Source organism: Ranitomeya imitator, chromosome 1 (genome assembly GCF_032444005.1).
Source record: "Ranitomeya imitator isolate aRanImi1 chromosome 1, aRanImi1.pri, whole genome shotgun sequence".
In the NCBI taxonomy this organism is placed as follows: Eukaryota; Metazoa; Chordata; class Amphibia; order Anura; family Dendrobatidae; genus Ranitomeya; species Ranitomeya imitator.
In genome coordinates this window covers 346,010,600-346,082,688 of record NC_091282.1, presented here as the reverse complement: position 1 = coordinate 346,082,688, position 72,089 = coordinate 346,010,600, and the positions used below count along the sequence as shown (strand labels likewise).

The following is a 72,089-nucleotide window of genomic DNA, read 5'->3' as shown; positions in this document are numbered from 1 at the left end:
TCTCTACTCCGCACTCCTGCGGTTCTGCTCCACTCCCGTTGCTGCAGTAATCTTTTGCTGCAGCTTCTCTCCGCAATCCTTGCGGTTCCACTCTGCATAGCTTCAGCAATATCTATTGCTGCAGCTCCTCTCTGCAATCCTTGCGGTTCCACTCTGCTTAGCTTCTGCAGTATCTCTTGCTGCATCTCCTCTCCACATTCCTTGTGGCTCCGCTCTGCTTAGCTTTTGTTGCTACGCTATCTCTTGCTGCTCTTCCGCTCCTATCTGCAGTCTTGCACTTCTCTTCCTGTGTGAACAGGTCCCAACCTGTTCCTTCATGCTCCTTTCCTTCTGGCTTGCTTCCGTACCTGCATCTCCTGTGTGAACAGGTTCCAACCTGTTTCTTCATACCTCATTCCTTTCTGCTTGTTTCCTTTCCTGCACCTCCTGTGTGAACAGGTCCCTACCTGTTCCTTCATATTTCATATCCGTTCCTGCATCTCCAGTGTGAACAGGTCCCTACCTCTTCCTCCAAACTACATATCTGTACCTGCACCTCCAGTGTGAACAGGCCCCTACCTGTTCCATCATATACCACATCAGCCAGTCCTGTGTTTCCTGCCATCCTAGCCAGTCCTGTTTCCTGCCGTCCTAGCCAGTCCTGTGTTTCCTGCCGTCCTAGCCAGTCCTGTGTTTCCTGCCATCCTAGCCAGTCCTGTTTCCTGCCATCCTTGCCAGCCCTGTGTTCTCTGCCGTGTCTCTGCCAGCCCTGTGTTCTCTGCCGTGCCAGCCTACTCGTCTGAGTTCCAGCCGTGCTCTTCTGCCAGTCCTGCCTGATGCCCGCACCAATCCTGGTGTTCTTGTGTCCCAAGTGGCATCAGCAGCCACAGCCAGACACCACCCTGGAGTAGCACCTGGCAGCTGCCTGCTGCACAAGCCTGACCTTACCATCAGAGGCTCCAGTGAAAACCCAGGCAGCTGTCAAACTCACGCCCCTTCCAGGGTAGTTTGGTTTGTGGCACAGTGGGGCCACAAACCCCCCGAGCTCACGCCCACCAGTCAGGGCGTGAGCGTGTCAGGTATTTCACTCTCGGAGAACAAATAATTGTAGAATAGTTTGAGGACTCCATATACAAAGCCCCAAAGTGCCAGAAAAGCAGAATCCTCCTCAAGGGACCCCTTTTGGAAATTACACCCCTCTGGGAATTTATCTACAGGTGTATTGACGATTTTAACTCCATGGGCGTTTTCCAGGAGCAGTGGATGTCACTGAGTGAAAATTGCAAATCTGCCATTGTTGTGCCCGTACATTGTAGTGCCCACACATTGTAGTGCTCACACACTGTGGCCATCTCATGCTTCTGGAGACATGGATCTCATAAATTAAGCAACCTCTTATCACAGAATTGCCAAACATGTGGACGCTAAATGTGGATTTATTTTTGGGGGGGCAAGAAGACATAGCGCTCTTCCAGAACCTTTGTGCTACCAGTAAAGTGGAAGCCCCCTATATTTCCATTGACAGATGGCAAACCTAAGTGGGGACTTTTTTGTGGATTGAGTTGAACCTTTCACTGGGGGCATATTACTTAACATTTTGGATCACATTTATCCTGTGCTCTATGCTGAGCACTTACATCAGGATTTCCATCCGAGTCTCCGAATGACATAATTCAGATGAAACTCTGAGGTATCCATTCACTATAATGTGGCGGCAGAGTTAGTTTGGACTCTGTATAGCCTCTCTTCAGCAGTGTCCTTCTTTTTAGAGGTGCACGAAAACTGTGGCCAACCGCATGTTTTTGCATGCTTAAAAAAACAGACACCACCAGATCATAGACCAGACGAAGTCCACAGTGCCTCCATATGACGCATTATAGGGAATTTTACATCATGGGTTCCATCTGAATCATGCATTTCAGAGATTTACATGGAAACCTCAGTGTAAGCACTCAGAGGAGAGCACAAGATAAATGTGAGCCGAACCTTACTGCAATCTTTAAGAGACAGAATTAATAAATCGACAGCAGGTGAAGAATTGACTTTATTTTGAATTTATTTATTTTTTACACCGTATGTTCCCACTGTCAGTAAACGCTGCGGGTTGGATGCTGCGTACATCCGCAGCGTCAAACCTGCAGCAGCCAGATGTTACAGCATAGTGGATGGGATATCAAGAAATCCCACGTCCACTATCAGTTCAGAGACATCCGCGGCATCCCTGCGTAAACGGACATGCGGCGCGTCTTTCCATACGGCAGCATGTCTATTTAAGATGAGGAGACGCTCAGTCTTCACAGCGTAAATTATCCATAGACTATCATTACATGCTCAATACTGTATAATGTGTTGTGAATTCTGTGGCAGAGCTCCCTCCTGTGGTCACAAGTGGTACTTCGGCTGATTCTCACTGTGAGCTTCTGTTGGTGGAGGAAAGTGGTATTGCGGCTTCTGAGTTTCCTACCTCAGGTGATGTGGTGAGGTCGTTAGGTACTGCTCTACTTAACTCCACCTAATGCTTTGATCCTGGCTTCCTGTCAATGTTCCAGTGTTGGACTTGTTTTTCCCTGGATCATTCCTGTGGCCTGCTGCTCTGCATAGCTAAGTTTTTCTTTGCTATTTGTTTGCTATTTTTTCTGTCCAGCTTGTCTAATTGTTTTGCTGGAAGCTCTGGGACGCAAAGGGTGTACCTCTGTGCCGTTAGTTCGGTACGGAGGGTCTTTTTGCCCCCTTTGCGTGGTTTTCTTTAGGGTTTTGTGTAGACCGCAAAGTTATCTTTCCTATCCTCGCTCTGTTAGGAAAGTCGGGCCTCACTTTGCGGAATCTATTTCATCCCTACGTTTGTCTTTTCATCTTACTCACAGTCATTATATGTGGGGGGCTGCCTTTTCCTTTGGGGTATTTCTCTGAGGCAAGGTAGGCTTATTTTCTATCTTCAGGCTAGTTAGTTTCTCAGGCTGTGCCGAGTTGCATAGGCAGAGTTAGGCACAATCCACGGCTGCCTCTAGTGTTGTTTGGAGAGGATTAGGGATTGCGGTCTGCAGAGTTCCCACGTCTCAGAGCTCGTTCTATGATTTTGGGTTATTGTCAGATCACTGTATGTGCTCTGACCGCTATGTCCATTGTGGTACTGAATTGCCTATCATAACAGTACAGGAAGCCAAAAGTACTAATGATTCTCAATAGAGGGAAAAAAGAAGTTCTGAGACCATTTTTTTTTCTTTGCACTGTGTTTTGCCTTTTTTTTCCCCTAGACATTTGGGTGGTTCAGGACACAGGTGTGGACATGTACATTCAGGGTCTGTGCTCTTCAATGGATAATCTCGTTATAAATGTACAAAAGATTCAAGATTTGCTGGTTCAGAAGCCTATGTTTGAACCAAGAATTCCTATTCCTGATTTGTTTTATGGTGATAGAGTCAAGTTTGTGAATTTCAAAAATAATTGCAAACTGTTTCTGGCCTTGAAACCTCACTCCTCTGGTGACCCAGCTCAACAAGTGAGAATTATTATTTCTTTTTTGCGTGGCGACTCTCAAGACTGGGCATTTTCCCTTGCGCCGGGAGATCCTGCATTAAGTAATATTGATGCGTTTTTCCTGGCGCTCGGATTGCTGTAAGATGAGCCTAATTCAGTGGATCAGGCAGAGAAAAATTTGCTGGCTTTGTGTCAGGGTCAGGATGAGATAGAGGTATATTGTCTGAAATTTAGAAAGTGGTCTGTACTCACTCAATGGAATGAAGCTGCGCTCGCAGCGATTTTCAGAAAGGGTCTCTCTGAAGCCCTTAAAGATGTCATGGTGGGATTTCCTATGCCTGCTGGTCTGAATGAATCTATGTCTTTGGCCATTCAGATCGGTCGACGCTTGCGTGAGCGTAAATCTGTGCACCATTTGGCGGTATTACCTGAGATTAAACCTAAGCCTATGCAGTGCGATAGGACTTTGACCAGAGTTGAACGGCAAGAACACAGACGTCTGAATGGTCTGTGTTTCTACTGTGGTGATTCCACTCATGCCATCTCTGATTGTCCTAAGCGCTCTAAGCGGTTCGCTAGGTCTGCCACCATTGGTACGGTACAGTCAAAATTTCTTCTGTCCGTTACCTTGATCTGCTCTTTGTCATCGTATTCTGTCATGGCATTTGTGGATTCAGGCGCTGCCCTGAATTTGATGGACTTGGAGTATGCTAAGCGTTGTGGGTTTTTCTTGGAGCCCTTGCAGTGTCCTATTCCATTGAGAGGAATTGATGCTACACCTTTGGCCAAGAATAAGCCTCAGTACTGGACCCAGCTGACCATGTGCATGGCTCCTGCACATCAGAAGGATATTCGTTTTCTGGTGTTGCATAATCTGCATGATGTGGTCGTGTTGGGGTTGCCATGGCTACAAGTCCATAATCCAGTATTAGATTGGAAATCCATGTCGGTGTCCAGCTGGGGTTGTCAGGGGGTACATGGTGATGTTCCATTTCTGTCAATTTCGTCATCCACACCTTCTGAGGTCCCAGAGTTCTTGTCTGATTACCGGGATGTATTTGATGAGCCCAAGTCCGATACCCTACCTCCGCATAGGGATTGTGATTGTGCTATCAATTTGATTCCTGGTAGTAAATTCCCAAAAGGTCGACTGTTTAATTTATCCGTGCCTGAGCACACCACTATGCGCAGTTATGTGAAGGAATCCCTGGAGAAGGGGCATATTCGCCCGTCATCGTAGCCATTAGGAGCAGGGTTCTTTTTTGTAGCCAAGAAGGATGGTTCGCTGAGACCTTGTATAGATTACTGCCTTCTTAATAAGATCACGGTTAAATTTCAGTACCCCTTGCCATTGTTATCTGATCTGTTTGCTCGGATTAAGGGGGCTAGTTGGTTCACCAAGATAGATCTTCGTGGTGCGTATAATCTGGTGCGAATTAAACAAGGCGATGAATGGAAAACTGCATTTAATACGCCCGAGGGTCATTTTGAGTATCTAGTGATGCCGTTCGGACTTGCCAATGCTCCATCAGTGTTTCAGTCCTTTATGCATGACATCTTCCGAGAGTACCTGGATAAATTCCTGATTGTGTACTTGGATGACATTTTGATCTTCTCGGATGATTGGGAGAATCATGTGAAGCAGGTCAGAACGGTTTTTCAGGTCCTGCGTGCTAATTCTTTGTTTGTGAAGGGATCAAAGTGTCTCTTTGGTGTGCAGAAGGTTTCATTTTTGGGGTTCATCTTTTCCCCTTCTACTATCGAGATGGATCCTGTTAAGGTCCAAGCCATCCATGATTGGACTCAGCCGACATCTCTGAAAAGTCTGCAAAAGTTCCTGGGCTTTGCTAATTTTTATCGTCGCTTCATCTGCAATTTACTAGCATTGCTAAACCATTGACCGATTTGACCAAGAAGGGTGCTGATGTGGTCAATTGGTCTTTTGCTGCTGTGGAAGCTTTTCAAGAGTTGAAGCGTCGTTTTTCTTCTGCCCCTGTGTTGTGTCAACCAGATGTTTCTCTTCCGTTCCAGGTCGAGGTTGATGCTTCTGAGATTGGAGCAGGGGCTGTTTTGTCGCAGAGAGGTTTTGATTGCTCAGTGATGAAACCATGCGCTTTTTTTTCCAGGAAGTTTTCGCCTGCTGAGCGAAATTATGATGTGGGCAACCGAGAGTTGCTGGCCATGAAGTGGGCATTCGAGGAGTGGCGTCATTGGCTTGAAGGAGCTAAGCATCGCGTGGTGGTATTGACTGATCATAAGAACTTGACTTATCTCGAGTCTGCCAAGCGGTTGAATCCTAGACAGGCTCGTTGGTCGCTGTTTTTTGCCTGTTTTGACTTTGTGATTTCGTACCTTCCGGGCTCTAAAAATGTGAAGGCGGATGCTCTGTCTAGGAGTTTTGTGCCCGACTCTCCGGGTTTGTCTGAGCCGGCGGGTATCCTCAAAGAGGTAGTAATTGTGTCTGCCATCTCCCCTGATTTGCTGCGGGTGCTGCAAAAATTTCAGGCTAATAAACCTGATCGTTGTCCAGCGGAGAAACTGTTTGTCCCTGATAGGTGGACGAATAAAGTTATCTCTGAGGTTCATTGTTCAGTGTTGGCTGGTCATCCTGGAATCTTTGGTACCAGAGAGTTAGTGGCTAGATCCTTTTGGTGGCCATCTCTGTCGCGGGATGTGCGTACTTTTGTGCAGTCCTGTGGGATTTGTGCTCGGGCTAAGCCCTGCTGTTCTCGTGCCAGTGGGTTGCTTTTGCCCTTGCCGGTCCCGAAGAGACCTTGGACTCATATCTCTATGGATTTTATTTCAGATCTTCCCGTTTCTCAAAAGATGTCAGTCATTTGGGTGGTCTGTGATCGCTTTTCTAAGATGGTCCATCTGGTACCCTTGTCTAAATTGCCTTCCTCCTCTGATTTGGTGCCATTGTTCTTCCAGCATGTGGTTCATTTACATGGTATTTCAGAGAATATCGTTTTTGACAGAGGTTCCCAGTTTGTTTCGAGGTTTTGGCGAGCCTTTTGTGGTAGGATGGGCATTGACTTGTCTTTTTCCTCGGCTTTCCATCCTCAGACTAATGGCCAGACCGAACGAACCAATCAGACCTTGGAAACATATCTGAGATGTTTTGTTTCTGCTGATCAGGATGACTGGGTGTCCTTTTTGCCTTTGGCTGAGTTCGCCCTTAATAACCGGGCCAGCTCGGCTACCTTGGTTTCGCCATTTTTTTGCAACTCTGGGTTCCATCCTCGTTTCTCTTCAGGACAGGTTGAGTCTTCGGACTGTCCTGGTGTGGATACTATGGTGGACAGGTTGCAGCAGATTTGGACTCATGTAGTGGACAATTTGACCTTGTCCCAGGAGAGGGCTCAACGTTTTGCTAATCGCAGACGCTGTGTGGGTCCCCGACTTCGTGTTGGGGATCTGGTTTGGTTATCTTCTCGTCATATTCCTATGAAGGTGTCCTCTCCTAAGTTTAAACCTCGTTTCATTGGTCCGTATAGGATTTCTGAGGTTCTTAATCCTGTGTCTTTTCGTCTGACCCTTCCAGATTCTTTTTCCATACATAACGTATTCCATAGGTCATTGTTGCGGAGATACGTGGCACCTATGGTTCCATCTGTTGACCCTCCTGCCCCGGTTTTGGTGGAGGGGGAGTTGGAGTATATTGTGGAGAAGATTTTGGATTCTCGTGTTTCAAGACGGAAACTCCAGTATCTGGTTAAATGGAAGGGTTATGCTCAGGAAGATAATTCCTGGGTTTTTGCCTCTGATGTCCATGCTCCCGATCTTGCTCGTGCCTTTCATGTGGCTCATCCTGGTCGGCCTGGGGGCTCTGGTGAGGGTTCGGTGACCCCTCCTCAAGGGGGGGGTACTGTTGTGAATTCTGTGGCAGAGCTCCCTCTTGTGGTCACAAGTGGTACTTCGGCTGATTCTGTGAGCTTCTGTTGGTGGAGGAAAGTGGTATTGCGGCTTCTGAGTTTCCTACCTCAGGTGATGTGGTGAGGTCGTTAGGTACTGCTCTACTTAACTCCACCTAATGCTTTGATCCTGGCTTCCTGTCAATGTTCCAGTGTTGGACTTGTTTTTCCCTGGATCATTCCTGTGGCCTGCTGCTCTGCATAGCTAAGTTCTTCTTTGCTATTTGTTTGCTATTTTTTCTGTCCAGCTTGTCTAATTGTTTTGCTGGAAGCTCTGGGACGCAAAGGGTGTACCTCTGTGCCGTTAGTTCGGTACGGAGGGTCTTTTTGCCCCCTTTGCGTGGTTTTCTTTAGGGTTTTGTGTAGACCGCAAAGTTATCTTTCCTATCCTCGCTCTGTTAAGAAAGTCGGGCCTCACTTTGCTGAATCTATTTCATCCCTACGTTTGTCTTTTCATCTTACTCACAGTCATTATATGTGGGGGGCTGCCTTTTCCTTTGGGGTATTTCTCTGAGGCAAGGTAGGCTTATTTTCTATCTTCAGGCTAGTTAGTTTCTCAGGCTGTGCCGAGTTGCATAGGCAGAGATAGGCGCAATCCACGGCTGCCTCTAGTGTTGTTTGGAGAGGATTAGGGATTGCGGTCTGCAGAGTTCCCACGTCTCAGAGCTCGTTCTATGATTTTGGGTTATTGTCAGATCACTGTATGTGCTCTGACCGCTATGTCCATTGTGGTACTGAATTGCCTATCATAACAATAATGGCCACACAGGGCTCCATACTGTATAATGGCCCCACATGATGCTGCATACAGTATAATGGCCCCACATGATGCTCCATACTGTATAATGGCCTCACATGATGCTAAATACTGTATAATGGCCACACATGATGCTTCATACTGTATAATGGCCCCATATGATGCTCCATACTGTATAATGGCCATGCATGATGCTCCATACTGTATAATGGCCACACATGACAATGCCAGTGTACAGTAGGGGCTGTAGATGTGTCCCAGCAGCTCTGCTTACAATGCAGGCAAAGATTTCATCACCTGTCGCTGTCCACACTGCTGTCTCACAGATCCTGCACATTGAAATGTAGTCCAGCTCTGCGAACTCTGCATGCACTCAGACAACACCACTATCTACTGGCTACACTCCGTAACTGCTGTAGTATATAAAGGATATATATATATATATATATATTTATACTGTGCCTATGACTAATAGGCTGCACTGGATTGCTCTAACTGCTGTCACTACTCCGTGTTATAATGCCTTGTACTGTAAGCACAGCAGAACCAGCGGCATGTATCTGTGCAACACACACACACAACACACACATACCTAAGAATGTTCTCTCTCCCTCTCTGAACCACCGGAGAAGATACGGAGAGGCGTAGCGTAATAAAAAGGGGCGTGTCAGCTGATTCTCCTGCTAGCCATCCTGGACTGCGGGGCACAGCCTCAAAACCGGGACAGTCCCACAATATGAGGGATGGTTGGGAGCTATGCCAGAAGATTACAAAAGAGAAAATCTGTGTAGGTATTGAGAGCATAAAATGAAATATGTAAATAATATTCTACTAGCATCCAACGATGGAACAGTGCACATCAATTACTGAGTATGTAGCTCTAAGATTTGAGAACGCAGAGCGGATTATTAATTTTATGGCTTTACATAGACTAAAAGGAGTCCTGTAATGATATCCAATGACATCCATAATTTGACCTCCCATATACTACATGTATGCAATTTATAATACTGATGCTTTCTCATATGTCAGAGGGGACTTTGAGTCTACTTAGCCACCAAAGGTCAGCGTGTGACTTTTACCTCTGATACCTTCTGTTTTTTTCCAAGCACGTTTCATCCATCATAATGATACATATGGTGGTTTGTTACCCGTCATGCTGAATCCCTACTCACAGGCAAGCCGTGAGACAGGGGAGCCAGGAAGTCTGAGGTCAGATATCAGTAGGGCATGAAGTACAGAGGAGTAAGTCAAAGACATGCTCAGGAAATAGACCGGAGTGAAATGCCAGGATGGTACATCAAAACCAGAGATTACAACAAACAGGTAGCCAGAGGCCAATTCCAGGGTCAGATACCTAAAGTCAGGCAGCGACAAAAGCAGATGGGGGAATACACAAGGGAAGTCACGACAAATCCAAGGTCCGGCAACAGGGTCAGAGTAAAGAGGCACAAAGCTAGGCATCCAGCTTAGGCAAAGCTACAACCGACACTGACTAATAACAGCTAGCCAGCTAAATACCTGGCAAATGATTAAAGATGGGAGGTACCTGAGGAAATGCCCGCTGACTAAACCAGACAGAGCAACAGGGCGGTCAATCAAAATGCTGACAGCCCAGCACACACCAGGATCAGACTGGATGACTGGACTGTCACACAACCAACAGTCCAGCACACTTCATATTCTATGAGGTGGCTGAGCTGTCACTCACAGCATTCCTAGGCCACAGTCAGTTATGAAACCGTGACATTACCTTTGCCCTCTATAAGTCGTCTAACACTCTTATGCTGAACTGTTTTTAGAAGGGTATAACCCCTAACCCTCAGTAGTCTTAGGCGATGTTCACACGTTCAGTATTTTACAGTCTGGAGTGGAATAATCAGAGGAAAAGTACAATAGTAACACGTCACCACTTCTGTATTTTTCACTCACTCCAGGTTTTGGCTTACAGATACTGATGTGAAATACTGACCAAATACTGAATGTGTGAACGTAACCTTGCAAAGAGGGATTGATGAAATCTGTGCTGGGACTCTCTCAGGGGTATGTCTTTGACCAGTGCACAAACAAGGTCATATATTTGTAGTTACCTATAAATTCTAGCTCTAGTATTCCATACTGAGATTTGCCTTTGGTCCAGCAATGCAATACTTCTAATTTACCCTGTATTTTGTCATGTGCACACTACAATTAGTAATGCTTTCTCAGTTACTAATTCCCTTGTGACTAAACAAAGTCAGTCAATGATTTCTAAGGCACATGGTTCTGCTTCCAAGTGAATACCAATTCTTGGCATGGTTCTATTTTAAGATTCTTGTATCTACCTTATTCATTCACATCCCCTGACTTCTAAGGTGCTGTGATGCATAATATGCGTCCTCCTCCCCTAATCCTGCAGCTGTCCTGCTCTCTGCATCACCACTGCAGCATTCTCATCACATACACACCCATCCTGCGTCCTGGCTTCTCATCTTCATGGAGCTCCTCTCTTCTTCCAACTCATCAAAAGATGCTTTGCGGCATGTCAGTCTTGTTTCACTAACGTAGATGGCCACCCTGTGATAGGTCTGTCTGTTATGCAATATTCTAATGTCTTCCAATGAAAAGCAGAAGTCATTTCTCAGTGCCGTTATTTTCTCACATTAACCCCTTTATTATCAGATAAAAAAGATACGGATTTGTTTCATACAATTTAGAATGAAGAAAAGTTGGAAGTTGGCTATTCTTCATGTCATTGCCAATGCGGATGACATTGCACCATAAACCTTCCACATCTTGTGGTATACACTAAGGCAATGTGTCACATTTGATTTTCGCTGGCCATTTCATATCAGTGATAAAAACCTCAAATAGAGAATCCAGCTGCACAATAGCACAATGTTATTGGTTAACCCCTTCCCGACCTGTGACACAGCGTATGCGTCATGAAAGTCGGTGCCAATCCGACCTGTGACGCATATGCTGTGTCACAGAAAGATCGCGTCCCTGCAGGCCGGGTGAAAGGGTTAACTCCAATTTCACCCGGCCTGCAGGGACAGGGGGAGTGGTAGTTTAGCCCAGGGGGGGTGGCTTCACCCCCCCCGTGGCTACGATCGCTCTGATTGGCTGTTGAAAGTGAAACTGCCAATCAGAGCGATTTGTAATATTTCACCTAAAAAACTGGTGAAATATTACAATCCAGCCATGGCCGATGCTGCAATATCATCGGCCATGGCTGGAAACACTGATGTGCCCCCACCCCACCGATCGCCCCCCCAGCCCCCCGATCTGTGGTACGCTCCCCTCCGTCCTGTGCTCCGCTCCCCCGTCCTCCTGTCCGCTCCCCCCGTGCTCCAATCACACCACCCGTGCTCCAATCAAACCCCCCGCACTCCGATCACCCCCCCGCACAGCGATCACCCCCCCGTGCTCCGATTCCCCCCCCGTGCTCCGATCCACCCCCCTGCACAGCGATCCCCCACCCCGTGCTCCAATCCACCCCCCCGTATTCCGATCCACCCCCCCATGCTCCGATCCACCCCCCGTGCTCCGACGCTCCCCCCGTGCCCTGATCTCCCCCCCCCCTTATACTTACCTCCCGGGATCCGTCCGTCTTCTTTCCTGGGCGCCGCCATCTTCCAAAATGGCGGGCGCATGTGCAGTGCGCCCGCCGAATCTGCCGGCCGGCAGATTCGTTCCAAAGTGAGTTTTGATCACTGAGATATAACCTATCTCAGTGATCAAAATAAAAAAAAATAGTAAATGACCCCCCTTTGTCACCCCCATAGGTAGGGACAATAAAAAAATAAATAATTTTTTTTTTTTTACACTAAGGTTAGAATAGGGTTAGGGGTAGGGTTAGGGGTAGGGTTAGGGGTAGGGGTAGGGCTAGGGTTAGGGGTAGGGTTTCGGTATGTGCACACGTATTCTGTTCCTCTGCGGATTTTTCCGCTGCGGATTTGATAAATCCGCAGTGCTTAACCGCTGTGGATTTATTGCGGATTTACCGCGGTTTTTCTGCGCATTTCACTGCGGTTTTACAACTGCGATTTTCTATTGGAGCAGTTGTAAAACCGCTGCGGAATCCGCACAAAGAAGTGACATGCTGTGGAATGTAAACCGCTGCGTTTCTGTGCAGTTTTTCCGCAGCATGTGTACAGCGATTTTTGTTTCCCATAGGTTTACATTGAACTGTAAACTCATGGGAAACTGCTGCGGATCCGCAGCGTTTTCCGCAGCGTGTGCACATACCTTTAGAATTAGGCTATGTGCACACGGTGCGGATTTTGCTGCGGATCTGCAGCGGATTGGCCGCTGCGGATTCGCAGCAGTGTTCCATCAGGTTTGCAGTTCCATGTAAACATATGGAAAACCAAATCCGCTGTGCCCATGGTGCGGAAAATACCGTGCGGAAACGCTGCGTTGTATTTTCCGCAGCATGTCAATTCTTTGTGCGGATTCCGCAGCGTTTTACACCTGTTCCTCAATAGGAATCCGCAGGTGAAATCCGCACAAAAAACACTGGAAATCCACGGTAAATCCGCAGGTAAAACGCAGTGCCCTTTACCCGCGGATTTTTCAAAAATGATGCTGAAAAATCTCACACGAATCCGCAACGTGGGCACATAGCCTTAGGGTTAGGGTTGGAATTAGGGTTGTGGTTAGGGGTGTGATTAGGGTTATGGCTACAGTTGGGATTAGGGTTAGGGGTGTGTTGGGGTTAGTGTTGGAGTTAGAATTGAGGGGTTTCCACTGTTTAGGCACATCAGGGGTCTCCAAACGCAACATGGCGCCACCATTGATTCCAGCCAATCTTGTATTCATAAAGTCAAATGGTGCTCCCTCAATTCCGAGCCCCGACGTGTGCCCAAACAGTGGTTTATCCCCACATATGGGGTACCAGCATACTCAGGACAAACTGCGCAACAATTACTGGGGTCCAATTTCTCCTGTTACCCTTGTGAAAATAAAAAAATGCTTGCTAAAACATAATTTTTGAGGAAAGAAAAATTATTTTTTATTTTCACGGCTCTGCGTTGTAAACGTCTGTGAAACACTTGGGAGTTCAAAGTGCTCACCACACATCTAGGTAAGTTCCTTGCGGGGTCTAGTTTCTAAAATGGGGTCACTTGTGGGGGGTTTCTACTGTTTAGGCACACCAAGGGCTCTGCAAACGCAACGTGACGTCCGCAGACCATTCCATCAAAGTCTGCATTTCAAAAGTCACTACTTCCCTTCGGAGCCCCGACGTGTGCCCAAACAGTGGTTTACCCCCACACATGGGGTATCAGCGTACTCAGGACAAACTGGACAACAACTTTTGTGGTCCAATTTCTCCTGTAACCCTTGGGAAAATAAAAAATTCTGGGCTAAAAAATTATTTTTGAGGAAAGAAAACGTATTTATTATTTTCACGGCTCTGTGTTATAAACTTCTGTAAAGCACTTGGGGGTTGAAAGTGCTCACCACATATCTAGATAAGTTCCTTTGGGGGTCTAGTTTCCAAAATGGGGTCATTTGTGGGGGGTTTCTACTGTTTAGGCACACCAGGGGCTCTGCAAACGCAACGTGACGCCCGCAGACCATTCCATCAAAGTCTGCATTTCAAAAGTCACTACTTCCCTTCGGAGCCCCGACGTGTGCCCAAACAGTGGTTTACCCCCACACATGGGGTATCAGCGTACTCAGGACAAACTGGACAACAACTTTTGTGGTCCAATTTCTCCTGTAACCCTTGGGAAAATAAAAAATTCTGGGCTAAATAATTATTTTTGAGGAAAGAAAACGTATTTATTATTTTCACTGCTCTGTGTTATGAACTTCTGTGAAGCACTTGGGGGTTCAAAGTGCTCACCTCACATCTAGATAAGTTCCTTTCGGGGTCTAGTTTCCAAAATGGGGTCACTTGTGGGGGGTTTCTACTGTTTAGCCACATCAGGGGCTCTGCAAACGCAACGTGACGCCCGCAGAGCATTCCATCAAAGTCTGCATTTCAAAACGTCACTACTTCACTTCCGAGCCCCAGCATGTGCCTAAACAGTGGTTTACCCCCACATATGGGGTATCAGCGTACTCAGGAGAAACTGGACAACAACTTTTGGGGTCAAATTTCTCCTGTTACCCTTGGGAAAATAAAAAATTGCAGGCTAAAAAATCATTTTTGAGAAAAGAATTTTTTTTTTTAATTTTCATGGCTCTGCGTTATAAACTTCTGTGAAGCAGTTGAGGGTTCAAAGTGCTCACCACACATCTAGATTAGTTCCTTTGGGGGTCTAGTTTCCAAAATGGGGTCATTTGTGGGGGATCTCCAATGTTTAGGCACACAGGGGCTCTCCAAACGCGACATGGTGTCCGCTAATGATTGGAGCTAATTTTCCATTTAAAAAGCCAAATGGCGTGCCTTCCCTTCTGAGCCCTGCCGTGCGCCTAAACAGTGGTTTACCCCCACATATGGGGTATCTGCGTACTCAGGACAAACTTGGCAACAACATTTGTGGTCCAATTTCTCCTATTACCATTGGCAAAATAGGAAATTCCAGGCTAAAAAATCATTTTTGAGAAAAGAAAAATTATTTTTTATTTTCATGGCTCTGCATTATAAACTTCTGTGAAGCACCTGGGGGTTTAAAGTGCTCAGTATGCATCTAGATTAGTTCCTTGGGGGGTCTAGTTTCCAAAATGGGGTCACTTGTGGGGGAGCTCCAATGCATAGGCACACAGGGGCTCTCCAAACGCGACATGGTGTCCGCTAACAATTGGAGCTAATTTTCCATTCAAAAAGTCAAAAGGCGCGCCTTCCCTTCCGAGCCCTGCCGTGTGCCCAAACAGTGGTTTACCCCCACATATGAGGTATCGGCGTACTTGGGAGAAATTGCTCAACAAATTTTAGGATCCATTTTATCCTATTGCCCATGTGAAAATGAAAAAATTGAGGCGAAAATAAATTTTTTGTGAAAAAAAAGTACTTTTTCATTTTTACGGATCAATTTGTGAAGCACCTGAGGGTTTAAAGTGCTCACTAGGCATCTAGATAAGTTCCTTGGGGGGTCCAGTTTCCAAAATGGGGTCACTTGTGGGGGAGCTCCAATGTTTAGGCACACAGGGTCTCTCCAAATGCGACATGGTGTCCGCTAACGATGGAGATAATTTTTCATTCAAAAAGTCAAATGGCGCTCCTTCCCTTCCGAGCCTTACCATGTGCCCAAACAGTGGTTTACCTCCACATGTGAGGTATCAATGTACTCAGGAGAAATTGCCCAACAAATTTTAGGATCCATTTTATCCTGTTGTCCATGTGAAAATGAAAAAATTGAGGGTAAAAGAATTTTTTTGTGAAAAAAAAGTAATTTTTCATTTTTACGGATCAATTTGTGAAGCACCTGGGGGTTTAAAGGGTTCACTATGCATGTAGATAAGTTCCTTGGGGCGTCTAGTTTCCAAAATGGGGTCACTTGTGGGGGAGCTCCAATTTTTAGGCACACGGGGGCTCTCCAAACGTGACATGGTGTCCGCTAAAGAGTGCAGCCAATTTTTCATTCAAAAAGTCAAATGGCGCTCCTTCCCTTCCAAGCCCTGCCGTGCGCCCAAACAGTGGTTTACCCCCACATATGAGGTATCAGCGTACTCAGGACAAATTGGACAACAACTTTCGTGGTTCAGTTTCTCCTTTTACCATTGGGAAAATAAAAAAATTGTTGCTGAAAAATCATTTTTGTGACTAAAAAGTTAAATGTTCATTTTTTCCTTCCATGTTGCTTCTGCTGCTGTGAAGCACCTGAAGGGTTAATAAACTTCTTGAATGTGGTTTTGTGCACCTTGAGGGGTGCAGTTTTTAGAATGGTGTCACTTTTGGCTATTTTCAGCCATATAGACCCCTCAAACTGACTTCAAATGTGAGGTGGTCCCTAAAAAAAATGGTTTTGTAAATTTCGTTGTAAAAATGAGAAATCGCTGGTCAAATTTTAACCCTTATAACTTCCTAGCAAAAAAAAATTTTGTTTCCAAAATTGTGCTGATGTAAAGTAGACATGTGGGAAATGTTATTTATTAACTATTTTGTGTCACATAACTCTCTGGTTTAACAGAATAAAAATTCAAAATGTGAAAATTGCGAAATTTTCAAAATTTTCGCCAAATTTCCGTTTTTATCACAAATAAACACAGAATTTATTGACCTAAATTTACCACTAACATGAAGCCCAATATGTCACGAAAAAACAATCTCAGAACCGCTAGGATCCATTGAAGCGTTCCTGAGTTATTACCTCATAAAGGGACACTGGTCAGAATTGCAAAAAACGGCAAGGTCTTTAAGGTCAAAATAGGCTGGGTCATGAAGGGGTTAATGACGTTGGATATCAGGAAGAACTTCATGACTGTCATTCCAATGGCTACAGGGACGTGGGGAAACACCGTTATACTGTACAAAATGTGTAATAAATAAAAGCATTCTAATAATGCAAAACATAAAAGATGGCAGACATCACACAGTCTCAGGCCTGACACATACTAGAATGGAAAAGAATGAAGCAGCCCTCCAGCTAATGTCTTTGAACTGTATATGCAGATCCAAGCTGCAATGTTTCAGCTAAACTTTAGTACAGCCTTCATCGAGCAAGTTGGATAAGTGGGACATTCGGGACTGTGGTCTGCCAGGTTGCGTGCACCCAATTTTTTCATAGGAGGACAGTGAGTGCTGTTGAGTACCTGCATGGGAAACTGGTTGGCATTGCCTGGTGACACTTCCATAGGAGACAAGACTTCTTTACTATACAAACTACTAACCCCTTCCTCACATTGGACATATCCATACATCATGGTAGGTTGGTACTTACCAACCTTTGACGTATAGCTATGTCATGGTGATTTTGCATGCACAAAGGCTGTGAGTAAGTGACCGCCGCCGGGTGTTAGCTGATTCTGACACTTTAGCCCTCCAATTACTGTGAACGATAACAATTGCAGTATTTAGCGGGCATGCAGAGGGAGGCAGCCCCCTGTGCTCTCCAATTAGCACCCCCAAAACGTCATTGTGAGGGGCCAATTTTTGACATGGTGACCCGGGTTGCTCAGTGCATGATGTAGCAAGTTTATCTGTCAGTGCAGCGCTGACAGTTTGTAAAGCATAGCAAAGCTCCTGCTTTACACTGGGGTTTCAAAGTAAATTTCTGAAATACATGATTCAGCCGGAAACCTACAAAAGAATATTCCATATAATCAGGCACATGGAGACACTGTGTACACGGCCTGGCCTATGACCCGGTGGTGTGCGTCTTTATAGGCATGCATAGAAGCGCGGTCCACCACAGTTTTGTGCACTTCTGAAAAAAAGGACATCGCTGAACAGACGTAACTCTGCCGCCTCATTATTGTGAATGAATCCTTTTGGGGGTTGCATCAGTCACGTCACTCGGAGATCTAGATGGAAACTCCAAAGTAAGTGCTCTGCATATAGCACCGGATAAATGTGATCCCAAATGTTATGTAAAATTCTCCCAATAAAAGCTTCAACTCAATCCACAAAAAAGCAAGTCCCCACTCAGGTCTGCCATCTGTCAATGGAAATATAGGGAGCTTCCACGTTACTGGTAGCACAAAGGCTCTGGAAAAGCAAAATGGCTCCTCAACCCCCCCCCCCAAAAAAAAAAAAGAAATTCAGCAAATTTTGCGCTCCCAAATCCAAATGCCTCTCTCCCTTTTGAGCCCCAGTGTGCCTAATACACATTTAAAGTCCAAATGTTTGGCATTTCTGTAGCGATGTAAGCTTGCCAAATTCGTGGGTGCATGTCTCCAGAAGCGTGAGTTTGGCACAACGTACTGGTCACTACAACATAGTGGTCACTACAATGGCAGCTTGCAATTTTCATTCAGCAACATCCACTGCTGCTTGTTTCTGGAAGTACCCATGGAGTCAAAATCATTACTAGACCTGTAGATAAATTCCCAAAGGGGTATAATTTCCGAAATGAGGTCACTTGAGGGGGGATTCTGCCCTTCTACTCCTTAGGGGCTCTGTATATGGAGTCCACAAACTATTCTAGAAAAATCTGCCCTCCAGGAGGCAAATAACACTCTGTCTAACCCATGTTTCGCGTACAACTATGCAGTATTGTACAGTCATATAAAGGGTATTTCTACATTCAGTAAAAATTGTGGGACAAATTTTGATGCCATTTTTACCCATTTCCGAGTGTGAAAATGTAAAATCTGGGGCTGAAACAAAATTTTGGTGGTAAAAATGTGATTATTTTTTTCTTCATTACCCATGTCAAGACACAGCTGTCAGGTGACCCGGGGCTCCTTCTCTGTCCCTAAAATTCTCTGGGACAATCCCTGGGATTCTTCTGAAGGTGAAGATGCTGGGGTCTCCGCCCTTGCCTTATCTCCCGAGTTAGCCCTCCTTCTGTTCTCTTTCCCCACCCAGATAAAATGGGTGCACCTTAGTACACCTCCCTGACAAACAAGGCAGAACAAACAAGGGTTAACAGAAAACTCCAGGCATACAAAATATTTACTCACATATAACAGAGGAATGCAACTGGGTGTGAAGGTAGGGGAATAAAACAAAATTTTCATTAAACCCTTTTCATGCTTATCTATTTAGGCCCCAGCACATATGTATATGTTCGCTTTTTGGAAGCTGTTTAGCTCCTTCTATGTAATAATATATTCATTTTACGTATTGGTATCAGGCTTTTTGAATCTATTTTCTAGGGTTTGCTGCTTATATGATACACTATTCGGCTCTATGACCTTTATTGTGTCATCTCTTGCATTTGCTGTCCCTCAATTCTTGCTGTGTTTTTAAAGGAATTTTCTTTTAATTGTACCAATAAAATCATATAATTTTATGGCATACTAGATGGTAGCCCGATTCTAACGCATCGGGTATTCTAGAATATGCATGTCCACGTAGTATATTGCACAGCCCACGTAGTATATTGCCCAGCGACGTAGTATATTGCCCAGTCACGTAGTATATTGCCCAGCCACGTAGTATATTGCCCAGAACCACGTAGTATATTGCCCAGTCACGTATGTAACAGGTTAAAAAATAAAAAAGAAACATACTCACCATCCGAAGAGCCCGTTGTAGTTCTAGCACTTGTGAGCAGTGTCCTTGTCCAGGATTGGTATGAGCGCAGGACCTTCCATGACGTCGCGGTCACATGACCGTGACGTCATGGAAGGTCCTTTTCCCATAGCATCTTTGGAAGCGGAACCTGCCGCTTGCAGTGCCGAGGAGAGGACGCGATGGCGGAAGATGAGAATAAGGGTTTTTTTTTTAAATTATTTTTAACATTAGATCGTTTTACTATTGATGCTGCATACGCAGCATCAATAGTAAAAAGTTGGGGACACACAGGGTTAATAGCGGCGGTAACGGAGTGCGTTATCCGCGGCATAACGCGGTCCATTACCGCCGGCATTAACCCTGTTAGCAGTGACCGTAGGGGAGTATGCGGGCGACAGGCACTGACTGCGGGGAGTAAGGAGCGGCCATTTTTTTCCAGACTGTGCCCGTTGCTGATTGGTCGCAGCAGCCATGACAGGCAGCTGCCGAGACCAATCAGCGAATGAATAACCGTGCCCAGCCACGTACTAAATTGCCCAGCCACGTACTATATTGCCCAGCCACGTAGTATATTGCACAGCGACGGAGTATACAGCACAGAGCCACGTAGTATAGAGACTTAAAATAAAAAATAAACATACACTCACCTTCCAAAGGCCTGTTGAAATCCTGCTATACTCACCATCCACTGCTCCTCGGGACGCTCTGGTGACCGCTCCATTGCAAGCGGCAGCTTCCGGTCCCAGGGCTGGTATGAGCAGGACCTGTGATGACGTCGCGGTCACATGACCGTGACGTCATGACAGGTCCTTGTCGCATACCAGCCCTGGGACCGGAAGCTGCCGCTTGCAATGGAGCGGTCACCGGAGCGTCCCGAGGAGCGGGAAAGGCGGCGGATGGTGAGTATAGCAGGTTTTTTTTGTTTTTTTTAAATTATTTTTAACATGACATATTTTTACTATTGATGCTGCATAGGGGACACACAGGGTTTATAGCAGCGGTAACGGAGTGCGTTACACCACGGCCCGTTACCGCTGCCATTAACCCTGTGAGCGCCGCGGTGACTGGAGGGGATTATGGAGCGGGCGCTGGGCAGTGAGTGCAGGGGAGTAGGGGAGGGACTAATCTGACTGTGCCTGTCGCTGATTGGTCGCGGCAGCCATGACAGGCAGCTGCCGAGACCAATCAGCGAAGCGGGATTTCCGTTACGGAAGTTGAGGACAGACAGACGGAAGTACCCCTTAGACAATTATACAGTATATATAGATAGCTTCCTGCTCTATTTCCCTCTTTTGATTGACATGTTTTTCAGAAGTGCCACAATTCTAGGCAAAATTTAGCTTTTAGCGTACGTGGAAATAAAACGACAAACCTGTAAGCGCTTTTTGCACTACTAAAGCGAAAAGTAGAGCCCTAAAAGGTACTCTTACGTGACCTCCAGACGTGCCGTGTTAGCCTGCAACACTACTGTATCTGACCTGCTCCATCTATTTCAATGGGTACGGAAAGTATTCAGACCCCTTTAAGTTTTTCACTCTTTCTTACATTGCAGCCACTTGGTAAATTCAAAAAAGTTCATTTTTTTCTCATTAATGTACGCTCTGCACCAAAAGTATTCAGACCATTTGATCAGTATTGACTAGAAGCATCCTTTTGGGCTAGTTCAGCCATGAGACTTCTTGGGAATGAAGCAACAAAGTTTTCACACCTGGATTTGGGGATCCTCTGCCATTCTTCCTTGCAGATCCTCACCAGTTCCTTCAGGTTGGATGGTGAACGTTGGAGGACAGCCATTTTCAGGTCTCTCCAGAGATTCTCAATTGGGTTTAGGTCAGGGCTCTGACCAAAAATGGTCAGAGTTGTTCTGAAGCCACGCCTTTGTTATTTTACCTGTGTGCAGGGCCGGACTGGCCATCGGGCACTTCTGGCAAATGCCAGAAGGGCCGATCCCTCTAATGGGCCGCTCAGTCACCTCCCTCTTCAGCGTGCATGTCAGGCAGCATTAGCTTGCCGTGCACACAGAATCACGCTGCACTGATGAAATCAGCAGGACCAGGGAGGGTGTTGTGAATTCTGTGGTCAAGCTCCCTCCTGTGGTCATGAGTGGTACTTCGGCTGGTTCTGTCCATGGGCTTCCTTTGGTGGATGTGAGTGGGGCTGCGGCTTCTGAGTTTCCTTCCTCAGGTGACGAGGTTAAGTCGTTAGGTGCTGCTCTATTTAACTCCACCTAGTTCTTTGCTCCTTGCCTCCAGTCAATGTTCCAATATTGGTCTTGCTCTCTCCTGTATCGTTCTTGTGGCCTGTCTTCCCTGCATAAGCTAAGTTCTGCTTGTGTTTCTTTGTTTGCTATTTTTTGTCCAGCTTGCTATTTTTGGTTTGTCTTGCTGGCTGGAAGCTCTGGGACGCAGAGGAAGCACCTCCGTACCGTTAGTCGGTGCGGAGGGTCTTTTTGCGCCCTCTGCGTGGTTATTTGTAGGTTTTTGTGCTGACCGCAAAGCTATCTTTCCTATCCTTGGTCTATTCAGTAAGTCGGGCCTCACTTTGCTAAAATCTATTTCATCTCTGTGTTTGTATTTTCATCTTTACTCACAGTCATTATATGTGGGGGGCTGCCTTTTCCTTTGGGGAATTTCTCTGAGGCAAGGTAGGCTTATTTTTCTATCTTCAGGGCTAGCTAGTTTCTTAGGCTGTGCCGAGGCGCCTAGGTCTGGTCAGGAGCGCTCCACGGCTACTTCTAGTGTGGTGTGATAGGATTAGGGATTGCGGTCAGCAGAGTTCCCACGTCTCAGAGCTCGTCCTATGTTATTAGTAACTATCAGGTCATTTTCTGTGCTCTTAACCACCAGGTCCATTGTGGTTCTAAATCACCAGTTCATAACAGTACTGGAGGCCCAAAGTACTAATGCTTCTCAATAGAGGGAAAAGAGAAGTTCTGAGACCATTTTTTTTTCTCTGCACTGTGTTTTGTCTTTCTTTTCCCCTAGACATTTGGGTGGTTCAGGACACAGGTGTAGTGATGGACATTAAAGGTCTGTCTTCTTGTGTGGATCATCTCACTGCAAGAGTACAAAATATTCAAGACTTTGTGGTTCAGAATTCTATGTTAGAACCTAGAATTCCTATTCCTGATTTGTTTTCTGGAGATAGAGCTAAGTTTCTGAGTTTCAAAAATAATTGTAAACTGTTTCTGGCTTTGAAACCCCGCTCCTCTGGTAACCCAGTTCAACAAGTGAAGATCATTATTTCTTTATTACGTGGCGACCCTCAAGACTGGGCATTTTCCCTTGCGCCAGCAGATCCTGCATTATGTGATATTGATGCGTTTTTTCTGGCGCTCGGATTGCTCTATGATGAACCTAATTCAGTGGATCATAGTAACATAGTTAGTAAGGCCGAAAAAAGACATTTGTCCATCCAGTTCAGCCTATATTCCATCATAATAAATCCCCAGATCTACGTCCTTCTACAGAACCTAATAATTGTATGATACAATATTGTTCTGCTCCAGGAAGACATCCAGGCCTCTCTTGAACCCCTCGACTGAGTTCGCCATCACCACCTCCTCAGGCAAGCAATTCCAGATTCTCACTGCCCTAACAGTAAAGAATCCTCTTCTATGTTGGTGGAAAAACCTTCTCTCCTCCAGACGCAAAGAATGCCCCCTTGTGCCCGTCACCTTCCTTGGTATAAACAGATCCTCAGCGAGATATTTGTATTGTCCCCTTATATACTTATACATGGTTATTAGATCGCCCCTCAGTCGTCTTTTTTCTAGACTAAATAATCCTAATTTCGCTAATCTATCTGGGTATTGTAGTTCTCCCATCCCCTTTATTAATTTTGTTGCCCTCCTTTGTACTCTCTCTAGTTCCATTATATCCTTCCTGAGGAAATCTTGCTGGCTCTGTGTCAGGGTCAGGATGAGGTAGAGATATATTGTCAGAAGTTTAGGAAGTGGTCTGTGCTCACTCAATGGAATGAATGTGCTCTGGCAGCAATTTTCAGAAAGGGTCTCTCTGAAGCCCTTAAGGATGTCATGGTGGGATTTCCTATGCCTGCTGGTCTGAATGAGTCTATGTCTTTGGCCATTCAGATCGATCGACGCTTACGTGAGCGTAAAACTGTGCACCATTTGGCGGTATTATCTGAGCATAAACCTGAGCCTATGCAATGTGATAGGACTTTGACCAGAGCTGAACGGCAAGAACACAGACGTCGGAATGGGCTATGTTTTTACTGTGGTGATTCCACTCATGCTATCTCCGATTGTCCTAAGCGCACCAGGCGTTTCGCTAGGTCTGCCACCATTGGTACGGTACAGTCGAAATTTCTTTTGTCCGTTACTTTGATCTGCTCTTTGTCATCCTATTCTGTCATGGCATTTGTGGATTCAGGCGCTGCCCTGAATTTGATGGACTTGGAGTTTGCTAGGCGCTGTGGGTTTTTCTTGGAGCCCTTGCAGTATCCTATTCCATTGAGAGGAATTGATGCTACGCCTTTGGCCAAGAATAAGCCTCAGTACTGGACCCAACTGACCATGTGCATGGCTCCTGCGCATCAGGAGGATATTCGCTTTTTGGTGTTGCATAATCTGCACGATGTGGTCGTGTTGGGGTTGCCATGGCTACAGGTCCATAACCCAGTATTGGATTGGAAATCTATGTCTGTGTCCAGCTGGGGTTGTCAGGAGGTACATGGTGATGTTCCATTTCTGTCTATTTCATCATCCACCCCTTCTGAGGTCCCAGAGTTCTTGTCGGATTACCGGGATGTATTTGATGAGCCCAAATCCAGTGCCCTACCTCCGCATAGGGATTGCGATTGTGCTATCAATTTGATTCCTGGTAGTAAATTTCTTAAAGGTCGACTGTTTAATTTGTCTGTGCCTGAGCATGCCGCTATGCGGAGTTATGTAAAGGAATCCTTGGAGAAGGGTCATATTCGCCCGTCGTCGTCACCATTGGGAGCGGGGTTCTTTTTTGTGGCCAAGAAGGATGGTTCGTTGAGACCTTGTATTGATTACCGCCTTCTTAATAAAATCACAGTCAAATTTCAGTACCCCTTGCCGCTGCTGTCTGATTTGTTTGCTCGGATTAAGGGGGCTAGTTGGTTCACCAAGATAGATCTTCATGGTGCGTATAATCTTGTGCGTATAAAACAGGGCGATGAATGGAAAACAGCATTTAATACGCCCGAGGGCCATTTTGAGTACCTGGTTATGCCATTCGGGCTTTCCAATGCTCCATCAGTATTTCAGTCCTTTATGCATGACATCTTCCGAGAGTACCTGGATAAATTCCTGATTGTATACTTGGATGATATTTTGGTCTTCTCGGATGATTGGGAGTCTCACGTGAAGCAGGTTAGAATGGTGTTCCAGGTCCTGCGTGCAAATTCTTTGTTTGTGAAGGGGTCAAAGTGTCTCTTTGGTGTTCAGAAGGTTTCATTTTTGGGTTTCATTTTTTCCCCTTCTACTATCGAGATGGACCCTGTTAAAGTTCAGGCCATTTATGATTGGACTCAGCCGACATCTCTGAAGAGTCTGCAAAAGTTCCTGGGCTTTGCTAATTTTTATCGTCTCTTCATCAATAATTTTTCTAGTATTGCTAAACCGTTGACTGATTTAACCAAGAAGGGTGCTGATGTGGTCAATTGGTCTTCTGCTGCTGTGGGAGCTTTTCAGGAGTTGAAGCGTCGTTTTTCTTCTGCCCCTGTGTTGTGCCAACCAGATGTTTCGCTCCCGTTCCAGGTCGAGGTTGATGCTTCTGAGATTGGAGCAGGGGCTGTTTTGTCGCAAAGAAGTTCTGATGGCTCGGTGATGAAACCATGTGCCTTCTTTTCCAGGAAGTTTTCACCTGCTGAGCGTAATTATGATGTTGGCAATCGAGAGTTGCTGGCCATGAAGTGGGCATTCGAGGAGTGGCGTCATTGGCTTGAAGGAGCTAAGCATCGCGTGGTGGTCTTGACTGATCACAAGAATTTGACCTATCTCGAGTCTGCCAAACGGTTGAACCCTAGGCAGGCTCGTTGGTCGCTGTTTTTCTCCCGTTTTGACTTTGTGGTTTCGTACCTTCCGGGCTCTAAGAATGTGAAGGCGGATGCCCTGTCTAGGAGTTTTGTGCCCGACCCTCCGGGTTTGCCTGAGCCGGCGGGTATTCTCAAAGAGGGGGTAATTTTGTCTGCCATCTCCCCTGATTTGCGGCGGGTGCTGCAAAAATTTCAGGCTAATAGACCTGACCGTTGTCCAGCGGAGAAACTGTTTGTTCCTGATAAATGGACGAGTAGAGTTATCTCTGAGGTTCATTGTTCGGTGTTGGCTGGTCATCCTGGAATCTTTGGTACCAGAGATTTGGTGGCTAGATCCATTTGGTGGCCGTCTCTGTCGCGGGATGTGCGTTCGTTTGTGCAGTCCTGTGGGACTTGAGCTTGGGCTAAGCCCTGCTGTTCTCGTGCCAGTGGGTTGCTTTTGCCCTTGCCGGTCCCGAAGAGGCCCTGGACACATATCTCTATGGATTTTATTTCGGATCTCCCTGTCTCTCAAAAGATGTCGGTCATTTGGGTGGTTTGTGATCGCTTCTCTAAGATGGTCCATTTGGTACCCTTGTCTAAATTGCCTTCCTCCTCTGATTTGGTGCCATTGTTTTTCCAGCATGTGGTTCGTTTACATGGCATTCCGGAGAACATAGTTTCTGACAGGTTCCCAGTTTGTTTCGAGGTTTTGGCGAGCCTTTTGTGCTAGGATGGGCATTGATTTGTCTTTTTCCTCGGCTTTCCATCCTCAGACAAATGGCCAAACTGAACGAACAATCAGACCTTGGAAACATATCTGAGATGCTTTGTTTCTGCTGATCAGGATGATTGGGTGTCCTTTTTGCCTTTGGCTGAGTTCGCCCTTAATAATCGGGCCAGCTCGGCTACTTTGGTTTCGCCGTTTTTCTGCAATTCTGGTTTCCATCCTCGTTTCTCTTCAGGGCAGGTTGAGTCTTCGGACTGTCCTGGTGTGGATACTGTGGTGGATAGGTTGCAGCAGATTTGGACTCATGTAGTGGACAATTTGACATTGTCCCAGGAGAAGGCTCAATGTTTCGCTAACCGCAGGCGCTGTGTGGGTCCCCGACTTCGTGTTGGGGATTTGGTTTGGTTGTCGTCTCGTTATATTCCTATGAAAGTTTCCTCTCCTAAATTTAAGCCTCGTTTCATTGGTCCGTATAGGATTTCTGAGGTTCTTAATCCTGTGTCGTTTCGTTTGACCCTTCCAGCTTCTTTTTACATCCACAATGTATTCCATAGGTCATTGTTGCGGAGATACGTGGCACCTGTGGTTCCATCCGTTGATCCTCCTGCCCCAGTTTTGGTTGAGGGGGAGTTGGAGTATGTGGTAGAGAAGATTTTGGATTCTCGTATTTCGAGACGGAAACTCCAGTACCTGGTTAAGTGGAAGGGTTATGGTCAGGAAGATAATTCCTGGGTCTTGGCCTCTGATGTTCATGCTGCCGATCTGGTTCGTGCCTTTCATTTGGCCCATCCTGGTCGGCCTGGGGGCTCTGGTGATGTTTCGGTGACCCCTCAAGGGGGGGGGGTACTGTTGTGAATTCTGTGGTCAAGCTCCCTCCTGTGGTCATGAGTGGTACTTCGGCTGGTTCTGTCCATGGGCTTCCTTTGGTGGATGTGAGTGGGGCTGTGGCTTCTGAGTTTCCTTCCTCAGGTGACGAGGTTAAGTCGTTAGGTGCTGCTCTATTTAACTCCACCTAGTTCTTTGCTCCTTGCCTCCAGTCAATGTTCCAGTATTGGTCTTGCTCTCTCCTGGATCGTTCTTGTGGCCTGTCTTCCCTGCATAAGCTAAGTTCTGCTTGTGTTTCTTTGTTTGCTATTTTTTGTCCAGCTTGCTATTTTTGGTTTGTCTTGCTGGCTGGAAGCTCTGGGACGCAGAGGAAGCACCTCCGTACCGTTAGTCGGTGCGGAGGGTCTTTTTGCGCCCTCTGCGTGGTTGTTTGTAGGTTTTTGTGCTGACCGCAAAGCTATCTTTCCTATCCTCAGTCTATTCAGTAAGTCGGGCCTCACTTTGCTAAAATCTATTTCATCTCTGTGTTTGTATTTTCATCTTTACTCACAGTCATTATATGTGGAGGGGCTGCCTTTTCCTTTGGGGAATTTCTCTGAGGCAAGGTAGGCTTATTTTTCTATCTTCAGGGCTATCTAGTTTCTTAGGCTGTGCCGAGGCGCCTAGGTCTGGTCAGGAGCGCTCCACGGCTACTTCTAGTGTGGTGTGATAGGATTAGGGATTACGGTCAGCAGAGTTCCCACGTCTCAGAGCTCGTCCTATGTTATTAGTAACTATCAGGTCATTTTCTGTTCTCTTAACCACCAGGTCCATTGTGGTTCTAAATCACCAGTTCATAACAGGAGGGGGCTCTGTGCTGTTCTGTGCCGCCCCCTCCCTTGGCCCTGCTGATTTAAATTCTGCTGCATGATCATGTACACAAGTAGGGGGAGCTGTGCAGTTCCCTGTGCAGAAGTTGTAGGCCTCCCGGCACTGTACTGTACCATAGAGTTGTACAAGTGCCGGCCGGCCATCCCAGGATTGCAGACACACATGATGGGAGGGTGGACGTCACCTGCGAGCCGCTGGGATGAGAGGAGCTTCTGTGATGAGGTCAGCCAGCAGAGCAGGGGGCCGGGGCTACAGGTCGCTGGCAGCAGGGCTGCCACTAGAAATTTCAGGTCCCCATACTGGCAAAATTTCCGGGGCCCCCTTGAGACTCCGCCCAGGCTCCACCCCAGCCCCGCCTCCACGCTCCACCCCTCAAACTGTCCACAGTCCCACCGCTCTTTCTTGGAAAAACTCCACTTCTCACTTATCACACATTAACAGTTCCCATCACCAGATCACACATATAGCCGGCAGCTTTTGTTTTGGCCAAAAGATTTTTTAAGCCACCAAAATGACAAGGTAGACACTTTTGGCCAGGCCCTACTCTACTGTAACCTATTAAATATTTGTTAAAATATGCAATACAATTTAGGTATATTTTTATTTATTTTTCAATTTTTAAAATGACCTATAATACCACATACAAGGAACAAATACCACAGCACCATGACCAGACACCATATCACCACAGTGACCTGTAATACTATCTACAAGGCACAAATACCGCCACACCATGACCAGATGACATATTACCACCACAGTGATCGAATAATATCAAATACAAGCAACAAATACCACAACATCATGACCAGACCACATATTACAACCACATAGTGACTGAATACTACAATACTGATCAATAAAAAAAAAAAAACAATACTATCACCATCAGTGCCATTATACACACGAGATCTGTACTTAGTATGCAGTGTCTGTGTACAGGTAATACAGTGATCACCAGTGACATTATACACAGGAGCTCTGTATATAGTGTATAGGTAATCCAGTGATCACTGGTGACATTATACACAGGACCTCTGTATATAGTATACAGTGTATAGTGTCAGTGTATAGGTAACACACTGACTCACCAGTGACGTCTCTAGGTGAAGTCCTTCATCTTTCATCCAGCACAGACCGCCATCACTTCATCCAGCCAGGACTCGTCTCTGCAGGAAATAACACCGTTATCTCGAGTTCCACTTGCAGAACACATTACTTAATTTTACCAACTTCTACATTACACCACATGAAGAAGGAGACATAGTATCACTCTACACAGTAATAGGACCGCCCCCCCATTTAGAACAGTATACTCAAAAAAATAAATGCATCACTGCAGTAATAATATCCCTTAATTAGCCCCTATGGTAATAATATTCGCCATCCTAGCCCCCGTGTGTCTCATTCCTGGCGTCAGCCATATGTTCTCCCATCCTGCCCTAATGAGTATCCATCCTGCCCCGTCTCCATCGTATCCATCCTGCCCCATGATCCTGTCCCATCTGTCTCCAATCCTGCCCGTATCACCATTCTGCCCCGTCTCCAATCATGCCCCCTGTGTCTCCAATCATGCCCCGTTTCTCCATTCTGCCCCTGTGTCCAGCAATCTGCCCGTGTCCAGCAATCTGCCCCTATGTCCAGCAATCTGCCCCTGTGTCCAGCAATCTGCCCCTGTGTCCAGCTTTCTGCCCGTGTCCAGCTTTCTGCCCCTGTGCCCAGCTTTCTGCCAGTGTCCAGCTTTCTGCCCCCCGTGTCCAGCTTTCTGCCCGTGTCCAGCTTTCTGACCCCCGTGTCCAGCTTTCTGACCCCCGTGTCCAGCTTTCTGCCCCCCCCTGTGTCCAGCTTTCTGCCCCTCCCCTGTGTCCAGCTTTCTGCCCCCCCTGTGTCCAGCTTTCTGCCCGTGTCCAGCTTTCTGCCCGTGTCCTGCTTTCTGCCCCTGTGCCCAGCTTTCTGCCCGTGTCCAGCTTTCTGCCCCCCGTGTCCAGCTTTCTGCCCCCCGTGTCCAGCTTTCTGCCCCCGTGTCCAGCTTTCTGCCCCCCGTGTCCAGCTTTCTGCCCGTGTCCTGCTTTCTGCCCGTGTCCAGCTTTCTGCCCGTGTCCAGCTTTCTGCCCCCCCTGTGTCCAGCTTTCTGCCCCCCCGTGTCCAGCTTTCTGCCCCCCCGTGTCCAGCATTCTGCCCCCCCCCCGTGCCCAGCTTTCTGCCCGTGTCCAGCTTTCTGCCCCCCCCGTGTCCAGCTTTCTGCCCCCCCCCCCGTGTCCAGCTTTCTGCCCCCGTGTCCAGCTTTCTGCCCCCCGTGTCCAGCTTTACTGCCATGGGCCCCCCGGATCGCCGCTGTCAATAAAAAAAAAAAAAAAGTTCTGCTTACCTGCCGCGCTCCTGCTCTCTCCACGCAGCTGCAGCGTGCACTCGCCGGCGACTGACAATGACGTCAGATGCCGGCGACCTGCACGCTGCAGCCGACGTCAGCTGCCAGCCTCAGATTGGCTGGCGGCTGTTAACTATTGACGTGCGGGCGCGGGCCCACACGTCAATAGCATTAAACAGCTGCAGCGCCGGCCGCCGCTAAGGGCCCGATTCAGCCTGCGGCTGCCGGTAGGGGCCCGGTGAGCAGATAAGACGGGGCCCGATGCAGGCCCCTTCTGCTCACCGGGCCCTATACGCCAGTCACGGCTGTAATGCCCTGATGGCGGCCCTGGCTGGCAGGGTCGAATCTTGCCTTTTGGTATCTGCAGTCGAGCTGAGGCAGGGTGAGATTTATTGCGCAGCTTGAAGCTTGACACAGATCTGGTCGCGCTGTCAGTTGGGTCATCAGCTCCAGTGTGGCCTGTATGTAAGAACAAGCTGCAGCAATAACTCACAGCACACAGTATATCCTATGCTGTGTACACAGACATCTGATCTTATATACAGGATAATCTGTGATGATATAAGACCTGATGTCTATATAGTGTAATATATAACACTAGCTGAAGAGTCCGGCGTTGCCCGGGCATAGTAAGTAACTGCCGTCCCGCTCTCTCCCTCTGCAGCCCCGCTCTCCACTCTCTGTCCCGCTTTGTCCCTCCAAAGCCCAGCTCTCCCACCCACCGTCCTGCTTTCTCCCTCCACAGCCCAGTTGTCCATCCACCGTCACGTTCTCTCCTTCTGCAGCTCCACTCTACAATCACCGTCCCGCATTCTCCCTCCACAGCCCCGCTCTCCCCCTCAGCAGTCCCGCTCTCCACTGGCCGTCCCGCCGTCTCCCTCCGCAGCCCCGCTCTCCAGTGGCCGTCCGGCGCTCTCCATCCACAGCCCGCTCCACTCACCATCCCTCTCTGCACTCGCCGTCCCTCTCTGCACTCGCAGTCCCTCTCTGCACCCGCCGTCCCGCTCTCCACCCACCGTCCCGCTCTCCATTCGCCATCCACATGAGGTCTGGCATTGTCCTGCATTAGGAGGAACCCAGGGCCAACCGCACCAGCATATGGTCTCACAAGGGATCTGAGGATCTCATCTCAGTACCTAATGGCAGTCAGGCTACCTCTGCCGAGCACATGCTTTTGGTTGCAACGCTCAGGACTCCTGCCAATAGAAATGTGATAAAGCATGAGGCATTTTATTGACCACACCTGTGTCACTCTTGCAGGTGGTGCACGTGGTTCGTGGGCCTACTGTGCCTAGAAAGGGGCGTAGCTAAGCAGCTACCTGTGTTCGCTGGAGCTCCTGATGGGGGAGAACGACTGGGCTGCAGGTAGCCGCCAGGTACCACTTCTAGGCAGGCCTTGGTACTGCAGCTGCCGATCCCAGGGGTCGGGATCGCTGAAACGGGGAGACGTAATTGTGGTCACTGACAAGCAGAAAACGGAGACTGACAGACTGTATGGACAACTTGGATATTGAAGATAGCTTCTTGTTCACACACAGTTAACAGGAAACAGTTCTGGAGCTGGCCACACAAGGACCAGGGACAACAGCTTCACCACCTAGGATACCAGTAACAGGAACACGGACAAACTATACTACAATCAAAGGAACACAGGATACCTGAATAACTTTAACAGGCTAGGGACAGGGGACCTGGCAACATACAGTTGCACACACTAACACCACTAAGACTAGGTATAGGGGTTGCTCAGGCACCTCCCTACTGGAGAGGGTGTCTATTATACAGAATGCCTCCCCTATTGGCTGGGAGACACCTTGCAGGTGATAACTTTAACTAAATGCCTCCCAGCTCTTAGCTGATGCCATTTTACCATGTGACCGCGCTGCCTCTTTAAGTGCAGGGGAGCGAGCATGTGCGCACTAGGAGCGCCACCTAATCAAAGTGCGGCGTGCACAGAGAAGGAGGAGGAAGTTCACGAGGATGCTGCTGCAGCCGGGGCAGTGAGTGCTGTGTCCCTGCATGGTGGGAGGAGGAGAACCATGTGGAGGCGCCGGTAGATGTTACAACCTGGTCTTGGAACAAATGTTTAGCTCCAATCATCTGAAGAGTAGATATCAAATCAAGGAGAGAATGTGGAGGAGCGAAGAATATCATCTACTAGATGGGTTGAGATTGAGGTAGAGCAATTCAGGAACATGTTGATGGTGCATTAAAGGGAACCTGTCACCTGAATTTGGCGGGACTGGTTTTGGGTCATATGGGCGGAGTTTTCGGGTGTTTGATTCACCCTTTCCTTACCCGCTGGCTGCATGCTGGCTGCAATATTGGATTAAAGTTCATTCTCTGTCCTCCATAGTACATGCCTGCACAAGGCAAGATTGCTTTGCGCAGGCGTGTACTATGGAGGACAGAGAATGAACTTCAATCCAATATTGCAGCCAGCATGCAGCCAGCGGGTAAGGAAAGGGTGAATCAAACACCCGAAAACTCCGCCCATATGACCCAAAACCAGTCCCGCCAAATTCAGGTGACAGAGTCCCTTTAAGTGACTTTGCCTAATTGGAACAGTCATTTTCTACTGAAAGACATCCTATTATGATTTCACCTTATAGCTACCTAGGCCTCCAAACAAATGCACTAACAGGATGCAGTGGACCCATGTGGTAAAATAGAAACACAGGTGCAGCATAACCGATGACGCAGCCACTCACCAGCTACCAAACTAATGGAGGGGGTGGCTGCTTGGCACATAGCTGCACATAAAAACTTGTATGTGGCGCTGTTCACACAATGGAGATGCACAGCATCCAGGCAGGCCTAGTAGTGACACCCTTCTATTAGATCAGGCGGGCCCGCCCAGCGCTATCCAAATGCACCTCATGTGCACAGACACCACAGTTTACAAGCAGAAAATGGGCCCAACTGCACCCCGAAAGAAAGTGCAAAAACACATAAAAAAAAAATATTATGTGAGGTATTGGTTTATATTCTGGCCAAAATACGCAAGCTCATAACCCACGTCAAGGGTCCTCACGCTTATGAGTCCTATCTCTAACCAGCAAAAGCACAAAAAGAGGATTCAGAGATCCCTTGACGTTGGTTATGAGCTTGCGTATTTTGGCCAGAATATAAACCAATACCTCACATAATATTTTTTTTTTATGTGTTTTTGCACTTTCTTTCGGGGAGCAGTTGGGCCCATTTTCTGCTTGTAAACTGTGGTGTCTGTGCACATGAGGTGCATTTGGATAGCACTGGGCGGGCCCGCCTGATCTAATAGAAGGGTGTCACTACTAGGCCTGCCTGGATGCTGTGCATCTCCATTGTGTGAACAGCGCCACATACAAGTTTTTATGTGCAGCTATGTGCCAAGCAGCCACCCCCTCCATTAGTTTGGTAGCTGGTGAGTGGCTGCGTCATCGGTTATGCTGCACCTGTGTTTCTATTTTACCACATGGGTCCACTGCATCCTGTTAGTGCATTTGTTTGGAGGCCTAGGCAGGTAAGAACCTCTGCCGTGTTTTGCTGCTGTTTTTTCTAATTTTTGGAGGATCTCTGAATCCTCTTTTTGTGCTTTTGCTGTTTAGAGACACCTTATAGCTACATAGTACTGACTACCTTGTACCCACAAAAGTGGAACGCACTTTAAAGTGGTTTCCCATTTTAGGAAAGTGGCCTCCAAATACTCTTATAGAGCAGATACTGACCCTCCAGCACCAGCTGGATACTGACCCACCACTGCAGCTCGGCTCTCTGTGTCTTGGCAGCAACGGTCATGTCACATTCACGGTGCACATCACCGCTAAAGTCAAACACTGGTCTTAGTTGCTTCTGCTTTCTACCTCGGATGTGATTATAAGCTCAGTGATTGACTGCAGTGGTGATGTGTACTGTCGACATGACCTCTCTGCTACAGGCAGAACACCAAAATGGAAGCCAGTGCTTGACCTGGGGAGTGTGTGTACCTGATCTATTTTTTTTACTGTAGGTACAGTGGGGCAAAAAAGTATTTAGTCAGTCAGCAATAGTGCAAGTTCCACCACTTAAAAAGATGAGAGGCGTCTGTAATTTACATCATAGGTAGACCTCAACTATGGGAGACAAACTGAGAAAAAAAAATCCAGAAAATCACATTGTCTGTTTTTTTAACAATTTATTTGCATATTATGGTGGAAAATAAGTATTTGGTCAGAAACAAAATTTCATCTCAATACTTTGTAATATATTCTTTGTTGGCAATGACAGAGGTCAAACGTTTTCTGTAAGTCTTCACAAGGTTGCCACACACTGTTGTTGGTATGTTGGCCCATTCCTCCATGCAGATCTCCTCTAGAGCAGTGATGTTTTTGGCTTTTCGCTTGGCAACACGGACTTTCAACTCCCTCCAAAGGTTTTCTATAGGGTTGAGATCTGGAGACTGGCTAGGCCACTCCAGGACCTTGAAATGCTTCTTACAAAGCCACTCCTTCGTTGCCCTGGCGGTGTGCTTTGGATCATTGTCATGTTGAAAGACCCAGCCACGTTTCATCTTCAATGCCCTTGCTGATGGAAGGAGGTTTGCACTCAAAATCTCACGATACACGGCCCCATTCATTCTTTCATGTACCCGGATCAGTCGTCCTGGCCCCTATGCAGAGAAACAGCCCCAAAGCATGATGTTTCCACCACCATGCTTTACAGTAGGTATGGTGTTTGATGGATGCAACTCAGTATTCTTTTTCCTCCAAACACGACAAGTTGTGTTTCTACCAAACAGTTCCAGTTTGGTTTCATCAGACCATAGGACATTCTCCCAAAACCCCTCTGGATCATCCAAATGCTCTCTAGCAAACTTCAGACGGGCCCAGACATGTACTGGCTTAAGCAGTGGGACACGTCTGGCACTGCAGGATCTGAGTCCATGGTGGCGTAGTGTGTTACTTATGGTAGGCCTTGTTACATTGGTCCCAGCTCTCTGCAGTTCATTCACTAGGTCCCCCCGCGTGGTTCTGGGATTTTTGCTCACCGTTCTTGTGATCATTCTGACCCCACGGGGTGGGATTTTGCATGGAGCCCCAGATCGAGGGAGATTATCAGTGGTCTTGTATGTCTTCCATTTTCTAATTATTGCTCCCACTATTGATTTCTTCACTCCAAGCTGGTTGGCTATTGCAGATTCAGTCTTCCCAGCCTGGTGCAGGGCTACAATTTTGTTTCTGGTGTCCTTTGACAGCTCTTTGGTCTTCACCATAGTGGAGTTTGGAGTCAGACTGTTTGAGGGTGTGCACAGGTGTCTTTTTATACTGATAACAAGTTTAAACAGGTGCCATTACTACAGGTAATGAGTGGAGGAAAGAGGAGACTCTTAAAGAAGAAGTTACAGGTCTGTGAGAGCCAGAAATCTTGATTGTTTGTTTCTGACCAAATACTTATTTTCCACCATAATATGCAAATAAATTGTTAAAAAAACAGACAATGTGATTTTCTGGATTTTTCTTTCTCAGTTTGTCTCCCATAGTTGAGGTCTACCTATGATGTAAATTACAGACGCCTCTCATCTTTTTAAGTGGTGGAACTTGCACTATTGCTGACTGACTAAATACTTTTTTGCCCCACTGTATATAAGAGTATTACTGCTCTACTTTCCTTAAAGTGGAAAAAGAATATGTATTCAGACACATTAAAAAAATTGCAAATGTAATGCAAAATACATTGTAGAAAATGGGAGTAGTACTGTCAAACTGTAAATAATAATGGATTCAATTGATACGGAAGTGCAGGACCTGCAGAGTCTGTGGGACTGTGAATTGATATTCTGCTGTAACCTTGGCCAGATCTGCGCCTTGACACAATTCTGTCTCTGAGCTCCTTGGCCAGTTCCTTTGACCTCATAATTCTCATTTGGTCTGACATGCACTGTGAGCTGTGAGGTCTTATATAGACAGGTGTGTGCCTTTCCAAATCAAGCCCTATCAGTTAAAAAGGGAACCTGTCACCTGAATTTGGCGGGACCGGTTTTTGGTCACATGGGCGGAGTTTTCGGGTGTTTGATTCACCCTTTCCTAACCTGCTGGCTGCAATATTGGATTGAAGTTCATTATCTGTCTTGGGTAGTACACGCCTACCCAAGACAATCTTGCCTTGCGCAGGCGTGTACTACGGAGGACAGAGAATGAACTTCAATCCAATATTGCGGCCAGCATGCAGCCAGCGGGTAAGGAAAGAGTGAATCAAACACCTGAAAACTCCGCCCATATGACCGAAAACCGGTCCCGCCAAATTCAGGTGACAGGTTCCCTTTAATTACACACAGCTGGCCTCCAATGAAGGAGTAAAACCATCTCAGGCCGGTTTCACACGTCAGTGGCTCCGGTACGTGAGGTGACAGTTTCCTCACGTACCGGAGACACTGACGCACGTTGACACATTAAAATAAATGTGTCTCTGCAGATGTCAGCGTGTTTTCACAGACCATGTTTCCGTGTGCAAAACACAGAGACATGGCAGTGTTCGTGGGAGCGCACGGATCACACGGACCCATTAAAGTCAATGGGTCTGTGGAAAACACGTACCACACACGGATGCCGTCCGTGTGCTTTTTTTAAAGTCATAGGGTTAAAATTGAAACAAATTGTTTCAATACACAGACACACGGACAGCACACGGACGATAAACACGGACACACCGATAGCACACAGATGGCCTACGTGCACACACGGACAGCTCTGGGACCGTTTCTTCCGGTCCCGGTAATATCTGGACGTGTGAGGCTGGCCTCAAGGAGGATCACAAGGACTTATGACCATGTGATATTTCAGTTTTTCGTTTTTATTAAATTTGCAAAAATTTCTACATTTCTGGGTTTTTCAGTCAAGATGGGGTGCAGAGTGTACATTAACCCCTTTCTGACATCGGACGTACTATCCCGTCGAGGTGGGGTGGGCCCCTATGACCACCGACGGGATATTACGGATCGGCGGCGCTCACGGGGGGAGCGCAGCCGATCGCGGCCGGGTGTCAGCTGCCTATCGCAGCTGACATCCGGCACTATGTGCCAGGAGCGGTCACGGACCGCCCCCGGCACATTAACCCCCGGCACACCGCGATCAAACATGATCGCTTTGTGCCAGCGGTGCAGGGAAGCATCGCGCAGGGAGGGGGCTCCCTGCAGGCTTCCCTGAGCCCCCCGCAGCAACGCGATGTGATCGCGTTGCTGCGAGGGTCTGCATACCTCCCTCCCTGCTCCAGGCCCGGATCCAAGATGGCCGCGGATCCGGGTCCTGCAGGGAGGGAGATGGCTTCACAGCGCCTGCTTAGAGCAGGCGCTGTGAAGCCTGCAGCACTGTAAGTCAGATCGGTGATCTGACAGAGTGCTGTGCAAACTGTCAGATCACCGATCTGTGATGTCCCCCCCTGGGACAAAGTAAAAAAAATTTTTTTCCAAATGTGTAAAAAAAAATAAAAAAAAATATTCCTAAATAATGCAAAAATATATATATATATTATTCCCATAAATACATTTCTTTATCTAAATTAAAAAAAAACAATAAAAGTACACATATTTAACGGCCCGACCTATAAAACTGGCCCACTAGTTAACCCCTTCAGTAAACACCGTAAGGAAAAAAAAAAAACGAGGCAAAAAACAACGCTTTATTATCATACCGCCGAACAAAAAGTGGAATAACACGCGATCAAAAAGACAGATATAAATAACCATGGTACCGCTGAAAACGTCATCTTGTCCTGCAAAAAACGAGCCACCATACAGCATCATCAGCAAAAAAATAAAAAAGTTATAGTCCTGAGAATAAAGCGATGCAAAAATAATTATTTTTTCTATAAAATAGTTTTTATCGTATAAAAGCGGCAAAACATAAAAAAAATATAAATGAGGTGTCACTGTAATCGTACTGACCCGAAGAATAAAACTGTTTTATCAATTTTACCAAACGCGGAACAGTATAAACGCCTCCCCCAAAAGAAATTCATGAATAGCTGGTTTTTGGCCATTCTGCCTCACAAAAATCGGAATAAAAAGCGATAAAAAAAGTCACGTGCCCGAAAATGTTACCAATAAAAACGTCAACTCGTCCCATAAAAAACAAGACCTCACATGACTCTGTGGACCAAAATATGGAAAAATTATAGCTCTCAAAATGTGGTAACGCAAAAAATATTTTTTGCAATAAAAAGCGTCTTTCAAATTGTACAACAATGTTTGGGGTCCATTTTCTCCTGTTACCCTTGGTAAAATAAAACAAATTGGAGCTGAATTAAATTTTTTGTGAAAAAAAGTTAAATGTTCATTTTTATTTAAACATTCAAAAAATTCCTGTGAAGCACCAGAAGGGTTAATAAACTTCTTGAATGTGGTTTTGAGAACCTTGAGGGGTGCAGTTTTTAGAATGGTGTCACACTTGGGTATTTTCTATCATATAGACCCCTCAAAATCACTTCAAATGAGATGTGGTCCCTAAAAAAAAATGGTGTTGTAGAAATGAGAAATTGCTGGTCAACTTTTAACCCTTATAACTCCCTCACAAAAAAAAGTAAAGTAGACATGTGGGAAATGTTACTTATTAAGTATTTTGTGTGACATATCTCTGTGATTTAATTGCATAAAAATTCAAAGTTGGAAAATTGTGAAATTTTCATAATTTTCGCCAAATTTCCGTTTTTTTCACAAATAAACGCAGGTAATATCAAAGAAATTTTGCCACTATCATGAAGTACAATATGTCACGAGAAAACAATGTCAGAATCATCAGGATCCACTGAAACGTTCCAGAGTTATAACCTCATAAAGGGACAGTGGTCAGAATTGTAAAAATTGGCCCGGTCATTGACGTGCAAACCACCCTCGGGGGTAAAGGGGTTAATGAGAAAAAATGAACTTTTTTGAATTTACCAAATGGTTGCAATGAAACCAAGAGGGAAAATGTAAAGGGGTCTGAGTACTTTCCGTACCCACTGTATGTGTTGCATATACACAGCTACACGTTCTTACTTCAGCCCTGCTCCAGAATGCCGGCCTGTGTCCCCCTCAGTATGAGCACGGCCCCTCAGTGAGGTGACCAGGATGGCGGGTCTCTGGGCAGCTCCCGTGGTCTCCTCCATTCTCGTCACCTCACCGCTGAGCAGCCCACATGGGAGTTGCTATAGGGGGCTCTCACAGAAACACGCGACCCTTCATCTGCTCCTCTGTTTCCAGGTTTCCATGGGAACTGCAGCTCTTAGACGTGAATACCGGATGTCCCTCCGTCGTCACTTCCGGGATCAGGTGACGGCCATCTTTACGTTAATCTGCCGGGAGGAGGAGGAAGCTCCGCATACGCCTGACATCTGCAGCCCAGGACCGGTCACCGCGTCCTTCACACAGGTCAGACTCTCCGCCATCCGCGGACGTAGTGCTGGCGGCACCGGTGACTGACGGTGTGAGGTCCGATCTGCCGGGGAGAGGGTAGTGACAGCTCAGTCAGGGGCGGGGAGCGCTCCGCTGCCTCCTGCCGGTCACCATTCATTCCCGGGGATCCGGCCGTGACACTGTGACAGCTGTCAGGGACCGGCCGTGCTGGGAGTTGTAGTGCAGAATGGTCACAGACCACCTGTGTGCTGGGAGACTCTTGGCGACCATGTGTATACCCTCTGTCACGTGTATGTGTTGCCCTTACAGATGGGAATAGATGTTATGCAGCATCTGTCACTGTGCCAACACACCGGCGGACCCCGTCATGTGTCAGTGGGGGGCTGTCACTGTGCCAACACACCGGCGGACCCCGTCATGTGTCAGTGGGGGGCTGTCACAGTGCCAACACACCGGCGGACCCCGTCATGTGTCAGTGGGGGGCTGTCACAGTGCCAACACACCGGCGGACCCTGTCATGTGTCAGTGGGGGGCTGTCACAGTGCCAACACACCGGCGGACCCTGTCATGTGTCAGTGGGGGGCTGTCAGTGCCAACACACCGGCGGACCCCGTCATGTGTCAGTGGGGGGCTGTCACTGTGCCAACACACCGGCGGACCCCGTCATGTGTCAGTGGGGGGCTGTCACTGCCAACACACCGGCGGACCCTGTCATGTGTCAGTGGGGGGCTGTCACTGTGCCAACACACCGGCGGACCCCGTCATGTGTCAGTGGGGGGCTGTCACAGTGCCAACACACCGGCGGACCCTGTCATGTGTCAGTGGGGGGCTGTCACAGTGCCAACACACCGGCGGACCCTGTCATGTGTCAGTGGGGGGCTGTCACAGTGCCAACACACCGGCGGACCCCGTCATGTGTCAGTGGGGGGCTGTCACAGTGCCAACACACCGGCGGACCCCGTCATGTGTCAGTGGGGGGCTGTCACAGTGCCAACACACCGGCGGACCCTGTCATGTGTCAGTGGGGGGCTGTCACAGTGCCAACACACCGGCGGACCCTGTCATGTGTCAGTGGGGGGCTGTCACAGTGCCAACACACCGGCGGACCCCGTCATGTGTCAGTGGGGGGATGTCACTGTGCCAACACACCGGCGGACCCCGTCATGTGTCAGTGGGGGGCTGTCACAGTGCCAACACACCGGCGGACCCTGTCATGTGTCAGTGGGGGGCTGTCACAGTGCCAACACACCGGCGGACCCTGTCATGTGTCAGTGGGGGGCTGTCACAGTGCCAACACACCGGCGGACCCTGTCATGTGTCAGTGGGGGGCTGTCACAGTGCCAACACACCGGCGGACCCTGTCATGTGTCAGTGGGGGGCTGTCACAGTGCCAACACACCGGCGGACCCTGTCATGTGTCAGTGGGGGGCTGTCACAGTGCCAACACACCGGCGGACCCTGTCATGTGTCAGTGGGGGGCTGTCACAGTGCCAACACACCGGCGGACCCCGTCATGTGTCAGTGGGGGGCTGTCACAGTGCCAACACACCGGCGGACCCCGTCATGTGTCAGTGGGGGGCTGTCACAGTGCCAACACACCGGCGGACCCTGTCATGTGTCAGTGGGGGGCTGTCACAGTGCCAACACACCGGCGGACCCTGTCATGTGTCAGTGGGGGGCTGTCACAGTGCCAACACACCGGCGGACCCCGTCATGTGTCAGTGGGGGGATGTCACTGTGCCAACACACCGGCGGACCCCGTCATGTGTCAGTGGGGGGCTGTCACAGTGCCAACACACCGGCGGACCCTGTCATGTGTCAGTGGGGGGCTGTCACAGTGCCAACACACCGGCGGACCCTGTCATGTGTCAGTGGGGGGCTGTCACAGTGCCAACACACCGGCGGACCCTGTCATGTGTCAGTGGGGGGCTGTCACAGTGCCAACACACCGGCGGACCCTGTCATGTGTCAGTGGGGGGCTGTCACAGTGCCAACACACCGGCGGACCCTGTCATGTGTCAGTGGGGGGCTGTCACTGTGCCAACACACCGGCGGACCCTGTCATGTGTCAGTGGGGGGCTGTCACAGTGCCAACACACCGGCGGACCCTGTCATGTGTCAGTGGGGGGCTGTCACTGTGCCAACACACCGGCGGACCCTGTCATGTGTCAGTGGGGGGCTGTCACAGTGCCAACACACCGGCGGACCCTGTCATGTGTCAGTGGGGGGCTGTCACAGTGCCAACACACCGGCGGACCCTGTCATGTGTCGTGGGGGGCTGTCACAGTGCCAACACACCGGCGGACCCTGTCATGTGTCAGTGGGGGGCTGTCAGTGCCAACACACCGGCGGACCCTGTCATGTGTCAGTGGGGGGCTGTCAGTGCCAACACACCGGCGGACCCTGTCATGTGTCAGTGGGGGGCTGTCACATCGGCGGACCCTGTCATGTGTCAGTGGGGGGCTGTCACTGTGCCAACACATTGGCGGACCCTGTCATGTGTCAGTGGGGGGCTGTCACTGTGCCAACACACCGGCGGACCCTGTCATGTGTCAGTGGGGGGCTGTCACTGTGCCAACACATTGGCGGACCCTGTCATGTGTCAGTGGGGGGCTGTCACAGTACCAACACACCGGCGGACCCTGTCATGTGTCAGTGGGGGGCTGTCACAGTGCCAAAACATCGGCGGACCCTGTCATGTCAGTGGGGGGCTGTCACACTGCCAAAACATCGGCGGACCCTGTCATGTCAGTGGGGGGCTGTCACAGTGGCAACACATCGGCGGACCCTGTCATGTGTCAGTGGGGGGCTGTCAGTGCCAACACACCGGCGGACCCTGTCATGTGTCAGTGGGGGGCTGTCACATCGGCGGACCCTGTCATGTGTCAGTGGGGGGCTGTCACTGTGCCAACACATTGGCGGACCCTGTCATGTGTCAGTGGGGGGCTGTCACTGTGCCAACACATTGGCGGACTCTGTCATGTGTCAGTGGGGGGCTGTCACTGTGCCAACACACCGGCGGACCCTGTCATGTGTCAGTGGGGGGCTGTCACTGTGCCAACACACCGGCGGACCCTGTCATGTCAGTGGGGGGCTGTCACTGTGCCAACACATTGGCGGACCCTGTCATGTGTCAGTGGGGGGCTGTCACTGTGCCAACACACCGGCGGACCCTGTCATGTGTCAGTGGGGGGCTGTCACTGTGCCAACACACCGGCGGACCCTGTCATGTCAGTGGGGGGCTGTCACTGTGCCAACACATTGGCGGACCCTGTCATGTGTCAGTGGGGGGCTGTCACATCGGCGGACCCTGTCATGTGTCAGTGGGGGGCTGTCACTGTGCCAACACATCGGCGGACCCTGTCATGTGTCAGTGGGGGGCTGTCACTGTGCCAACACATTGGCGGACCCTGTCATGTGTCAGTGGGGGGCTGTCACTGTGCCAACACACCGGCGGACCCTGTCATGTGTCAGTGGGGGGCTGTCACTGTGCCAACACACCGGCGGACCCTGTCATGTGTCAGTGGGGGGCTGTCACTGTGCCAACACATTGGCGGACCCTGTCATGTGTCAGTGGGGGGATGTCACAGTGCCAACACACCGGCGGACCCTGTCATGTGTCAGTGGGGGGCTGTCACAGTGGCAACACATCGGCGGACCCTGTCATATGTCAGTGGGGGGCTGTCACTGTGCCAACACATCGACACTAGTGATTGTAGTAGCATATTGGACACCCCGCTGCTGCTCTATTCATTCTCTATGGAGCAGTCAGAAAAGTCCAGCAGCCCCATAGGGAGTGGATGGTACACACTTGTGCCCCGCTCTGCCAGTGGTCGGACTAGGAGCAGTTCTTCCCGTCTCCGCTGTGAAATATGCTGATGAGAGTACCCCTTTAAGAGGCCGGCACCTGATGCATGCTGCCCGAGCAGCGAGTGTCAGGCCGTGGCTGTACGATCCAGCCATATATGTTTAACTCTGGGCAGTTTAATATTTGTCAGGGACCGAGCCGCACGGGAGATGAGTCGGACCGGCCCCTGTCACTGCAGCAGGGGGGAAGGATGAAGTCACCGGGGACCCCCTGTCCCACTAGTTTTCCTTGTAGTTGGGTCCCGGCAGCTCTTAAACCCAAGTGTTTCTCTTTTCCGCTTCAGACATAGCTGGCGGTGATTGTACAGCCAGTGACTGACACGTGCGGCTGGTGGATCAGGCAACACATATCAGCTGCCAGGTTCCCTTTAAAATCTCATCGTTGCCTTTGCGCCTGTTTTTTGTCTAGTTTTGTGCCTTTTTTGTTTGCCCCAATTCCTTATTGTATTTGCACCTTTTTTTAAGTCTATTTTTATATGTTCTCACCTGTTTCTTTTTTTTTTCTGCATTGTGAGCAGAATCTAGCAATTCCAGATGTTTATACCTAATTCAACAATTGCGGCTTTTTTAAAAGTCACAAAATGTGGCACAATTTCACTCCCGTCCCCCAGCTTTTTTTCCAGTATGTCAGCATTTTGACTCAATATTTACCACTTCTGGTGCCAGCATTCGAGTTTTGCCACCAACACTTGCAAAAACAACTGAAGACATGAAAAAAAGTCAATTTCTGACTTTGCACCAACTTCATGAATCTCGGGCACGGTGGCTGATTTCTATGGCCGCTACGATAAGAATGTTTTACGCTTGAAATCCTCTCTTATGGTTACATGACCTGGTGGTTTATATATTGATGGCTATCAAGTATTAATAAATGCACCAAGTTTCCATTTAATGTGCCGGTGCCACCGAGAATGGTGTCCTGTGTGACGAGACTCCAAAATGCTGCAACTGGGAGGAAAACCTGTAGGACAGGTCTGGCCACTCGTCAACATCTTGGTGTAATGGCCTCCTAAGCTTATACCAGGGTGAGTTATCTGCTCAATCCCTACAGCACTGGATATCTGGGATCTCATCGTCTGTGTGCCCCAGAGTATGGCAGCAGGTAGGGCACGTACTGCGCCCCCTGATGGCCATCATCCAGTGCAGCAGGCAAGGAAGATGCACGTCCCTATTGCCTGTGCTACATGGAGGCTATGCATTGTTACAGGTGGTATCGCTGTTCGGGGGGCACATGACTGGCACTACTGTGGTTTTCATTGCTTTAGCCACCTTACCTATATATAATGGGGATTGTTTGCCATCTGTATAGTGTTATCACTACGCGGTATTCCGCCATATAGCATGCCCCTGTTAGTAGTGGGGCACAAGTCTAATCTATGCCAGGTTACACAGTAGAACGAGACATGACGTAGCGGTGTCACATGTGCGGGGTGTATATAGGACCAGCTCTACCCCCTCACTCCGCTGTGTAGGGAGCTGAGAAGTCCTTACTTTATTACTGCTACCTGTTACTTGGAATTTCATTATGGTTCCAGAAGGATAAAGATTAGTGTAATCACATCGTCCGTGTCCCCAGTGGGCTCACAATCTACTTTCCGTCAGTCGGACATACATGTAATTAGACTGCTATCATAGGAAGTCAGTTATCCCATGTTACTGTCCTGCCGGGATTTCCAGTCCCAGATTTGGTGTTGCCTCCGTCCTCCCCTCTGACCTGCTCCTTGTTTCCTTTCCTGTCAGAGGGGGCGGCTCGTTCCTTCCTGCTGATAACTCTGTGGAAATAGTCCTTCCTCACTCTCCGACCTGCTGTGTCTTTTCCTTACAGCTAAGAGCAAAATCAAATATGACGGACTCCAAGTATTTCACCACCACCAAGAAAGGTAAGCCGTGGAGATGTGGGGGGCTCTCGCTACCCACAGCCTTGTAATACACCGGTGCTAGAGCTATTCTTACATCTCGCACCTACAGGTGAGATCTTTGAGCTAAAAGCAGAGCTGAACAGCGACAAGAAGGAGAAGAAGAAGGAAGCTGTGAAGAAAGTCATAGCCTCCATGACCGTGGGGAAGGATGTTAGGTGAGCGGCGGGCAGGTTGTCACATTGCGCTGTTACTGGCGATGGTTGGGGAGCAGGTTGTCATATTGCGCTGGTCCTAGCGATGGTTGGGGAGCAGGTTGTCATATTGCGCTGTTACTGGCGATGGTTGGGGGGCAGGTTGTCACATTGCGCTGCTCCTGGCGATGGTTGGGGGGCAGGTTGTCACCTTGCGCTGTTACTGGCGATGGTTGAGGAGCAGGTTGTCATATTGCGCTGGTCCTGGCGATGGTTGGGGGCAGGTTGTCACCTTGCGCTGTTACTGGTGATGGTTGGGGGGCAGGTTGTCATATTGCGCTGGTCCTGTCGATGGTTGGGGAGCAGGTTGTCATATTGCGCTGTTACTGGCGATTGTTGGGGGGCAGGTTGTCACATTGCGCTGTTACTGACGATGGTTGAGGAGCAGGTTGTCATATTGCGCTGGTCCTGGCGATGGTTGGGGGCAGGTTGTCACATTGCGCTGTTACTGGCGATGGTTGGCGGTGTTAGTGATTCTGGGGAAGTTGGCCGGCTGTCACTTACTGACTAGCTGACTTGGCTTTTATTAACGCCGGGAAGTTATCAGTCATCATATTGTGCCAGTTCAGCTCTTTTGGAAAATCCTTGTGATCTGCAAACCTCATATTTTGCTCCTTCAGTTGTTTTTCTTTCTTTTTGTTTCTTCTTTTCTTTTTGTAGCTTTTGTAGGGTTATTAACCCCTTCCCACAGTACAACGTAAAATAATATCCTGGGAGGTTATCCGCTTGTGAGGAGGGGGCTCAAGAGCTTAGCTCCCTCTAAACACGGCTTATGCCGGTAATAATACCTATCCAGCACTTGTCTCTAACATTTGTTAACCGTTTAGATGGCACTGTCAGTCACTGACACCAGCATTTAAATGGAACGCACGTATCAAATCCCATCACCCCCCTCTGCAACACGATCGGTCACTAAAGAGTTACCATGGTCAGCCAGGGACCTGCTGTGTAGGCCCTCGTCGCTGCCATCTTGGTGCTCCTAGGAAGCTAATCCACAGGCTGAGATCCAGAGGAGACCCGAGATTTTCGCTATATACTGTTGTATTGCACTATGTAATATCGCTTGTTTAAGTCTCTTAAGAAAAAGCTTTTAAAAAAATCTCTTCTCTTTTCTACCCCTGTTAAAAATAAAGCATATTTACTATCAACAAGGCTATCAAAATATGGAATTAATCAACCCTTTTTGTTTAGCACCCTAAAGAGGAAAAAAAACAAAATGCTAAAAATTGTCATTTTGATCACCATGTCACTAACGCTCTCCGTTTTGTGACAGTGCCCTGTTTCCGGATGTGGTGAACTGCATGCAGACTGATAACCTGGAGCTGAAGAAGCTGGTGTACTTATACCTGATGAACTATGCCAAGAGCCAGCCAGACATGGCCATCATGGCTGTAAACACCTTTGTTAAGGTGGGTGATGAAATGAAGATGCATCTCCAGTCATAATTCACATTACCGCCATTCATCGCTTTGTTTGATGGGACGGATACATTATGATTGATACAATATGATAAGTAATATAAAGGTATTGCTTCCATTGGAGCAGGATGTAATGCCCGCTGAAGACTTTGGGCCTCTACCCCCGGCCTCCTAACCCATCCAAGCCCACAACCATATTTGTTCCCACTTAAGCTAAACCTGTCACTGTACTGTGATGAATGAAAATTCCCCAATGTCTCTTATTGTTTGTTAAAACTAAGCTGCACTACGCGGCTCCATTCAGTATGTTGGTGCAGCTCCTAATTAGTGATGAGCGAACATGCTCCGATAAGGTGTTATCTGAGCATGCTCACGTGCTAACTGAATGTCTTCGGCGTGCCCCAATACTATGCTTGAGTCCCCGAGGCTGCATGTCTTGTGGCTGTTGGACAGCGCAACACACGAATGGACTGCATAACAAACAGGCAATCACTGTATGTGTTGCGGCTGTTGAACAGTCACGAGACATGCAGCCATGGAGACTTGAACTTTCTTTCTCAATCACGCTGAAGACATTCAGTTAGCACCCGAGCATGCTCAGATAACACCTCATCCGAGCACATTCCCTCATCACTACTCCTTATGAAAGGAGCTGTTCTGCAGTACCCAGCAGCGAGCACTACACATGGAATGGATCTGCGCACTGCAGCTTCATTCAATGTGTTTACCTTGGCTGTGGCCTAAGCTTATGACAGCTGAAAAATGGGGGCTGTTAGTTCATCAACATCTTCTAACCGGACAACCCCTTTAAAAAAAAAAAAAAAAAAAACTCACCATATTTCAGTATCCTGATTTGTTCTTTAGCTTAACATAGTTTTTTGCACCATGGTTAGTCACTACATTTCATATATATGTTTTCAGTGACATATTGAAAGCTCTTTTGGGTGGTCAATGCTTTGAGACCCCTAAGGTGGAGCTAGGTGAATATATTGATACACTAACACTACATGCACATACACAGATTTACTGAAGAAAAAACTTTGAGAGGACTTCTTTAGAATAATAATAAAAAATGTATTCCGTGAATTGTCCGGAATTGGTGACATTCTGATCACATGTAAGTGCATGGCCTCAGAGGTGAGTAGCATGGCCGACACTGCTGAGGGCAGTGATTGGCTGTAGACCTCGTCCACAAAAACTAGTGGGGGCGGCAGGGGAACTAGCTGGTGGATTATTACATATGTTATTATTTTGAAGCATCGCCTGCGTATTGCCAACTTTTATCAAATCCTGGTAACCCCTTTAAAATAAGGAAATGCATGATGGGAGCACTACCAAGTAGTTTTATATGTGGAATTGTATGCCGTTTCCCAGCTGCCATGTAACATGCCAGCTTGCCTTGGCAAATGCTGTCCTCTGCTACATGTCGGCTATCTTTTTGCTGCTTATAAAGTTAATCAATAGAAAACATTCCCTGCAGACTTTACATCTTGGCACCATATTGCACCCACCCTGACATACTGATAACGTGGGTCGTCTTTCAGCGGATGGATGTCTCCGATATCACGGAGGTTATATTACACTTGTGGGAAGGCAGCCACAACCTGATCATTTACTCCAAGCACTTCATATAGCTTATTACTATGGGCTGCTGCCTTCATTCATTTATCATATGAAATAATAAACCCAATCATTTTATCCCAGCTTCTAAATGTAGTTTTGTATCTTCTATTCATGTCTTATGTACATATTTTTTGACTTGTCCTCTTTTGTTCAGGACTGTGAAGACCCAAACCCCCTGATCCGTGCTCTGGCGGTGCGCACCATGGGCTGTATCCGCGTGGACAAAATCACCGAGTATCTCTGCGAGCCATTGCGCAAATGCCTGAAGGATGAGGACCCATATGTGCGCAAGACGGCAGCCGTGTGTGTCGCCAAGCTGCATGACATTAACGCTCAGCTAGTGGAAGATCAGGGCTTTCTTGATACGTTGAAAGATCTCATTTCTGACTCTAATCCAATGGTAAGGAAACTGACCATATAGCGTTTTGTTGGTGAAGATGAGGGGCATCATTAAAGGTCCTGCAAGTGGACCAGCCAGCTGTCAGATCCTGCCTAAAGCAGTTACCACCATGTGTTTGCTGTAATAGTCAAAGTTACTATTCGTCACTGAAAATGCCTAAAAACGCAAATCATGGCTACTGTTTGGACCTTGTTGGCTGACGAGTATTATACCTGATTGTACATCCTACCTTCTCATTCTAGGTTGTGGCTAACGCAGTAGCAGCTCTATCGGAGATTGCGGAGTCACACCCGAATAGTAACCTCCTGGACTTGAACCCACAGTCAATCAATAAGTTGCTTACTGCTCTTAATGAGTGTACAGAATGGGGTCAGATCTTCATCCTGGACTGTTTGGCCAACTATATTCCCAAAGATGACCGGGAAGCTCAAAGGTAAGTTGAAAGTACATCTTGGCATAAAATGACTGTTCAAACCAAGAACGTCAGTGCACCTTTAGGCAGGGCTGTGGAGTCGATAGGTCATACCTCCGACTTCTCAATTTCCATGACTCCGACTCCACCAAAATGGGCTCTGACTCCACGACTCCACCTCCAATGCTCTGCCTTTAAAGGGACTCTGTCACCTGAATTTGGCGGGACTGGTTTTGGGTCATATGGGCGGAGTTTTCAGGTTTTTGATTCACCCTTTCCTTACCCGCTGGCTGCATGCTGGCTGCAATATTGGATTGAAGTTCATTCTCTGTCCTCCATAGTACACGCCTGTGCAAAGCAATCTTGCCTTGTGCAGGCGTGTACTATGGAGGACAGAGAATGAACTTCAATCCAATATTGCAGCCAGCGGGTAAGGAAAGGGTGAATCAAACACCCGAAAACTCCGCCCATATGACCCAAAACCAGTCCCGCCAAATTCAGGTGACAGGTTCCCTTTAAGCCTACATGATTTGGACACATCGCCGCAGAGATAGATGGAAAACTATCAGGTAGGTAGATGTACTGACCTGATCAGCCATACCGATGGTTCACCCAACTCCTGTGCTTGGTGGTTTGTACAGTCATTTTATCCTGGCAAAATCCTTTAATATAGAAATTGTTAATGGATTTTTTTTTGTTTTACACTATATTTGATGCCCTTGTCCTCTCCACAGTGTATGTGAACGTGTTACACCACGTCTTTCACATGCCAATTCAGCTGTGGTCCTTTCTGCGGTCAAGGTCCTCATGAAACTTATGGAACTGCTATCAAAAGATTTGGACTACTATGGGACACTGTTAAAGAAGCTGGCACCCCCTCTTGTCACTTTGCTCTCTGCTGAGCCTGAATTGCAGTATGTGGCACTGCGCAATATCAATTTAATCGTGCAGAAGCGGTAAGATTTTCATGTCCAAACTGACCAGCTTGACCAATGCTGTGTTCCCCGGTCACTGACGCTTATTCTTCGTGCCTTTTCTTCCAGGCCAGAGATCTTGAAGCATGAGATGAAAGTTTTCTTTGTGAAATACAATGACCCAATCTATGTTAAACTTGAAAAGCTTGACATCATGATCAGACTGGCATCACCTGCCAATATTGCCCAGGTTGGTGGCGGTATTATTTAGGGGTGTACACATTTTGTCGGGGGGGGCTGAAAACTTTCCAGTTAGGATATCTGTACTTCAATATCATTTCTTTAAAAAACAATTAGGTCCTGGCTGAACTGAAGGAATATGCCACAGAGGTGGACGTAGATTTTGTACGGAAGGCTGTTAGAGCAATTGGACGCTGCGCTATTAAAGTGGAGGTATGAAATGATTTCTTCAAATGTACACTTTGGCCAACTTAAAGGGATATTCCAGGCATATGTATTTATTACCTATCTCCTTATCTACGAAACACTATATTATTAAGGAAAAACGATGATCGGGAGTTCATTAATAGTAAAGAGTATATCACAAAAAACTTTTAGGTAATAAAATACAGGGAGGGGAATCAGGAAACATACCTGCATGTGAAACAAGTGTGCAGGAAAAGCATAAGGTAGGAGCAAAATATAAAAATTTATAGCAATCAAGTCAAGAAGTCTTGGTAATATTAATGTATATTATACACTGCTGTAGCTGAACCCTGTGGTTACCGCCAAGTGGTTTGGTATCAAGGTCCATATATAAACACAGATCACAATTGTCAAAAAAGAGTATTAAACTGTATTTTGCCTTTGATAGATACCAATATATACAGGGGCTGCAGAGTACCTGCGCGTCCTCCTGGACACGCCTTTCGGAAAGAGGACTATTTTGACTTTTCCCAGTCATCAAAAGAGGGGACCCCAGTTACATGTTCTCCCCATGGGTAGGAGAAGGCTAAATAGAGAGGTCAAAGTCTTTGGCTTGGAAGGAAATAGGTGATAAATGCTTCTGGCTAGAAAACCCCTATAAAGTATCGTGAAATCAATAATGGATTCTAAATTGTGATTTCCTTTAGCAATCTGCAGAGCGCTGTGTGAGCACCCTCCTGGATCTCATTCAGACCAAAGTGAATTATGTGGTCCAAGAAGCCATTGTGGTGATAAAGGACATTTTCAGAAAGTACCCAAACAAGTAGGTGTCATTGTGCGTTGTAACCTATAGTCAGACGGTCAGGTGATCTGCGCCTCCATCGGTCAGACGTGATCATTATCATATGTAGGATCTATAGTGTTATCGGTGATGAGTAATGACTTGGATACAAGTGGGGTTAGGATTGTCAGAAGATTAGTCCTTTTAGGTGTACCTGATCATTTCCTAGCATGTCACAACAAGGCAGCAAAAACCAATGCCAAGTTTGATAGTCACTAATTTTTTCTCAGATATGAGAGTGTCATCTCCACACTATGTGAGAACCTGGACTCTCTTGATGAACCAGAGGCACGGGCGGCCATGATTTGGATAGTAGGAGAGTATGCTGAGCGCATTGACAATGCGGATGAGCTGCTGGAAAGTTTCTTAGAGGGATTCCATGATGAGAGCACACAGGTAGGTCTGTTTGCACTGTCAGTCCAGCTTGCCTGGATTGGAGTCAAACTGACTTCCTACAGATTCTGTGGAACACTGCTAATGGTTCTATATTGCTCTTTATTATTTCTTTCTATCTTAGGTGCAACTACAACTTCTTACTGCCATTGTGAAGCTGTTTCTGAAGAAGCCAACAGAGACACAGGAGCTGGTACAGCAAGTACTAAGCTTGGCAACGCAGGTGAATGCCAGCGGTTACAATGTACTGACCAGTGTTGTATAAGACCTATAGGCTACCTTTTCATATCAGTTTTTAATTATTATTATTATATGACTGTGGAGATATGGAGAATCTGGAACTTTGTTGTAGATCACAACTATTTACTACTGCATGTTACTCATAGGACTCGGATAACCCAGATCTCCGAGATCGTGGCTACATATACTGGCGACTGCTCTCTACTGATCCTGTGGCTGCCAAAGAAGTGGTCCTGGCAGAAAAACCTTTGATCTCAGAAGAAACTGACCTCATTGAGCCCACTTTGCTGGAGGAACTCATCTGTTACATTGGTACGCTGGCCTCTGTTTACCACAAACCTCCAAATGCTTTTGTAGAAGGAAGTCGAGGAGTTGTTCCCAAGAGGCTACCACCTCGAGCTGGCTCGTGAGTATTAAATTGATGGCAGGTTATTTTTATGGGTTTTTCGTGTATCATTGAGAGATTGGTTTCCAAAAGTGTATCTCATTTTATTTTAACCCCTTTTCTGATATCCGCCTTACATGTGTGGCACAAGTCGGGAGCAGGTGTATGGTGTGCTGAGCCCACCCCATTCCCAAGAAATGGATGGCTGTTAGAGATAAGCAGATCAATTTGCGGGACTCCGGTCCAGGTCAGTGGTACCTGGCAGCTAGACAGGAGGCCTGTCAAACTCTTACCTTCGTATGCGTTTTGAGTTGTCATAGCTGTCGCAACATCACGTTTGACATCACACACAGATGATGTAATACCAGCCATGGCTAACCAAAAGTTGTGCAGTGCACGGCCAAAGGTAAAAGATTGGTGGGCCTCCAGTCTAACCCCTAGGTACCCCACTGACGTTGGACACTGGACGGGAGTCCTGCAATTCCATTTGCTCATCTCTAATGGCTATTATTTAGCCAAAATCTAAAGGTACCTTCACACAAAACGACGCTGCAGCGATACAGACAACGATCCAGATCGCTGCAGCGTCGCTGGAGAGCTGTCACACAGACAGCTCTCCAGCGACCAACAATGCCGGTAACCAGGGTAAACATCGGGTTACTAAGCGCAGGGCCGCGCTTGGTAACCCGATGTTTACCCTGGTTACCAGCGTAAAAGTAAAAAAAAAACAAACACTACATACTTACCTTCCGCTGTCTGTCCTCCGGCGCTCTGCTTTCCTGCACTGTGTAAGCACAGCGGCCGGAAAGCAGATCGGTGACGTCACCGCTGTGCTTTCCGGCTGGCCGGCACTCACACTGCAGAGAAGCACAGCGAGGGACAGACAGCGGTAGGTAAGTATGTACTGTTTGTTTTTTTTTTTTACTTTTACGCTGGTAACCAGGGTAAACATCGGGTTACTAAGCGCGGCCCTGCGCGGCCGATGTTTACCCTGGTTACCAGTGAAGACATCGCTGAATCGGCGTCACACACGCCGATTCAGCGATGTCAGCAGGAAGTCCAGCGACGAAATAAAGTGCTGGACTTTCTGCAGCGACCAACGACATCACAGCAGGATCCTGATCGCTGCTGCCTGTCAAACTGAACGATATCGCTAGCCAGGACGCTGCAACGTCACGGATCGCTAGCGATATTGTTCAGTGTGAAGGTACCTTAACAGCAGCGAGTGGAGCTTGGGCTTTGCCCATTGCTGTTAACTGTTTAAATGCCACTACCTTTATAGTGTGTGGAGGGGCGCTGTTCCACGCGCTCAATGGACCAATCCCAGCACGATCTTGGCGTGTCAATGGGTACCTAAGGCAGTTGGAATCTGCTGAAAACCCCCAAGCCTCCCATTACAGTGCTCCATTGAAACCCAACTTTTGCTGGGCAACATAGGAGACTGTGATTTTTACTATATGCTTGAATAAAGTTCTATTGCAGTACATAGTATAAATGATCAGAGGATCACAATCTAACAATTATGAAACTATTTAACCCAATTGGCAAACACTTGAGAAATTACGGAGTTCTTGGTCGCCACAATCAAAATGTATCTCTCAAAATGGTGGTAATAAAAAAAACATCAACTTCCCCTGCTAAAAAAAAAATGAAGCCTTTACACATCTATTGACGGACAAATAAACAAGTTAGACGTCTTGGAAAGCAATAAAAGAAACAGTCCCATCAAAAATGAGCCCTTTTTCTGACTGTGGACAGAAAAAGAAAAAAAGTGATGGCTCTTGAAAGAAGGGAAGGAAAAAACGAAAATGCAAAAATAAAAGTTGGCTGATTGGGGAAGTGGTTTATAGCCATGAGGTCTCAGAATATCCCATTCTGGTTAGCATTGTATCTGACTGATGTATGTGGTATCTCATACTAGTGTGCAAATTGATCTACTTAGTCTTAGACAATGGCCCTTTGCACATATATGGAAATCTTAACTGCTTTTCGTTTGCCAAAATAAAAGCATCTTTTCTTTGTCAGTACATAAAAACCAGACATGAGATCCCATGTGAAGGAGGTAGGGTTAAATTACAGACAGACCCTTGCTAATTACAATGCCTTTTGTCCACAGCAGTGAGAGTGCAGAGAGTCCAGATGCAGCTACCACAGTGCAAGCCCAAGCAGAAACGCACCCATCAGTCATCCCATCTCAGGGCGATCTGTTGGGTGACCTCCTAAACCTTGATCTAGCACCACCAGTCAGTGGACCTCCCCTGACTACTAGTTCTGTACCATTGGGAGGAGTGGATCTCCTGAGTGGTGGATTGGACACGTTGGTATGTAATAATAGTCAGCCCCTCTATTTACCTTCTAAAATACAGGAATGGGCATATGTCAGCACAGAACGACTGTTCAAACGAAGTCCCACCGCTCGGTGCTTCACGGCGGAGACAATCATTTATATACACTTTCCACCTACTTGTTTTTCCTGAATGTCCACCTGCCCCTTATTTGATTGACAGCATTGGCTTCATAGAAGCCAGAGAAGGGTTGAGATAAGTAGAAACCAAGCAGGTGGGAAGGTGTATATAAATGATTGGCCGTGCCGTGAAGCAGCGGTGCTTGGTTTGAACAGTCATTCTGCACTGACAGTCCCTTTAAGAAGTGACTATTCATTTCTATGTCAATAATATATATCCAGGGCGTAGCATAGAATGTGCTCAATGTTTGCCATATTGTCTCCATGCCTTCATCTTCACCTTCGCTTCAGGCCCTCCACTGTTAAACGGTTTGCCACATCGTGATGTGTGTGGCGCTGATAAAGTTGCATTTGTAGCGCGTGAATTTTTGATATGAAGAGAAGATATATTTTAATGTAGGATAAAACTGAGGCACAAAAAGCGCAGGGTGTAATCCCATGATAAAGAACAATAAGGTGCAGAGAATCGCTCGTCTGGTAAAGTTGTGCATCGTACAACAAGGATCAAGCCGAAATTAGTCAGCTGCTGTTGTCCCACCGGCTAAAAAAGCATTAAAACGCCAGAGGAGAAACAATAGGTGGGCCGTCTGCGCTGCTGATGGAGATCCGGGAAAATGGTCCAGGATACAAAGTAGACGTGATGCGGTTTTATTATCCATGCGTTTCACACTTCATGACGATATAATGCCATACGTAACCATTCTACTTCTATATCCTGGACCATTCTCTTGGATCTCCATCAGCAGCTCAGACGACCCACCTATGGTTTCTATTCTGATATTTTAATGAATAGGACAGTTGCATGGTCCCTGTGTCATCAGCACCACTCGCCTCCCGATGCGGAAGTGTGCTATGCCGGACAACCCCTTTATGTGGAAGTGTATTCATGGACTAAATCACAAAGTATCAGAGCTCGGGGACTCCATTGTGACACATAACATCGTCTTCTTTAATGAAGTTTTGCCCAAATATTGTCTTAAGTCCTTTTAAACCTTTTTCATTTGCTTTGGAAATAATTCCTCATTCCTCCATAGTGTATCGGGCTGATTCTTTCTATCATTTTTCTTTTCTCTTTCTGTTATTATTCTTTCCTTGGCTGCTCCTGCCTGCTGTTCGGCTTTTCTGTGTGTCTCCCCGCCTGTTTCTGGTTGCCTGTGCTCTGCCTCCCTTCTCATCTGCTTCAACTTCAAAGATTGTGGAAGACTCAGAAGGGGTATGCTAGGTAGAAGTGTGCGCCTGTGCTGCATGGGTTGTTGGGGTAGATTTGAACCCCTTCGTATTCCAATCGTGTGACAACTTCACACCGGGGACTAGGCTTCATCATCACATCTTGGGGGCTCTAGAGTAGTTCTGTAAACACCATTTCAATTTGTAAGAAACTATTTTGTTTTAAATGTTCTTTTTACTTTACAGCTGGGTGCTGACACCGGTCCAAATCTGTCTGTAAGTGAAATTCCTTATTCCCAGTGATAGTCACTTCTTTTATCAAACATTTATCCTTAGATTATGACTAGACTTGGTGCAGTTCAATATTCAGGTCTTGGGCCATCAGCCCCATCAGTAATCTATGGCCACTGGACATATGCCCTGAGAACTGCGTCTTACATGATGGCCTCTTTTTTGATTAGTTAACCTGGTGCTATGTCATAAAAAGCAGAACCGGAGATTTCGGGAGGTGGGAGATGGTTCTCTGGGCTCTAGTCCAGCGGCCACATATTACTGACGTAGCCAATGGACTGGGTCTTGTGAATCAATTCGCGCCAATTATGTCTCCTATTTCCCTGATTGGATCCAAGGTTGACATCTTCTAATTTGTCTCCTAATCAGAAATATAACCCAATGTATGGTGTCCTATGATAAACACGTTGCTTGTGCTTGATCATAGTATTTGTGAAATACCATATTGCTTATATAGTGTTCCCTTGTATAGTATATGTCTATCCTGCCTCTCTTGTAGTTGCCTACTGGGTTCATGGCTCCTCCGGTGGCTGCTGCCTCCCTTGGACCTCCACTCTCTGGAGGACTCGGTGACATCTTTGATTTGGGCAGTGGAACAGGTGCTCTTGTTGGATCATATGTGGCTCCAAAGTCAGTAAGTGATATTTGTTATACATGCAACTGTCTCTTAGGCCTCCTTCACACGTCCGTGAAAAAACGGTACCAGTGTCATCAGTGTCTTCCAGAATGGATAAAGAAAGACTGAAATTGCAAAGCTTCTCCTATACTTTGCATTGTTAAACACATGGCTGTGGGGCCAGTCGGTGTCCGTTTTGGTGGAGTCGGAGTCATAGTTGTAGTTGGTATAAAATGGACCGACTCCGACTCCTAAAATATATAATAAATTGGGTACAGTAGTTCAATGCAGGACGTGCTGTAATGTTTTCATAAGAATTTGGGAAAGTTATGAAATGTCCTATAAATGTCTGTTCTGTTCCTGGTCTAAGGATTTCGGCTCTTAGTTGAGAATCGGCTGTGCCCCTTGCTGTCCTGTCTGTATACTCTTTTCCATCCCCCCACCCAGGAGCTGTGGTGTGATCAGACCATGTTCCTGCACGGTCAGACACGGCCATTACACAGCAGGGACACATTTATAAGATTATGTCTGCACAGGAATATTTATTAATTTAAACACATCCAATTGTGGAGTTTATTTTTCTTCCAAGATCTATTGATTGAAATCAACTTTGTTCATGGAAACCCCCTTTTAAAGGGGAAGCCATCAACAGAAAATGACCTCTTACTTGAATCCGCTTTCTGTGTTACATGTTTTTGTTTTTTTCTTTAATTTGGCAATATAATTTTTTTTGTTTTTCGTATCTCGTATCTCGATCTTTATAAAACAAAATATGCATTAATCTTGCCATTTTCACTCTAGACATTGTAGCTTTTTAGACTGGTACTTTGTCCTTCCAGGAGGAGTTTACAAGCGTATTTCTTATGAGTAGGATTACAGTGATGGGTAATACATAGGATATAGGATCCACCGATCACAATAGATGATGTCACTGCTGACGTTCCTCCCCAATAAACATACACTTAAAAGATAAGGGTCACGGTATGACCATTGCTACTGATTTGCATATTTTGTTTCCTGAAACAGGAAGTTAGAATATAAAAAAGCCCCTATGGCCCGAAAATTACAAGATCTTTATTTTTAATAAAGATTGTGATATGTAGAGAAAAAAAAAATTCCAACGTTTTTTAACCCCTTCCCGACCTTTGACGCATACGCTGCGTCATGAAAGTCGGTGCCATTCCGACCCATGACGCAGCATATGCGTCATGGAATGATCGCGTCCCTGCAGATCGGGTGAAAGGGTTAACTCCCATTTCACCCGATCTGCAGGGACAGGGGGAGTGGTAGTTTAGCCCAGGGGGGGTGGCTTCACCCCCTCGTGGCTACGATCGCTCTGATTGGCTGTTGAAAGTGAAACTGCCAATCAGAGCGATTTGTAATATTTCACCTAAAAAAATGGTGAAATATTACAATCCAGCCATGGCCGATGCTGCAATATCATCGGCCATGGCTGGACACACTAATGTGCACCCACCCCACTCCTCCGATCGCCCCCCCAGCCCCCCGATCTGTGGTCCGCTCTCCTCGGTCCTGTGCTCCGCTCCCCCGTCCTCCTGCCCGCTCCCCCCGTGCTCCAATCACACCCCCCGTGCTCTAATCAAACCCCCCCGCACTCCGATCACCCCCCCCCCGCACAGCGATCACCCCCCCCGCACAGCGATCCCCCCCCGTGCTCCGATCCGCCTGCCCGCACAGCGTTCCCCCAGTCCGTGCTCCAATCCACCCCCACCCCCGTGTTCCGATCCACCCCCCCCCCCCGTGCTCCGACGCCCCCCCCGTGGTCCCACCCCACCCCATCATACTTACCGATCCAGCCGGGGTCCCGTCCGTCTTCTGCCTGGGCGCCGTCATCTTCCAAAATGGCGGGCGCATGTGCAGTGCGCCCGCCGAATCTGCCGGCCGGCAGATTCGTTCCAGAGTGAATTTTGATCACTGAGATATAATCTATCTCAGTGATCAAAATAAAAAAAAAAGTAAATGACACCATCCCCTTTGTCACCCCCATAGGTAGGGACAATAATTTTTTTTTTTTTTTTTTTTTTCCACTAAGGTTGGGGTAAGAACTAGGGGTAGGGTTAGGGTTAGGGGTAGGGTTAGGGTTAGGGGTAGGGTTAGGGGTAGGGTTAGGGGTAGGGTTAGGGTTTCGGTATGTGCACACGTATTCTGGTCCTCTGCGGATTTTTCCGCTGCGGATTTGATAAATCCGCAGTGCTAAACCGCTGCGGATTTATGGCGGATTTACCATGTTTTTTCTGCGCATTTCAATGCGGTTTTACAACTGCGATTTTCTATTTGAGCAGTTGTAAAACCGCTGCGGAATCCGCAGAAAGAAGCGACATGCTGCGGAATGTAAACCGCTGCGTTTCCGTGCAGTTTTTCTGCAGCATGTGTACAGCGATTTTTGTTTCCCGTAGGTTTGCATTGAACTGTAAACTCATGGGAAAATGCTGCGGATCCGCAGCGTTTTCCGCAGCGTGTGCACATACCTTTAGAATTAGGCTATGTGCACACGGTGCGGATTTGGCTGCGGATTGGCCGCTGCGGATTCGCCACTGCGGATTCGCAGCAGTGTTCCATCAGGTTTACAGTACCATGTAAACATATGGAAAACCAAATCCGCTGTGCCCATGTTGCGGAAAATACCGCGCGGAAACGCTGCGTTGTATTTCCCGCAGCATGTCAATTCTTTGTGCGGATTCCGCAGCGTTTTACACCTGTTCCTCAATAGGAATCCGCAGGTGAAATCCGGACAAAAAACACTGGAAATCCGCGGTAAATCCGCAGGTAAAACGCAGTGCCTTTTACCCGCGGATTTTTCAAAAATGGTGCGGAAATATCTCACACGAATCCACAACGGGGGCACATAGCCTTAGGGCTAGGGTTGGGTTGGAATTAGGGTTGTGGTTAGGGTTAGGGGTGTGTTGGGGTTACGGGTGTGTTGGGGTTAGGGTTGTGATTAGGGTTACGGCTACAGTTGGGATAAGGGTTAGGGGTGTGTTGGGGTTAGTGTTGGAGTTAGAATTGAGGGGTTTCCACTGTTTAGGCACATCAGGGGTCTCCAAACGCAACATGGCGCCACCATTGATTCCAGCCAATCTTGTATTCAAAAAGTCAAATGGTGCTCCCTCACTTCCGAGCCCCGACGTGTGCCCAAACAGTGGTTCACCCCCACATATGGGGTACCAGCATACTCAGGACAAACTGCGCAACAATTACTGGGGTCCAATTTCTACTGTTACCCTTGAGAAAATAAAAAATTGCTTGCTAAAACATCATTTTTGAGGAAAGAAAAATGATTTTTTATTTTCACGGCTCTGCGTTGTAAACGTCTGTGAAGCACTTGGGGGTTCAAAGTGCTCACCACATATCTAGATAAGTTCCTTGGGGGGTCTAGTTTCCAAAATGGGGTCACTTGTGTGGGGTTTCTACTGTTTAGGCACACCAGGGGCTCTGCAAACGCAACGTGACGCCCGCAGACCATTCCATCAAAGTCTGCATTTCAAAAGTCACTACTTCCCTTCTGAGCCCCGACGTGTGCCCAAACAGTGGTTTACCCTCACACATGGGGTATCAGCTTACTCAGGAGAAACTGGACAACAACTTTTGGGGTCCAATTTCTCCTGTAACCCTTAGGAAAATAAAAAATTCTGGGCTAAAAAATTATTTTTGAGTAAAGAAAACGTATTTATTATTTTCACGGCTCTGTGTTATAAACTTCTGTAAAGCACTTGGGGGTTGAAAGTGCTCACCACATATCTAGATAAGTTCCTTTCGGGGTCTAGTTTCCAAAATGGGGTCACTTGTGGGGGGTTTCTACTGTTTAGCAACATCAGGGGCTCTGCAAACGCAACGTGACGCCCGAAGAGCATTCCATCAAAGTCTGCATTTCATAACGTCACTTCTTCACTTCCGAGCCCCAACATCTGCCTAAACAGTGGTTTACCCCCACATATTGGGTATCAGCGTACTCAGGAGAAACTGGACAACAACTTTTGGGGTCAAATTTCTCCTGTTACCCTTGGGAAAATAAAAAATTGCGGGCTAAAAAATCATTTTTGAGAAAAGATTTTTTTTTTTTTTCATGGCTCTGCGTTATAAACTTCTGTGAAGCACTTGAGGGTTAAAAGTGCTCACCACACATCTAGATTAGTTCCTTTGGGGGTCTAGTTTCCAAAATGGGGTCATTTGTGGGGGATCTCTAATGTTTAGGCACACAGGGGCTCTCCAAACGCGACATGGTGTCCGCTAATGATTGGAGCTAATTTTCCATTTAAAAAGCCAAATGGCGTGCCTTCCCTTCGGAGCCCTCCCGTGCGCCCAAACAGTGGTTTACCCCCACATATGGGGTATCAGCATACTCAGGACAAACTGGACAACAACATTTGTGGTCCAATTTCTCCTATTACCATTGGCAAAATAGGAAATTCCAGGCTAAAAAATCATTTTTGAGAAAAGAAAAATTATTTTTTATTTTCATGGCTCTGCATTATAAACTTCTGTGAAGCACTTGGGGGTTTAAAGTGCTCAGTATGCATCTAGATAAGTTCCTTGGGGGGTCTAGTTTCCAAAATGGGGTCACTTGTGGGGGAGCTCCATTGCATAGGCACACAGGGGCTCTCCAAATGCGACATGGTGTCCGCTAACAAATGGAGCTAATTCTCCATTCAAAAAGTCAAAAGGCGCGCCTTCCCTTCCGAGCCCTGCCGTGTGCCCAAACAGTGGTTTACCCCCACATATGAGGTATCGGCGTACTCGGGAGAAATTGCTCAATAAATTTTAGGATCCATTTTATGCTATTGCCCATGTGAAAATGAAAAAATTGAGGCGAAAAGAAATTTTTTGTGAAAAAAAAAGCACTTTTTCATTTTTACGGAACAATTTGTGAAGCACCTGAGGGTTTAAAGTGCTCACTAGGCATCTAGATAAGTTCCTTGGGGGGTCCAGTTTCCAAAATGGGGTCACTTGTGGGGGAGCTCCAATGTTTAAGCACACAGGGTCTCTCCAAACGCGACATGGTGTCCGCTAACGATGGAGATAATTTTTCATTCAAAAAGTCAAATGGCGCTCCTTCCCTTCCGAGCCTTACCATGTGCCCAAACAGTGGTTTACCCCCACATGTGAGGTATCGGTGTGCTCAGGAGAAATTGCCAAACAAATTTTAGGATCCATTTTATCCTGTTGTCCATGTGAAAATGAAAAAATTGAGGCTAAAAGAATTTTTTTTGTGAAAAAATAGTACTTTTTCATTTTTACGGATCAATTTGTGAAGCAGCTGGGGGTTTAAAGCGCTCACTATGCATCTAGATAAGTTCCTTGGGGCGTCTAGTTTCCAAAATGGGGTCACTTGTGGGGGAGCTCCAATTTTTAGGCACACGGGGGCTCTCCAAACTTGACATGGTGTCCGCTAAAGAGTGCAGCCAATTTTTCATTCAAAAAGTCAAATGGCGCTCCTTCCCTTCCAAGCCCTGCCGTGTGCCCAAACAGTGGTTTACCCCCACATATGAGGTATCAGCGTACTCAGGACAAATTGGACAACAACTTTCGTGGTTCAGTTTCTCCTTTTACCATTGGGAAAATACAAAAATTGTTGCTGAAAAATCATTTTTGTGACTAAAAAGTTAAATGTTCATTTTTTCCTTCCATGTTGCTTCTGCTGCTGTGAAGCACCTGAAGGGTTAATAAACTTCTTGAATGTGGTTTTGAGCACCTTGAGGGGTGCATTTTTTAGAATGGTGTCACTTTTGGGTATTTTCAGCCATATAGACCTCTCAAACTGACTTCAAATGTGAGGTGGTCCCTAAAAAAAATGGTTTTGTAAATTTCGTTGTAAAAATGAGAAATCGCTGGTCAAATTTTAACCCTTATAACTTCCTAGCAAAAAAAAATTTTGTTTCCAAAATTGTGCTGATGTAAAGTAAACATGTGGGAAATGTTATTTATTAACTATTTTGTGTCACATACCTCTCTGGTTTAACAGAATAAAAATTCAAAATGTGAAAATTGCGAAATTTTCAAAATTTTCGCCAAATTTCCGTTTTTATCACAAATAAACACAGAATTTATTGACCTAAATTTACCACTAACATGAAGCCCAATATGTCACGAAAAAACAGTCTCAGAACCGCTAGGATCCATTGAAGCGTTCCTGAGTTATTACCTCATAAAGGGACACTGGTCAGAATTGCAAAAAACGGCTTGGTCTTTAAGGTCAAAATAGGCTGGGTCATGAAGGGGTTAAAAATCTACATTTGGCACAAAAACCTGATTTAATCAGTAGGTAATTTCCTGATGATGTCTTCCTTTTCAAAACACATACACGCTGTGCTTACCTAAGCATATTGCAAAATCCTTAAAGAAGCACTTCCATCAAAATGTGTATCCTCTTAATATATTGCAGTCATATTATATAGCACTGTGTACTTACAATTGCTCATTATGCCTTTTACCCAGTTAATTCTTCTGTTTCCCCATTAAGGTATATGACAAACTGACTAGCCGATTCCGTCACAGCTCTATGTAGAAACAGGAGGTCAATTTTCCCTGCATGACTCACCAGTCACTGCAAAAGTTCCTGGCAGGAAGGAGCAGTTTGGTGAGGAGTTGAAAAGGGAATGATTTATATACAGAGAGAAGACACGTCCTGTTTCTAAATAGAGCAGAGAAAAGAGAAAAATTTACTGGGTAGAAAGGCAAAATGAGCAATTGCAAGTACACAGTGCTATAGAATCTGATGATCGCAATATATTAAGAGGATAAAAACTTTAATCGGGGTGCTTCTTTAAGGGTATGTGCACACTATTTTTTTTCAAGGTCACCTACTTTGGAACCCACCTGAAAAAGAGCTCAAGAATGAAAAGAAATAGAATGTAAATAGCTTGCTCACATGTTCACTCTTTTTAGCTCCTTTTAACTGCAAATATGCAGAGCGGTTACAAGAAGTGACCCGACCATTCTTCAAGTGGCTTCTGCTTGGAAGGCAAAAATTTTGAAAATCAAAATGATGCCAAAAAAGAAGTTTTAGGACAAAAGCTGGCAGCGTGTCCTGAAGTGGCACCTAAAAGAAATCACGTGCACTTTAGTTTTCCATCCCTTTAAGATGACCTGCTTCCTTACCATGCAATCGGGGTTGCTCTTGATCCGTCTTCTGCTTCCTTATGACAGGTATGGTTACATGCCATGAAAGGCAAGGGCCTGGAAATCAGTGGCACTTTTGCTAGAAGATCTGGTGCAGTGTTCATGGATCTGCAGTTCACCAATCGAGCCCTTCAGGTCATGAGTGACTTTGCCATACAGTTCAATCGCAACAGGTATAGAGCTTGCCAGAGTAAAGCATTTGGGACAAATCTTTTTTTATTAGTTTTGACTAGACCATTCCCTTTAAATGTACTTGACAGCTTTGGCCTGGCCCCTGCGGCTCCACTCCAGATTCTCACTCCCTTGGCCCCCAACCAATCTACAGAAGTCTCTCTCCCTTTAAATACAGTTGGGTCTGTGATGAAAATGGAGCCTCTCAATAACTTGCAGGTATGTCGCCCGCTTTGATTGTTGCTCATAGTGTGGCGTGTTAATCTGTGTATCTAGGATTCTACCCGTCTAGAAATAAGATCATGATATCAGCACAACATCCAATATTTATGAAGCTTAGCGTAATGGTTTTTGTGGTTTGATGCAGTACTCTTTGTTTTCCTGCAGGTGGCAGTAAAAAACAACATTGATGTGTTTTACTTTAGTGTTGTGTATCCAGTGCACATTCTATTTGTGGAAGATGGAAAGATGGGTGAGTGTCCAGGGTCCACCAGTAATTTCCCCAAAATTAATGTTTGATTTCTAAGCCCAGCTGCAATATTTCTGTGTCAGTGGTTCTTGTTTTTATTCTTTTCTGCAGTGCGAGTGTATGTGACCCGTTTTGTCGCCCCGTAAATAAATCATAATAATAATAATAATAATAATTTTATTTATATAGCGCCAACATATTCCGCAGCGCTTTACAAATTATAGAGGGGACTTGTACAGACAATAGACATTACAGCATAACAGAAATACAGTTCAAAACAGATACCAGGAGGAGTGAGGGCCCTGCTCGCAAGCTTACAAACTATGGGGAAAAGGGGAGACACGAGAGGTAATAATGACAGGTACTAATCACACTGACTTACAATCTGTGCCCAGTCTGTTATATCTAGAGACACTACCTGTGAATACATAATTTTGTAGGAAAAACAACAGACGCCTATGTAGAACACCATATTATCCTGAAACTGAAGCCGAGTGATAGTGACCACGTGGATCGTTGCTGTGCAGTGTTCTCCAGTAGGGGTTGTCCACCCTTAGAAACCATTTTCCTTCCTTAAATGCATGTATTTAGTACTATGACTTGTTTTTGCAATTGAATATGATTAAAAATGTTGTCCCATTTGCTTTCTACATCCCGTTTTTTGCACTGCCTATTGCTGGCTGCAGAATGGGTTAACTGAGAATCTGTCAGTGAGCGCTTTCAGAGAGTTTTCTTTTTTCTGCCCTCCTCTCAGCTGATTTATGACCACAGACTACATTAAAGTTGAATAAGCCTGTAAAAGCCAAACGGTGCAATATTTGTAATGACTTTTAGCCTTAAATACATACATTTTTAAGTGAAAAAAAAATCAAAGATGGACACCCCTTTTTAAGACTTCCTTGTGTGTTATCATGGAGAGAACGAAAAAGTCAGTTTCTGTTTACTTTTCTGAACAGAGCGACAGATGTTTTTGGCCACATGGAAGGACATCCCCAATGAGAATGAGGCCCAGTTCCAGATCAGAGACTGTCCTCCAAGTCCAGGTATGTTTTACAGGGGAATGGCCACACAGACTACTATACAGATACTAGGCTGCAGTTTGTTGTACCTATTAGCACTACTAAAAGTATGCCGCAATGTGTGTCTAGTAGCACATGGCTGCCGGGGAGCAGCAGAGTCTCTCAAGAACCAGCCGAAATCCAGATGTATGGGGAAAAGCCCCTTCCCCAGTGCCCCTGCCTCTGTACTCCGCTACCATCTCTGTGCTGGTGGGAGGCTGTCCCTGGTTACGATCAGGCGTTGTAGATGGGGCTGGCGATGGGAGATTGCGTGTCGTACATTACTGTGTCTGCACCACATCATTCATTGTAATCATAGTATAGTCTTTCCCACTTTTTGTGCTTCTACATCTTGGTGCATGCGATTGTCCAGCGTGTCCTAATAACAGTGACTGTTAAGGGGAGCATGGCTGTTTTTGGCGATCCGTTATCCCCTTTTCCCTAAGTGATGACATTGCTGTCTGCTCATACTTTATTCATGGTAACGTTGCTCCTAGGTTCTAGTCTTCATGCGTGTAAGCTAATGCTGAGCTGTTAATTTCCCAGATGCTGTCAGCACCAAGCTGCAGGCCAGCAATGTCTACACAGTGGCTCGGCGTACAGTGGACGGTCAGGACATGTTGTACCAGTCTATAAAGCTCACAAATGGCATCTGGGTGCTGGCAGAACTGCGGCTGCAGCCTGGAAGTCCCAGCTGTGCAGTAAGTACCGGCTAGACCTGTCCCATGTCTGTCTGCTTCTGACATTGGTTTAGAGGGTCCGATAAGTTGTCAGTCCCTTACATCTGCCTCGCTTCTATGTGAAATCCAATGTTCTGTTTCCTGGCTCCTTATATCGAGTGTTCGAAAATATTCCTACCCTGGGTGTGGATGGGAGCGCCCTTCCCATAAGGGCAGTAAGTACGTTCTATTAGTCAGCCCTTATTGTACATGGTTAGCATGGCGCTGAATGCGCCCATCACGCTGTAAGGCATAGACTAAACACCAATCAACCTGCTATATATTCCTTTTAGCGATCAGTGCAGCCAAAAATATGGCTAAGACCGTTCTGTGCTAAGCTTAGAAAGGATAGCTGCATTCACTTTACAAATGGAAGGGGTCGGTTCTCATTCATTAAGATGGTTTCCCGTGAAAACTGTACAATTTTCTCTGACTTTATAAAGCACAAGCTGGAAAGAACTGTATAAATGTGAACGTAGCCTTAAAGGGGTTTTCCCGCAAAGTTCATTTTACTCTATAGATCTTTGAATAATAATTGCCACAATTGGATGTAATTAAATAAAATATTCATGTGCTGAGATCTTATAAATGTTCCTCTGCTGTGTACTGTGTAATGGCTTTCTCTGACGGTGCAGGAACATGGTCTGATTATACCACAGCTCCTGAGCAGGGGAGGAAGGAAAGTAGTATACCGACAGGACAGCACGGGGCAGCAAAAGCTTTACCTAACAGAAAGAATCAGCTGTGCCCCTTGCTGTCCTGTCTGTATATCCTTTTGCTTCCTCTCCTGCCCAGGAGCTGTGGTATGATCAGACCATGTTCCTGCACGGCCATTACACAGTACACAGCAGGGGCACATTTATTTTTTATCTTATTTATTTAAGATGATCTCAGCACAGGAACATTTATTCAACACATCCAATTGTGGAAATTATTATTATTCCAAGATCTATTAATTAAAACATACTTTGTTCCTGGGTCACTCCCCATTTGAGCCGAATTCAGACATCCATTAAAGACTATCATTGTGCCATTTAAACATGTCAGTCGTCAAACAAGGAAATGCTTGTCGCGTCATGGCTTATTTTACAATCATTATTGGCTACATATTCCCACGTGTAGACTGAGCTGTGCTGCCGGCAATAATGAAACTGGGAATGAATAGATGTTTTCAATCTGCTGATGATTGCTACATGTAAAAGTAAGCAAACAAGCAACCACCAACATGCTATGTCGTTAATTAAAGGTCTTCTACATATGTAAATATAAACCTAGTCTTATAGGGGTCGTCCAGTCCCAACAGATTGAAGATTTTTTTTTTTTCCCCCCCGGCTAGATCATCAATATCAGATCTGTGGGGATCCGACAAGCGTCACCCACACTGATCTGCTGTTAAGCCTCTGCCGCTATTACAGAAAAACTTCTATTCTGAAACTGATAAACTATCCTAGGGATAGTCCATTAATATGTTGTGGCCTATAACCTTTTTTCTTTGTAGAAACATTACTTATGTTATGATTCTAGTATTAAGCTTTAGTTGCAACTTGCATTTCCAATTCTGCATCATTCAGAGGTGAAATCTTCCATCATGCTTGACTTGGTGAGGTGTTCTATGGTTATTTGGATTCTGAGTACTGTACAGAGTTAATTGTCTCATTTTTCTCTTAACAGCTATCATTGAAGTGTCGTGCACCTGAAGTATCACCATTCATCTCCCAAGCCTTTGAAATAGTGCTGAAGAACTGAGCCTTCCTCTATACCAGCTGTATGACGATCACCATCCTTCCTGTATGAAGGCTGGGCTTATGAGAAGAGAGGCCTTGTGCGCATGAGTCTGCTACTTTTCTAATCGGGATAAATGAACATGGACCAAATAATGAATAGTGTTGATTTTATTCTCTTACTCCCAAAGTCGCTCCTATTTCTGCCTTCATTTTAAACCCTTTGCTATCATGTGGATTGCACAGGGGTTAAACTGTTCACTACTGCTGTGAGCATGTGGGTAGACCCTACCCCTTTTTACGGTAGATGCTGTATTGGTTCTGCTGGATCCAGTTAATTTAAACAATAAAGAACTTGGATATAAATGTATATAATAAAAACTTTGATATGTGTGAGCCTCACCATTTGTGATTTATTCTCCTGTGAGACATTCCTATGTATGTACTGGAGGCTTTGAATGGAAGTTATTTAAAAAATGACCTATTGATTAACCTCTTAGTGACAGAGCCAATTTTGACATTAAAGGGAACCTGTCATGTCCTTTGTAGCATGTAAACTGTCCTCATTGCGTTGTAATGTGCATCAATAACACGTATTTCTCCTTCGCCACATTGGGGGCCACAGGACCGTGGGTGTATGCTGCTGTCACTAGGAGGCTGACACTAAGTAAATGCAAAAAAGGGTTAGCTCCTCCTCTGCAGTATACACCGCCCACTGGCTCCGGATAATACCAGTTCTTGCTTAGTGTCCGTAGGAGGCACACTGCATCTGTTTCTTTCCAGACGTTTTTATTTTTATTCTTATTTTTTTCTCAAGAGGATGAAGGGGGTGACGGACCCTTTTAAGGGGTCCAATCTCCCCCGAAACACCAACAGGTGAGCACGGCGAGTTTACTCCCCGTACCCTTTCCTGCAACGTGGGATGCTCAGCCGTGGACATGCCCTGTGAAATCCTAGGGGAGCGAACCCTTAGGATACACAGAGGCCATCTTCCCGGAGTATTGTCCGGCCGCCCTCCCTCTGCTCCACCACTAAAAGAATAGCGGTGCTGCAAGGAGCCTCCCAGTCCCTCTCAAGCTCCTCATCAAGAGGGCGCTGGATCGAGGTGGACTGCATCGCCCCTCATACCTCGCCTGAAGAGGATCTCTAGCGGTGAGTCTGCTGGGGTAAGGGGTGGCTCCCGAGCGCACCGCGGGCTCGGCCGCATCTTGCGGCCGGGCACTGCTAGTTTAGCCCACGGCTTCTGACTCTGCTAGGCCACGGTCCGCCCACAGGACGTGTCACGCGCGAGGCCCCGCCCACCGCTTCAACGCTTCTCGCACACTGCGAGAAGCGCCCTCCAAGCTCTCGGTGGCCATCTTGCCTACAACAGGGGGACCTCAATGCCACTTCTCACCGGTCTCAGTGCGGCATCTGGACACAGGACCTGGGTACGTGCGCTGCGCGCTGACAGCTCCCGTCCTGCTGCAGGCTCCGCTCTACAAAGTACTCCCGTCTTTACTAGCTGCACAGTGCTCCGCTTTACTGGCTGCACAGTGCTCCGTTTTTACTGGCTGCACAGCCTGCACGGAGATTAGCAGACAACATGTCTCTGCCTAAACACAAAAAGTCTGCAAAAACGCATACAGTGTTCTTTACTTCTTGCACCTCCTGTCAGGCTACGCTACCAAGCGGGCATACTGCCCCGCTCTGTAATTCTTGTGACCCTAAAAGCGCTCTGGAGCCCCCCGCCGCAAACGAGCCCGCGGTGACCAGTCCCCCTAAGTGGGCTTTGTCACTTTTGCAGTCTATGGCATCTTTGACTAAAGGCCCCTTCACATTTAGCGACGCTGCAGCGATACCGACAACGATCCGTATCGCTGCAGCGTCGCTGTTTGGTCGCTGGAGAGCTGTCACACAGACCGCTCTCCAGCGACCAACGATGCCGGTAACCAGGGTAGACATCGGGTAACTAAGCGCAGGGCCGCGCTTAGTAACCCGATGTTTACCCTGGTTACCATGCTAAAAGTAAAAAAAAACAAACACTAGATACTTACCTACAGCCGTCTGTCCTCCAGCGCTGCGCTCTGCTTCTCTGCTCTCCTCCTGTACTGTCTGGGAGCCGGAAAGCAGAGCGGTGACGTCACCGCTCTGCTTTCCGGCTCACAGCCAGTACAGGAGGAGTGCAGAGCGCAGCGCTGGAGGACAGACAGCGGTAGGTAAGTATCTAGTGTTTGTTTTTTTTACTTTTAGGATGGTAACCAGGGTAAACATCGGGTTACTAAGCGCGGCCCTGCGCTTAGTTACCCGATGTTTACCCTGGTTACCAGTGAAGACATCGCTGGATCGGTGTCACACACGCCGATCCAGCGATGTCTCCAGGGAGTCCAGCGACGAAATAAAGTTCTGGACTTTATTCAGCGACCAACGATCTCCCAGCAGGGGCCTGATCGTTGGTCGCTGTCACACATAACGATTTCATTAACGATATCGTTGCTACGTCACAAATAGCAACGATATCGTTAACAATATCGTTATGTGTGAAGGTACCTTTAGGTTATTGAGTCCCTCCAGGATCCTACCAGGAGCAGGACCACTGATCCACCTATTCAGGAGCATCCCAGTACGGCTGCGGAATCTTCAGCCTGCAGGGGCCGCTCTCATTCTAAGCACAAGCTGCCATCTAGGAAGCGCGTCCGTAGCTCGTCCCCCAGGCCCTTGGGGCCTAGGCGTCTGGTAGCTCCGCTTCCCGCTCTCGTTCCCCAGGCACCTCTTCCGACCAGGACTCTGATCCTGAGTCCGATGGGCCTCTAGATCTGGAGTCGCCAGGTTATCAGAACACTATAGATAGTCTCATTGAGGCAGTCAACCAGTCCCTTCAGGTCGATGAGGAACCGGCGACTTCCAGTACGGATAATTCGGTGTCCTTCAAAAGGACTAAACGTACTCACAGGGTGTTTGCCAATCACCCGGAGTTCCAGGCCATAGTCAAGCGTCATAGGGAGCGTCCAGACAAACATTTTCAGGGCCAGAGATCTCTTGAGTCCAAATATCCCTTTTCTCCTGATCTCCGAAAACAATGGACAGAATCCCCTCCTGTGGATCCTCCTGTCTCACGTTTGTCCTCTAAAACTATCCTATCTGCCGGACGGCTCTTCTATCAAAGATCCCACGGACCGCCTAGTTGACAGCCTCGCCCGTTCAGTCTTTGAGGCTTCAGGCTCGGCACTCTTCCCCTCCTTCGCTGCTACCTGGGTAGCCAAAGCCGTGGCCTTTTGGGCAGACTTTCTGCATAAGACCTTACAGAACAGCGATCTTTCTCCTGAAATAGCGGAGCTTGCAAATCAAATCTCCTTGGCTGGCGATTACTTAGTAAACGCTTCCCTCAACGCGGCTAACTGCTCTGCACTTACGGCTGCTAACGCTGTGGTGATTAGGAGAGCGCTATGCCTGAGGAACTGGCAAGCGGACTCCGTATCTAAAAAGTCGCTCACATCTCTGCCATATCTCAGTGGCCGTCTTTTTGGTGAAAAACTGGACAAACTGATTTCCAACGCTACGGGAGGTAAAAGTACTTCCCTTCCCCAGCAGAGATTCAGACAAACGTTCCGACGGCAGCCACAGGCCCGGTTTCGGCCCTTTCGTGGAACCTACTCATGGCATTCATTGGCCAGTTCCCCTGGTTCGGGGCGCCGTGCCGCCAGAGACAAGAGCCCTCAGGCTTCATACAGGCCCAACCATTCCTGGAGGGGCCGCTCCACACAATCTAGGTACAGGGGATCCAGACCCCAATCATCATCTTCAAATGACTCACAATCCCGTCCGGATGACACCAGCAAAGTTGGCGGACGCCTTCTCTTGTTCCCTCATGCCTGGCTCGCCGTTGTTCACGACGAGTGGGTCAGGGATCTGGTGTCCTCCGGTTACAAAATCGATTTTTCCT

The 72,089-nt window shown here is 47.0% G+C and overlaps 1 protein-coding gene across 2 annotated transcripts; it reads left to right on the top strand.

The window, feature by feature from the left end:
- Nucleotides 1–39,178: 39,178 nt before the first annotated feature.
- Nucleotides 39,179–68,569, top strand: AP1B1 (adaptor related protein complex 1 subunit beta 1). 2 transcript variants are annotated; one of them, XM_069759993.1, is made up of 22 exons: nt 39,179–39,340; nt 45,018–45,072; nt 45,161–45,266; nt 46,576–46,711; nt 48,498–48,743; nt 48,986–49,176; nt 49,890–50,111; nt 50,199–50,319; nt 50,427–50,522; nt 51,203–51,318; nt 51,567–51,732; nt 51,854–51,952; nt 52,116–52,375; nt 54,471–54,675; nt 56,232–56,261; nt 56,776–56,910; nt 64,057–64,202; nt 64,290–64,419; nt 64,588–64,672; nt 65,626–65,712; nt 66,274–66,428; nt 68,118–68,569. In XM_069759993.1, the coding sequence occupies exons 1-22, from the start codon at nt 39,179–39,181 to the stop codon at nt 68,190–68,192; spliced, it is 3,024 nt and encodes a 1,007-aa protein (XP_069616094.1). In that variant the 3' UTR covers nt 68,193–68,569. The 2 variants fall into 2 exon arrangements, with proteins under 2 accessions (XP_069616094.1, XP_069616102.1); XM_069760001.1 differs by having other exon boundaries at nt 39,245–39,340; nt 54,474–54,675.
- The last annotated feature ends 3,520 nt before the right edge of the window (nt 68,570–72,089 follow it).

Coding starts and splice junctions, on each gene's coding strand:
- AP1B1 (XM_069759993.1), top strand. CDS start 39,179: ATGGGAACTGCAGCTCTTAGACGTGAATACCGGATGTCCCTCCGTCGT. Junction 39,341..45,017: donor TCACCGCGTCCTTCACACAG/GTCAGACTCTCC, acceptor TTTTCCTTACAG/CTAAGAGCAAAATCAAATAT. Junction 49,177..49,889: donor GATGACCGGGAAGCTCAAAG/GTAAGTTGAAAG, acceptor TCCTCTCCACAG/TGTATGTGAACGTGTTACAC.